At 48.7% G+C, this 70,466-nt stretch overlaps 2 protein-coding genes across 5 annotated transcripts; both read left to right on the top strand.

The window, feature by feature from the left end:
• Positions 1-24,246: 24,246 nt before the first annotated feature.
• On the top strand, positions 24,247-44,031 carry BTN3A3 (butyrophilin subfamily 3 member A3). Of its 4 annotated transcripts, XM_081293663.1 has the most exons (11): positions 24,247-24,297; positions 30,776-30,854; positions 33,632-33,761; positions 34,021-34,368; positions 38,002-38,283; positions 39,268-39,468; positions 39,635-39,655; positions 39,742-39,768; positions 41,605-41,631; positions 41,991-42,017; positions 42,348-44,031. In XM_081293663.1, exons 3-11 carry the CDS (start codon positions 33,680-33,682, stop codon positions 43,019-43,021), a joined length of 1,689 nt encoding a protein of 562 aa, XP_081149789.1. In that variant the 5' UTR covers positions 24,247-24,297; positions 30,776-30,854; positions 33,632-33,679; the 3' UTR covers positions 43,022-44,031. The 4 variants fall into 4 exon arrangements, with proteins under 4 accessions (XP_081149789.1, XP_081149790.1, XP_081149791.1 ...); XM_081293664.1 differs by lacking the exon at positions 24,247-24,297 and having other exon boundaries at positions 30,697-30,854; positions 34,105-34,368; XM_081293665.1 differs by lacking the exons at positions 24,247-24,297; positions 39,268-39,468 and having other exon boundaries at positions 30,697-30,854.
• A 2,977-nt stretch (positions 44,032-47,008) lies between these two features.
• LOC308648704 (butyrophilin subfamily 2 member A2-like) lies at positions 47,009-55,435 on the top strand. Its single transcript, XM_081293670.1, has 7 exons — positions 47,009-47,917; positions 48,680-49,027; positions 51,152-51,433; positions 51,796-52,017; positions 52,377-52,397; positions 52,489-52,515; positions 53,879-55,435. Exons 1-7 carry the CDS (start codon positions 47,836-47,838, stop codon positions 54,475-54,477), a joined length of 1,581 nt encoding a protein of 526 aa, XP_081149796.1. The 5' UTR covers positions 47,009-47,835; the 3' UTR covers positions 54,478-55,435.
• Positions 55,436-70,466: the final 15,031 nt, after the last annotated feature.

Below are 70,466 nucleotides of genomic sequence, written 5' to 3'. Positions count from 1 at the left end.
GACATTGCTGCAGTGTGAGCCAACCCCTTTCCCCACGTCCACCCACAGACATCCGCAACCCCCTACCCTGGGGAAGCCAGAATCAGACGGGCAGTAAGTCGAGTCAGGTCAGACCAAGGAGGCCAGTTTTGAGAGAGTCCGGGCAAGTTGGAGAAAGTCCCCAGAGGAATTAAAACGTTAACTCCTTCAGAGCCCTTGCTCCACCCTTATCAAGAACCTGCCCTGCTCCAACCTGTGGCTAAGGTCACCCGACCCAGGAGTCGCCCCTCCCTACAGGGAGCTAGAAGGTTGTTCATGAGTCCTGGGTTACTCTGCCCTGCCCTTCCCCCTTCAGCCCACCCGTTGCCCACCTTTTGGCCATCCCACCGAGCTTTCCTGGGCCTAGTCACTTAAGCAGGAAGGAGAAAGGTAAGGAAGAAAAAGAGGAGGAAGCCTAGGACACATAAAAAGGGCAGAACACCTCCTTCTTGGGACACCAGGACACCAGCTGTGGCCCCTTCTCCCTCTCAGGAGAAGTCTATATTACCCTTTTTAAATAAACCCTGCTTTCCCTGCTTTGCCTCCGTGTGCTTCTCTGATGTTCAAACTTCAACATGTGGGAAATCAGGGCTCATCAGCGATAACCAGCGGTATCACCGGAGCCCCACGTGAAGACTTCTCTCCACACGCTTAGGCGCCTCAGGAATAAACTCCCCCCCAGACTCCTTCCAAAGATCTGCCAGCTCCGCCCAGGACAAAACCGGCCTGCTGCAGTATCCCTCACCCCCGCTGTCTCTCACAGGCGTAGTCAGAGGTCTCTCTGGGAAATTAAATACAGATTCAAGGGAGCATGAGGGCACTCAAAGAAATGGACGCCTTTGGGGTAAAGCCCGGAACAGGCAAGAGTAACTCACACACCACCACCACCCACCCAAATTGACCCCAATATGACTTGGTGGTTAAAATCTAGAGCAAGTAGAAACATCTTTTGGAATCTGCCCCTGGCCAGTGGGAAAATTATGGACTTTAGCCCACCCCAGAAAAAGAGAAAAATCAACAATCTCGTGTCTCCCTTTGTTGGAGGAGCTGGTCCCTTGGACAGGGCCATCTCCCTCTGTTGAGCTCCAGTGGAAGACTTGCCTGTGTCTCCAGTGGAAGACAGTCTGCACCTCAGTCTCATTGTTATTTTTTCCAAGCCAAATATCTGACTTCAGAACATTCCAGGGTTCTTTCTTTTTACCTTTGCAATTGGCAAGTAATCTTAGTGCTTGTTTAAAAATTGTAGCTATTCTTTGCCTGTTTTTGTTGTTGTTGCTATTTTTGTTTTGTTTTGTTTTGTTTCTCTAGGGGTTGCTGTTGATGAGTCTTCTAATTGTACCATTATCCCATATTTTAAGTTATTTTTGTTACCTTGCTGACCTCCCTCCTGACTTGGCTGGCTCCCCCAAGTCCTTCGGAGACTTTCCCATGACAGCTTCATGTTACCTGTTACAACAGGCTGCAATCCGGGTTGTAGTGCTAACTTCGGAAAGCTCTGAGGGGAAGATCTGGAGAGACTCTATGTGGCCGGTCAGGTCTATAAATGTTCTCATACTTGAGCATGCAAAGGAGTCATTGGAGAGGCAGCTAAAACCTAGAATCCACACCCTCAAAGATCCTGAGGTCAAGGGCGGCTAAGGGGAAGAGAGGCCACTGCTCCCAGGGCTGCTGGGTGGAGGACCCAGACCTGTTATGTCCTATCACTGAGGACAAAGATGAACAGATGGGGATGGGCGGTAAGCAAAGGCAAGGGATGCGGAGGAAAAAACAAGATGGAACTTTCTGCCTGCTTGTATGAGGCCCTGAGTTCAATTCCAGCACAAAAAGAAAGAAAGGAAGGAAGAAAAAAAGAAAGAAAAAGAGAAATAGACAGAGGAGGGGGAAGGAAGGAAGGAAAAGAATGAATGAATGAATCAAGGTGAAAAGATCAGCTATCTAATTACTGACTTTAAGAAAATACAACAACCACTCCTGATGTGATCCTTACCCATCAGGCCACACACTCCACACCCTGGCATCTGCTAATTTGCTGAAGAAAAATAATCTTCTCTGTAACTCAAGTATGAATGTAAGATAAATTATTATTATAAATTAAGGAATTTTCAAACTCTAAAAAATCATAAAGTATAGTTGGAGAAAGAAGTTTAATTTAATGGTCAAAATTAGTGTGAAGTTTGAACTAAAAACTACCACGGGCAGGAATATGGAGTTTCAATTAATAATTAATAATGGAGTGCTTTATCTTTTGGAGGTAGTCAGAAAAGCCACCAGAGAATAGAAGCTTCAGATGAGAGTCAAAGAAGGGGATCAGAGAAGAACCGGACATGACAGACCCAGGGAGCCACTGCTGCCTTGCTGTGTTTAAAAACGTGGAGTTCACACAAGAAATCACCTTTGTCCACTGGGAAGGTCCCACTGCAACAGGTCTAAAGAATATGTCCACATGGGATGAAAAGTTTGGCATACAAAGGAACCCCAATGGGAATTTGTAACCCCAAAGGCTGATGGAGTGAGATGATTTGTCAGGTGAGAAAGCTGAACCCTAAAGTGGAGTGGGGAGGTGAGGGGATAATGGGGTTCACAGCACAGAGCTCCTCCCCCTGGGCCAGGCCGGGGCATAAACAGCAGGAGTTCACTTTCTCAATGTTCTGGAGACTAAAGTTGAGCTCTGGGGCTCCACCTGGGCCTGAACTTGGGATACTGGAAAAGCACATGATAGGGTAGAAGGAAAACACAGACCATATCTAAAAGGCAAGCAGCATATCTCCATGCAGAACCAAAAGTTAGGGCAGCAAGAGGACAGACATGAGAGGAAGAAGTGTCAAACCTCTCCATGCTGTTCCATCACCCATGAGACCCCTGCAGGCCCAGGTGAAGAGTCAGTGTTTTCAGCAAAAGCAGACTTCAAGGCCCTGAAAAGTTACCTAGGCAACCATTTTCCTCATAACCCACATGTTAGATGTGTGGTCTTCAGCAAAAGTAGCGTGAAACTAATAACGTATTTCCTGGCTATGCAACCTCAGATGTTGGTGCTTTTAAGTTGAAGAGTGAAGCTAGAAGTGAGAGGGTTGATTGAGGCCTTTCCTTAGTAACGATTTCCTTTTGTAAGAACCTTCTGCTTTTGTGGCTTGATCAGGGTCTGACACCTGGTCTATTACCAAGAGCACCAAGGTGGAGAAGCAGTGTGCACACCACAAAGGACAGCCGATACGGCACCCAGGGGTTCATCTCATCATCCCGACCTTTGTACCACTGTGGTGTCCCTAACTGTCTCAGGGACACCCCTTTATCTTCTGTTCCAGTGGGACATCCTGACAAGTGCCTCTTGATGCAAAGTGGGTTCGGTGTAAAGACAATGTCCGGACAAAAATGTCCAATCTTAGCCAATCACTCAAATCAAAGGGACCGAATCAACCATTTGGGTTACTAGCTTAAAGGGAACAATAGATAAATGAAAAAATGCTGTGAGGAAAATACACGACAAATCAGAATGTGGTACCTTCTAAAACATAATTGACACAACAACAACAAAAGGCTGGGGGACTGTCCTAAACGAACAGGGACAAAGGAAGCATTACAATGGCTGAACTTTGGATCCTGGTTAGATAAATATTAAATTTATAAGGACTGGGTATCAGATATTTTTGATGAATAGCTCATTTTTGGGGGGTTGATATTATGGTTATATGTGGGAAGCCATTCTGACACGTGATTGGGTGACTCCCGCTAAGGGCCTGAGGCGCTTTGGCTGTGTCAAAGCTTTCCCGACCCTTTCCTGATGAGAGAGCCCATCCGTGTGGGGGTGTGCCTGACCACTGACCCCGGGGACCCAATCACTGACCCTGACCTTGGAGTGCAGCCCCCCCTCAACCTTCATTGGATGGAATTCTCCCCTGAATCTCTTGTTCCCCAATAAAAGGCTACTCCAGGCGTGTTCACTCTCTCTCCCTCCCCCACAGCCATTCCTTTAGCTTATAGCTTGATGGTAATAATTTAAAAGACTTCTTTTTCTCTATAAGGTTACATCCTGAAGATTGTAAAAGATTTGCTTTCACTGTCCCAGCAATTAATTTTAAGGAACCTGTTAAAAGATATTGCTGGAAGGTACTCCCCAGGGAATGCGTAATAGCCCTACACTGTGCCAAAAATATGCTGACCAGGCGATAGATCCCATAAGAAATAGCTTTCCTGATGCATATATTATTCATTTTATGGATGATATATTATTGGCTCATGCTAATCCAGAAGTACTTTCAGAAATTTTTACTCAGAGACTTTGCTTACAGCAATGGGTTTATGTATACCTCCTCAAAAAATTCAATATCTAGGTCAGATAATTCAAGGACGTACACTCTGTCCTCAAAATCTTCAGATAAGAGTTAAGGAGTTACATACCCTTAATGATTTTCAAAAACTATGAGGAGATATTAATTGGCTGAGGCCATCCTTAAAACTAACTACTTCTGAGTTAAGTCCTTTATTTCAGATATTACAAGGAAATCCTTCTCCAACCTCTCCACGTCAGCTAACCTTGGAAGCTAAAACAGCCTTAAGAAAAGTTGAAATTGCAATTAAAAATGCACAGCTTACTAGAATAGATCCTAAAGAAATAGTGTATTTATTAATATTTCCAACTGAGCATACCCCAACAGGAGCCATATGGCAAAGATTAGGAGTTATTGAGTGGATTTATTTATCCCACTCCCCTCAAAAAGCATTAATTCCTTTTCATGATTCTATAGCTCAATTAGTAATTAAAGGTAGAACTAGGATTTTACAATTAATTAAATCTAAGCCTGATATCATAATTATTCCATTTTCTGTTCAACAGACTAATTGGCTTTTTCAAACTTCTAGCTCATGGCAGATAGCTTTTGCTGATTTTCCCAGACAGATAGATAGCCATTATCCTCGTGATAAGATTGTACAATTTGCATCATTAACGTCACTTGTTTTTCCAAAAATTGTACGAGCTTATCCAATAGAGGAAGCTTTATCGGTGTTCACGGATGGTTCCAACTCCGGTAAGGCAGGTTTTTTCAGCCGTGTTCACACAGAGGTAATACAAACTTCTTATACTTCTGCCCAAAGAGCAGAGCTTCAAGCTCTGATTTGTGCCTTAGATTACTTTTCAAATGAGCCTATTAATATCTATTCTGACAGCTTATATGCAGTCGGAGTTACAAAAAATATTGAACTTCAATTATTGGGTTTACTTCATCACAGAAGTTATTTGAATTATTTCATAATTTACAAAAGACAGTGCTAATGCGAAAGTACCCATGTTTCATAGGACACATACGTGCCCATACTAATCTTCCTGGACCTCTAGTTTCAGGTAATGACAAAATTGATAAATTAGTAGCTTTTTATCAACAGATGTCTTCGTATGACTGTGCACTAGCTTCCCATTCCTTACATCATCAAAATGCTTCTAGCTTACGTAAAAAATTTAATATTACCAGAGAACAAACTCGTCAGATTGTAAGCCAATGCCCTAAGTGTGTTATTCACACTCAATCTCTGCCATCAGGGGTAAATCCCCGTGGATTTAAACCAAATCAAATATGGCAAATAGATGTAACTCATATTCCTCAATTTGGTAAGCAATGTTATGTGCATGTCATAGTGGACACTTATTCTAGATTTATTTTTGCCACAGCACGTACTAAAAAAAAATACTCAACATGTAATTTCTCATTGCTTAGCAGCTTTTTCCGTTTTAGGGTGCCCTATACAGATTAAAACAGATAATGCTCCAGCTTACGTAAGCCCTTCTTTTCAACAATTTTGCCAAGAGTTTAAAATTAATCATAACACAGGAATTCCTTATAACCCCCAAGGTCAAGCCATTGTGGAACGAGCTCATTTATCTATTAAGCTTCAATTACAAAAATTAAAAGGGGGGAATAGGATTGTGACTCCCCAAAATAGCCTTAATCATGCCTTGTTTGTTTTAAATTTTCTAAACTGTGACGCAGAAGGTCACACTGCTGCTGAGAGGCAAATGTCTCCCTCAGTAACAGGCCCCTTAGGCAGAGTTTTGTGGAAAGTTTTACAGACTGGTCAATGGAAGGGTCCGGACCCGGTAATAATGTGGGGAAAATGCCATGCTTGTATCTTCCCAGAAGGTGCTTTCCGTCCTATTTGGGTGCCTGAATGTGCTATCAGACATGAAAGAGATAGAACCCAGATTCAAGAGATAGAACCCAGATTCAAGCGACTGAGGATCGACCCGGAGGAGCCACTACCCAGAAGGAGGAGATATTGGAAAAAGATGAAGAAAGACCAGATTGAACCAGCCAAAAAGCTGATTTCGTGGAAAGACGTGAAGAAGCTAACAACCCAGGCTTCCCGAATACTTCGACGCCTAGGAAAGAACAGGACCCCAGTCTTGATGGTAACAACAGTAATTGCCCTACTGGGCTGTCAGGTAAAGGGGAATCAAGTAGACACTTATTGGACATATTTCCCAGACCCACCCCTGGTACACCCAGCTGTGTGGACTGGAGAATCTATTCCAGTATTTACTAATGACTCATTCATGATGGGAGGATTTACAGATACTCATATTACTCCCAATCATGTGACTAGATTTAATTATTCTGGCTACAGTGCCCAATTACCTTTGTGTTGGTCACATGATAAACATGCTGGCTGTCTGAAAGTATCATTCGAAGAAAAGACAGCGATTAGTAGACCTAGACTGACAAATAATTCTATTTATGGGGACTTAAAACCTAATACTAGATCAGTAATTAAGATGGGACTTTCCCATAACAAGCCAGTCATTTCTGCAAAACCTCCACCGGTACCCCACTGTCCAAATAGTTCTATAATTGAGATTGGCACCTTTCCTAGATGGATGGATTGTGTAAATACCTTTCCTGTACAACATAAGGTGTCTAAAGCTAGTGGGTATATTTTAGACTGGTCTCCAAAAATTGATAAGAGACAATTACGAAGAAATTCTGCTATGACACCTGCAGGATTTGTTAGTAATATTTTGACTTATAGTGAAGGAGGTGTTCAAAAAGATATTTGGCATTTAATTGCTGCCTCAGAATATTTACATTTTACAGATAAACCTTTACCAAAATTTGTTGGCAAGAACTGTAAAGAGGGATCTTGCTATGGCTTAAGAGCTTGTGTCCAATCTCCTTATGTTTTAATTATTGGAAATGTAAAAGTTAAGTGGATAGATGACAGATATATTGTTACTTGTAATAAGTGCAACCTAACCAATTGTATTACTAGGTATAATGGAGGAAAAGGAGTGCTGATACTTCATCAGCCCTCTTTTGTTTTATTACCTGCTAATATTTCAGAGCCATGGTATGCTGATGCTGGTTTACAAGTCTTGCAGCAAATTCATGGCCAGCTAACAAGACCTAAACGTGCTATTGGAGTTTTAGCACTGGTCTCGTTTATTGCCTCAACTGTCTCTGCGTCTCTGACATTGTCTCAAAATATTCAGCATGCAAAATTTCTTAATAATTTAGCTCAAAATACTTCCAAGGCTCTGCGTAATCAAGTAAATATTGATGAAAGGATTGAAACTAAATTAAACGCCTTAGAGGCGACTGTTATAGACATAGGTAATGAACTTTCAGCCTTAAAATTTAAAGAAAGGCTTAAATGCCATGCTAATTATAAGTATGTATGTGTTACAGCTGCCAAGTACAATGCTTCTCTCTGGGATTGGGAGAAGGTTAAAAACCATTTATTAGGTATTTGGCAAAATAGTAATAATAACTTAGATATTCTGGAACTTCATCACCATATCCAAGACATTCAAAATAATAGAGCTGATTTTTCAGATCCTTCTTCTTTGGCTAACCAAATATTGAAGGAGTTAAATGGATTCAACCCTGGAAATATTCTCAAACACTCCGCTTGGTACATTATTGGATTATTCTCCTTGCTGTTAATTCTCTTTTGTGTTGTAATCATAGGATGGCGAGTCTTCCAATCAAGGATCCAGAAACTCCAGAGAGTGAACCGCTGCCTCATTGTTAAGAAAAAAAAGGGGTGATATGTGGGAAGCCATTCTCACACGTGATTGGGTGACTCCCGCTAAGGGCCTGAGGCACTTTGGCTCTGTGGAAGCTTTCCCGACCCTTTCCTGATGAGAGAGCCCATCCATTGTGGGGGTGTGCCTGACCACTGACCCGGGGGACCCAATCACTGACCCTGACCTTGGAGTGCAGCCCCCCCTCAACCTTCATTGGATGGAATTCTCCCCTGAATCTCTTGTTCCCCAATAAAAGGCTACTCCAGGCGTGTTCACTCTCTCTCTCTCCTGCTAGCCCTGAGTAATCCTTGCTGCCCTGCTGGGCGGTTAGAGGAGGGAACCAGAGAGGGAAGCCGTCTCGGACCTAGCAATAGAAATAAGGTAACTGAGTCTGTGTGTTTTATTTCGATCTTTTCTAACTAACTTTATGCCTAGAACCTCATTAATGAAACCATTGCGCAGGCCGCGTGGTAGAGTTATATAAGATGCACATTAGGTAGAACATGTCTATGTAGTTAGGGGAAACATAATGTCTGCAAATTAATTTCTTGTGTTTTAGCAGGAAAAAAAAAGCAGAAAAGACTAGTATGGCAAAATCAGTTGCTGCATCTGGGGGGAGTTGTACAGATAAGTCTCTATATTTTCAACTTCTTTATATGTTTGATCTTTGCGGGGAGAGGACACTGGGAATTGAACCCAGGGGCATAACCACATCCCCAGCTTCATCCCCAGCCCTTTTTGTTTTGCTTTGAGATGTTCTCACTAAGATGTTCTCACTAAGTTGCTTAGGGCCTGCTCAATTGCTGAGGCTGGCTTTGAACTCCTGATCTTCCTGCCTCAGCCCCCAGAGCCACAAGGATTACAGGCATGTGCCTCAAGTGCCCGGTTTGAATTTTTTATGGTAAAATTTCAAACTTTAAAAAAAGTCTTGGCAGAGGCTGTACCACTTAAACAAAGGCCCTGAACGGTGAGCCAGGGCTCGGAACAGATAGGGCAGAGGCTGGGGTGAAGGGAGGGCAGGCCTTTGTCCCAGGAGTCCCAGACTCCCTGGACAGCGGAGCTGAAAAGGCCAGACATGCTGGATTGAAGTCCTCCGTCATTTTCAAATCTCTGTGATAGATAGACCCCATACCTTAAAGGAATTGAAGAAGGAAAGGGACACACTCAGGTGTGCATTCTCCACTAGCACAGACACACTTTGCCTTCAGGGACATCTCCAGGGATGTCCCTCCAAAAGCAAGTTGTCAATTAGGTAGAACTGTGTTCAGTTCCTCTCAGATTCCATGCTAGCCCTCCCCTCAATCTGATTCCCTAATGCACATCTTCCAGATCTGAGCTTAAATAGAATTCATTCTGCAGACGTGTATTGAGTGTCCACAGAGGACTCAGAAGTAAAGAAAGTAGAACTGGAACCTTTCTTCAGGAACCTTCTCTTGTGAATGACTCTCCAGGCAAACACCTAATACCTTTGTGTTTGGGATCTAGCACCGCTCCCACTAAACTAGAGGGCACCCTGCGTTTCTCACCCTAACGGTTGTAATTGTTCACTTCACTTCACTACTCCAGAAGTCTCTGAGAGTAGTGGCCATAATTTTCTTGCTCCACTGAATGAGTAGCACCTGGCAAAGCACTTGGTGTGAAGTGCTCAACATAAAACTAGTGAAAGAATGAAGAGGGACTGGGAACTGATGGCCAAAAGACCTGTTGGTCTTGTAGGTTGGTGCATTAACTCATGAGAAACTGTGAAAGAAGAAATAAAAGAAAATGGGCCTGAGGCTCGGGGAGAAGAGCTAGATTTAAGAAAAAAATTTTAAAAAGCCAAATTGAAGGTCTGGTGGTCAAAGAAGAAGGACCTGGGCACAGTGGTGCACCCCTGTTAGCTCTAGAGGCTGAGGCAGGAGGATCACAAGTTCATTAGCCAGCCTCAGCAATTTAGTGAGACCCTGTCTCCAAAAAAAAAAAAAAAAAAAAAAAAAAAAAAAAAAAAAAAAAGAAGAAGAAGAAAAAGAAAAAGAAAAAATATATATGAAAGGATGGGTTAAGCCTCTTGGGTTTAATCTCTGGTTTAGAAAAAAAAAAGAAGAAGAGTTCTAGGTGTTTGGTTTTAGCATCTGGGTGCCATGCCAAAAATTTGGAAGGAGGTTCAAGTTAGGATACAGCATTTCTTTTGGGATATGTTGCTTTTGAGATGTCTGTGGACATACAAGAAGAAAGGAAAAAAAAAAAAAAGGCTAGGACATTAGGATATTCTGGAATCCATAAGAGAGATTTGGGGTGGAGACGACTTTTAATTCCCCATCACAAGAGCTGGGCTTACCCATCTTCCTCCATTGGAGCCACTGATAACACAATCTTTGCTTGCTCACTCAGCCCACACACACAAGTATCTTGTTATGGTAAAGGTAGCATTGTTTAAAAATGTGGCGTTCCTGGGATTCTGTTCTTGCTTTGGAGGTGATCTTTGGATATATTTTAAAATGCTTATCCACAGAATATCTGATAGGACTGTTCTTTCCCATGTGAGAGAAGGCCCATACAGTGAAGAGAATTTGACTTCCACCAATATCTTCTACTCTCCAATTCCACTCAATAATATTCTTTTTATTGATTAAAATATTTAGAGATTTATGAAAGAGAGAGAAGACACTCGTCCTTGTAGAACATTTCTGTGAACCCAGCTTCCTGAATTTTAAGATAATAATTGCAATAGTTGCTAACATTCGTTGAGCCCTTATTATATTACAGGCACTGGACTGTGTCTGAAGATATAGGACCTTTGAAAAACATCTTTAGCAGAATCATTACTGAGGATAAATTTCCTACTAGGCAAAACATATGAGGAATTTTTAAAGTTACTTAAACATATTGCTGATTTGCAAAAGCATTCTCGACTTAACCACGTATATGCTTGGAGCAGAAAACGGTTGCTATTTGTGCATTTTCATTGATAGGACATGAACTCAGTTGTTACTAACCTTGGATGTCAAGTGTACGATATATTCTAACATGTAGGATATCAAAAAGTTCAGTGAGTGTCTGTAGTCGTGGCCGAGTGGTTAAGGCGATGGACTAGAAATCCATTGGGGTCTCCCCGCGCAGGTTCGAATCCTGCCGACTACGGAGGGAGGAGCCTTTTGATGTCCCCCCAGGCAGTGCCGGTTAGTTTTCCCAATCTCCTTTTTCTTTCGATTTTACAAGCCCCTCCCAATCGGGAAAATAAGTTTTCTTTAAGATGTCTTACAAGTTGCATCCCAGTGATTTTCCCATTGCCCAGGAAGAAGTTGTGCGTGCGCAAAGTCAAAGGAGCCAAGAAAAGTTCGTCGTGTTTAGTTCTGAGGTTTCTCTGGCTTCGAAGTCCTGAAAACTGGGGGGAAAGCAATCAGAAGACGGGTTTCGCGTGTTCATTTTTGTCGGCCGCGGCCCCGCACTCCTCTTCCTGCAAGTCAAGCACCCACCCCCACAGGAGAAGCTGGGTCGGCGGCGCGGCCGGTAAGGCACCCGACTGCGGGTTCGAATCCCGGCTTTGTCGAGCCCTGAGGCGGAGGGGTGGCTCCAGTCAACAAGTTCATACTAAATTTTAGGAATTTCGCTTTACTCAAAATGGACAAAAAGTTCATAAAAGTGCACATCAATTTTCCTAAATCACAAAGCTGATAGCCCCCGCAGGCAACATCCCAGAGAGACTCCCGAGGGTCACCTCCTCTGTTCAAATTCTAGGGAGACTTTTTCCGTCTCCTGCACCGCAGGCTCAGACACGGTTGTGCTTTTACTATCTTGTTGATTTCACCCAGAGAAACCGTACACGGATACCGTCAGAGCAGGGCATTTAAATAAGACGCCCTCAGGTCCCCGTGTGAAATCGTGTGCCGCTGGGGTGCGGAGCAAAACCTCAGGCCTAGCAGAGGATGGTTTCGATCCATCGACCTCTGGGTTATGGGCCCAGCACGCTTCCGCTGCGCCACTCTGCTGCTTGTCCTACCGGCCTCACACAGAGTATTTATCTTTTCTCTAACTTATCAGTTTTTCGAACCATACAATTATGCACTTCCCTTTCACCTTAAAGTAATCATTGACTCTTTCTAATATGATGCTTACTAAAAAAGGGGTTAATAAGAAAATAAATAGAAAAACGATTGAGCGCGGTGGCCCACGTTTGTCATCCCAGCAAGTAGGCAGGCCGAGGCAGGAAGGTCGCCAGGTTCAGCAATTTAGCGAGGCCCTAAGCAACTTAGACCTTGTCTCAAAGTGAAAAGTAAGAATGTGGCTGGGAGGTTAAGCGTCCCTGAATTCAATCCTCGGTACAAAAAAAAAAAAAAAAAAAAAAAAAACACGCTGTTGTGGCTAAAGGTCGCCAGTGCACGAGGCGTGGTTGGATGGACGAGCGTCACCGCACTGTGCGGAGGTGCGCGGTGCATCCGCGGCTGAAGGTCTGCGCACCTCCGGATCGTCCTAGTTAAATGAAGGGAGCGCTCCCGTTTCTTCACAGTCCGCCGGAGCACCTCAAGGCCCAGGTGTGTTGGGGGGGGGGGGGACACTGGCCGATTCGTGCACACTTTCTTGCCTTTCGGGGGCCCCGGAATCTTTGCCCCGAGGTGGTGATTGCTGGCTCCTGTGGTCGGCTCGGGTACCCGGCTTCAGGTCCTCTGCCTCTGAGTAATAAACCGACTCCTCGCGGTTGACCAGGGCAGGGAAACTGCAGCCACTAACCTCGGGCCGGGAGTTCACCCCGGGGCCAGCAGGTGGGTCAGGTCACCCACTCACCCCGACCCGGTGCCCACGGAGACCTGCAAAGATCTGCGCTTCCCAGGGCCTGGAGCACCGCGGTGGGCGGGGAGAGAATAAGGGTCAGCGCCCGCTGGACAGCGAAGGCCGTTTCGGTGAGTGCAGACCGAGGGCAGGTCTCCAGGGGCCACAGGCACGCCCCCAGGCCAGGAGGGTTCCTGCGCACGTGGCAAGAGTATTTTAAAAAGCTTTGCAAGCAGCATCCAAGCCCGGACAGCAGAGAGGGTTCCGCATCCTTCTCCGTAGCTCAGCACACGCCCACATCCCGAGCAAAAAGGCTTGACCCCGACGTGATTTGAACACGCAACCTTCTGATCTGGAGTCAGACGCGCTACCGTTGCGCCACGAGGTCTCCCGGGGCGGCCCTCCTTGATTACCTATCCACCTGACCTACGTCACTGGTTTTTGATACTCTGTCACGACTGGACCGCTGCCGGCCTGAACCAGAGTCGGTCCCGCTTCCCCCTCTTCCCCCTCGGGAGGGACGCTGAGGACGGTTCCGAATCGTTTGCAGAATTGACTGGCGAGGCCAGCCCGTGTGTCCGGAGACTGAGCCTCCGCGGAGGCTGGAGAAACAAGTTGGCTTCACACCCTCACGGTCCACCTTCGACCCCTGAGTCTGAAACCGGCCCTAAAACATGCGAGGCCCTTTGTCTGCAGGAGCGAGGGGGTCATTGTGGAGCGTCCTTTGGCCGGGGAAAGCGCTGGTTTAGGAAACTCCGAGGACCTGGAGCCCGCAGGGAGACAGACCATCAGCCCCAATAGTGCAGGGGCCCTTCTAATGCATAGGAAAAGATGCTCTGCACAGTGATCCACTGCTGCGAAAGGGATCTCGCTCTTAGGATTAAGGTCTCCCTTTCTCAACCCTAAAAAATGAATCCAGAGCCTGGGGTTCCCGCTGGGAACCATATATGGATGGTCGGTGGGAGAAGTGGGTGCCCACCCTGCAGGTCACATATAGGTGGTCGGTGGGAGAAGTGGGTGCCCACCCTGCAGGTCACATATAGGTGGTCGGTGGGAGAAGTGGGTGCCCACCCTGCAGGTGGCGGAGCATCTTTGGCAGGTCATACTCGAGAATTCACCTTCTTCTTCTTCTTCGTATTCTGGAAAGAAACTAGGCATCCCGGGAAGGATGTATTGGGAACCTGCGACATTGGTGGCGAAATGAACGCGACTTTCAGAAAATGAAAGGCGAGGTTTGGGGGAGGATCTTCAGACCCCAGCAGAAAGGAATGAGCCTGGGATCCGGAGCTGCAGGAGAATACAGTGATCTTCTATTGACCGTAAAAAACGAGGATGTAACGGTACCGACAATCACAGAATGGTTGTGAGTTTGCATGAGGAATGTGCTTTAAACGGGTTTATATATGCTTAGAACGGTGTCTGCCGTGCCCTGAGCTTTCAGTAGATGATACCATAATTATCACTATCAAGTTTGGTGAAATTCTTAAATGCCTTTTCCCACATCACCAGCATGTGTTCGGCAGAGACTGTGACAAAACTTAACGTTTATTATTTGTTATTTTCTCACATAGATTTCCACTTTGGTGTTATTAAACAAAGATTAGTGAATTTGCTGTTTCAAATGTTAGAGCTTTTTTTTTTTCTTTAATAAGCAAAACAAAAATTAGTTTTAAAAAAGTGGCCACCATCAAAAATGGAGAGGTCATAGCTAAAATCAGACAGGACATTGACAACACAAGGTTGCAAAGGACCTGGAGATTAACACCAACTCAAATGGGCAACTGCAATTACAAAGTCAGCAAAGACATTTTAACCAGTAAAGCACTTTAATTCATAGGATTTCTCCAATGCAGGTGTTTTGTCTAATATTTATTAATGCACAGCACACAGCTAATTTCTTTTGGATCATTTATAATTCTATCTAACATAGAAAGGGTTCTGGATAAAATTTTTAAAATCAGCTTGTTGTTCATTGTCAGTGACATGTTCCTGGAGCACTTTACAGTTGACAATGAGGATTTCACTTACCTTTGTTGATTTCACTCCTTACCTTGTTTTTCAGCCTATCTGGCCTTTCCTTTCCCAGAGCTGAAGACCCATGGTCTTGAGGGTCAGGCCAGAATTTTCAGTATCCCCCAAACCCTGGGTCTTGACACCAAGTCACCCTTACTACTAATTCTGACCTTGGGCCCTAGTCCGGTGGCTGACTTTGTCTTTGTGCCCATATGCCTGTTTCTACCTAGTACAGATTTTGGGTCCAGTTCTGAAGACCTAAGGAAACAGACTCCAAGAGTCAGCTTCCTGGTTCATGCTGGCCACCGTCACAAACTGCCTTCTGCCCCCACCAGCCACCCAGAGCACCTGCTGGAAGAAGGTTCCCCATGTGTATGAATCTCCATGTCTTTGTTCCTGTCAGGGTCCTCCTCACTGATGGCCCAATGCCCACCTTGACAAGACACCCCTGGATCTGTGTGGGGCCACCTCTGACTGCACAGCTGAGTGCAGACACACATTCAATAGTCTTCCCCTCAACCTGGCCTCTCCTGGCTCCTGTAGTGGTCTCTCCTCTGGAAGCCTGCTCCATCCTGGTGGGTGGGCAGAGTTCCATCCTGCCTCTTCAACACCAACATGAATTTGTGTTTGGGATAGAAGTGTAGGTCAAGTGCAGTTGTATGTGGTTAAAACCTAACTAGATGATTCATATCCTTTTAGATAGCTAAGGTTTCGTTTTTGTTTGTTTGTTTTTTAAGAAGACAAATAATGACCAATATGTGAAGAACCTGGAACACTTGTGCACTGCTGGTGGGATCTTTAGCATTTGGTACAGCCATCATATGATAGTATGTAGATAGTATGGATGGTAGTTCTCCAAAATATTAAGCACAGAATTAACCTGATTCAATAATTCCACTCCTAGGTACATACGCAAAAGCAGGGACAGATTATTTGTTTGCCAATGTTCATAGCAGCCTTGTTCACTATAGGGCAAAGTGGAAACAACCTAAATATCTGTCAAGTGGTGAATATAAACACAATAAACATACAATAGAGTACTATTTGGCCTTAAAAAGGGAAGAAAATCCTGACACATGCTACAGCAAGGCTGAACCTTGAAAACATAATGTTAAGTGAGACAAACCAGACACAAAAGGACACATATTGTACAGTCCCACCAGTGTGAGGTTTCAAAGTCAAGTTCAGAGATACAAAGTGGGATAAAAATCAATGGGAACCCCGGGGAGGGAAGAATGGAGTTACTGACTAATGAATACAGAGTTTCGCACTGAGATGATGACAGACCTGGAGATGCATGGTAGTGACGGGTGTATAACAGTGTGGTTGTGCTTTACCCTACTGAATCGTGCTCCAAAAATGGCTAACATGGTAAGCCTTATGTAAATTTCGCCATGATAAAAAATAGCTTAAAAGTTAATTAAAAAAAAATAACTAAAAGAGCAAGACAGAGAGGCAGAATAAAGAGGAACCGGAGATCAGAAAAGGAGAGTACAAGGTAATTTTTTTGCATTCCTTCTTCTGGTGCAGAAATACAAGAATTTGTAAATCAATAGGCTCAACATGAGATCAGGTCTCTTTAATTTTGTAATGCAAGGTCATGGGCCTTCCGATTGCTTATCTCCGAAATTAACTCAGGAGTCCCTCGTGACATGTACCAGACAATGGCAAGTTTCACCCACTTGTCACTCAAGGAGAAAAGAGAACTTGTGCTTGTGTTTTCTCTTACTTTGCTGATAAATTTGTGAACATTCTTCCCAGACTTTGTAGTCACTTTTGTGTTACCTTATTCACACAGACATTTGATAAAGCTTAGGCAGAAATTATGTCCTGACTTCTACATTGGTATTGGGCAGGGGGCGGGGGGTTGTTTTAGGCTTCGTCTAGGAAAATATCCCATGACGATGCTCTTCTTTCCTTTTCTGTCAGTTAAATACTGAGATCCAGTGGAAGACACCATGGACCTGCATGCCTGCATCACACAATGAGTTCTTGGTACCTAGTAGGAAGACTAAAAAGAAAATCTTCATCAGATGTTGCCTGAATGGGGAATACAACGTTTATTAAGGTGAAAAACTGAGATTTATGGGTTTTTTTATTACAACAACTGGTATCACTGATATGCTACTAATAAAAAAGGCTCATTTGTCTCCCATGTTTTAATGCAACTTTAATTAAATTTCACAACTGTATCATTCTCATAAAGCACCAAGTGATAAGGTAACTAGAATCATAAGTAACACACATGTTATACATATGGTGGAGAATGCATGACTTTTCCCAAATTCCAAAAATTACTACCTTATTTAATAATGCATGATTACCTAGTGAACTTATTAAGGCTCTCTTCTGCACGTTACTTCCCCATAGTGAAAACCCAAGTTGAATAAAATAAACAAGTGGATAGTATTCTTCTGCAAATGTAATACTACCCTGAAAGTCTCACATTCGTGTGACCTTATTTCAGCCTGACTTTCTGACTTCTTCCAGCATTAGCCAAGTGAAGACTTTCCTTACCTGCCAGTTTGTTTTCATGCTGATTTTCACTGGGCGGTTACTCTCCTGGTGGTCTCCAGGCAGGCAGTGGTGTGCTGGTTAAGGCCTCTCCAGGAGAAACCCTAACCTGGTGCAGTGCTTAGCCATTTCTATAGTGAAAACTCTGCACCCATGGCTGAGTTGAGCTGTGGATCAGAAGTCTTTAACATCACTGAACGCTAAGTTGGAGACAGGTATGCAGGACTGGTTCCCGGGAGCCAGTGAATCCGCTACAGCGCACCACCAAGGTTAGAAAGCAGGGCAGGGCAGTGGTGGGGTGCCCCAGTAACTGGTCATTCTCAACAGAGGAGGAAGGCAGAGGCCTGTAAAGGCTCAGTATCCACTAGTGCAGCACCTACCTGGAAGCTCCGCTTCTATTTGCCTCTAAAAGGGTCTGTGTTGAGGCCGATTGTGGAATTGGAGAAGTTCAGCCTTGTGATCTCCAGTTTCCTCTGGCTCTCAGGTTAGTTTCTCTCGGTGCTGAGTTTCAGATGTCCAGGGCCTGTGGACTTTTTAACCCTAGCCCTTATCAGACAAGCTCTGAAAAGCAAGGCCTTTATTTATTTCACATTTGCATCCTTGAGGGAATAGTTAGTCCCTGAAAGACAGGGTGTAGACACCCAGACCCCCGGTTGGAGAGAGGGAAACAGAAAGAGAGAATCATTATTTACCCTTGGCTTAAAAACTCATTTGCTCTACTTCTTTACATTGAATCTGAAGTCTTTTATTTCCACTTGTGGAATAAAAAGAGTGGCATAAAAAGCCATCTGACTCATGCGGTGGACCTCGGACAGTAGGAAGCATCTCTTCCGTGAAAGGCTATCTTCTTACTCCACCCAAGTCGTCCATGAGTTAATTCTGACTTTAACACTTCCAAGCTTAGATGATCACGCTGCTCAGATCCACAAAACGAGGAACTTCAGCCTACCTAAAAGGAGCCTGCTGATCAGTGGCGAGGATTATCATTTAATCTATTTACCCCCCTTAGGACTTGGTGTGCATGTAAAGAGTTGCCATGTCAAAGGTTCCCCCAGGCTGGGTAAGTGTTCAAATTCTGAAAGGCTGATGCTCCCTGGTGGCAGTTTTCTGGGACCAGACCCCACTCGACAGGCATGGCGGTTGGGGACTCCTGTAATTGCAGCCAGCAGGCTCTAAAGGCTTCAGAGGCAGTGCCTGGGTCATGCTGGTGCCTCAGAAGGCCCCATTCAAGACGGCTGGCCTTGCTAGTCACCTTGATGGGGAGGCAAGCGAACTCCCAGACGGACAGCTGCAGGTCTGTCACCGGGGGCCTCCTTCTTGCTGGGTCTACCTTTGTCAGCCCGTGCCCAGTGCCTCCAGAGTCACGACTCTTGCTTGACTGTATCTGGAACATACATTTTGGCTTCTAGTCCAGTCGACCTTGGCATTTAACTTGCTACTGTCCATTGTTAGCTTCTCAGTGCTGCAGGCTGGCTATCACATTGTGACAGAACAGGCTGCAACATTTTTATCTGCCACCAGCCTTGAACTAACTCTATAATGTCCTGATCTCCATTAGTAGGCAATATGGCTTTGGTCGAAGGACATATGGGGGCCTGGTCATCCAGGTGACAGGCAGGAGGAGGCACATCCCACCCTCCTGACCTGGATTCTCACCTGAGGGGGGGCGTCACCCCCCAGGGAGGGTGATGTTCTCTACCACAAGCAGCACCAGGGCCAAAGCCTACGATACACTTGGCAGTGTGAACCAGTCGCCCACAACCCAAGTGGCCCCAAGGCCCCACCCTTGGAGAAATAAGGGTCACAGGTCACTGTGTTCATCCCCCAGCGTCTTAAGGCCACCAGTTTCATTTTTCCCCTCCGGGAACCTGAAGCGATTGTCATGAGCCTCGAGGGTCTAAGACTCCCAGGAGACTCTGAGCTGCCTCTCTTTTCCCTTTTCCTCTTGACAGGAGTACAGGGTCACTGGCCTCCCAGGGGACCTGGACAGTTTGGTCCTATTTATAACTTCACCGCTGACCTCCAGACACTGGGGTCTGCAATGGTGCTGCTTTATCCAGCCAGCACACCAACAGACAGCGTCAGCCCTCCCTGGTCTCTCCCTTAGGCAGTGAGTCCCCCTTCCTACAAAAGCCCTTAACTAATGTATTAAGAAATAATGACCAGAAGAACGTGCATGTGTTGAGTACAGATGGACTCTGGGTCCACCTGACTGTCCGTTCCTGAGCGCTCTGGCCCCAGGAATGAGCAAGCACGAAAGTACCCGACAACCAGGGGATCACGTTCTGTACTCCCCTGTTTCTGTGTTCCTTCCTCTGAGACGGTCCACGGGCCCAGCTCACTCCTCCGTGGAGTTCAGACGGTGTGACTTTACATCCCACCTATCATCCAGTTGCAGGTTGATGTCTCTTCCCTGAGCTGGCTACTGGCGAGTATTGTCCCTCCTGCTCTCCCAGAAAGCCGTGCTTCTATCAGACAGGACCCTGCACACTGCTTGGGTTTGCAAAGGAATTTCACCACACGCAGCTTCCCAACCTGGGCCTGGTGAGACAGAACACTTGCTGCAGCAATTTAAGCAAAGCAGATCTGCACTTGCAAGTAGGACAGCAAGGGACAAAAGTTGCTGGTGGCCAAGGCGTTGGAAAGCTGCCCTGGGGGACAGGGTCTTAATCACACTCGCCCCACATGCACCACTGTAAAGCAGCCCTTCCTGGGTCAGAAACCTCAGAGACTTACTGGGCTGAATCTTTGAAAGATGTCCTGTCTCCCGGAGAGAGGTCAAAGCCAAGGTTGTCCTCAACAGCTCCTCCCTGACTCCAGGTCTCCCAGTCCCTGCAGGAGCCAGGAACCAGGACCAGGCTGTTTCAGGTACTTCCTTTCTATCTCAACATATTGCATCCCTAGAACATTCTACAACCATTCTTGAGAACTACTAGCAAGAAATGGGCGTGCCTGTAATCCCAGCAGTTCGGGAGGTTGAGGCAGGAGGATCACAAGTTCAAAGCCAGCCTCAGCAAAAGTGAAGCACTAAGCAAAACTCAGTGAGACACTGCTCTAAATAAAATACTGGCTGGGGATGTGGACCAGTGGTAGAGTCCCCTGAGTTCAATCCCCAATACCAAAAATAAATAAGTAAAAGAAATGGGGGAGAACTGGGCCAGTCCAAGGCTACCCAGAGAACCACCCTGACCCCCGCCCCCTGCAGAAAGGAGTCCCAGCAATGAAACCTGCCAGCCCAGAGGGAAGAACTGCATCAACAATTATGTGAGCAAAGAGTCAAGGACTGGTGGGTTAAGTGACTGAAATTTTGAATATATTTGTCATAAAAGCTGGCAATGCCCTGAGCAGTATGCACAACTTGCATATTCACTACAGCAGGTGTAGTGGCACAATCCAGTAGTCCCAGCTACTTGGGAGGCCAAGGTGGGAGGACCATCTAGACCCACAAGTTCAAGACCAAGCTGGGCAACATAACAAATGAGAGGAGCATCACAGGAAGTGGAGCATCCACATTTCAGTGAGAACACCCAGGCTAGAGCACAGCAGCCATCAGTTTGCTTGGGGTTTGCTGTGTATGTTATGCAGCATTTACATAGGAGGGGAGAGTGTCTCACAGGGGCCTGAAGCTTGTATACTTTCAGGACTCTCTTGAAGAAAAAATACAAAATTGATGCATATAAATTAAATAGAGGCCCTGGGAAAGGCCCCCTGATTAAGTTGTATTTGCATCACTCTTAAGTCTACCTCTTGTGCCTACAGAGCAGAGATAGGCAGCAAAGGTGTGGGCAGAGAAGTCAGGAGACAGCCTGCACGTTTCCTCTTTGGATCCTTTTCTCTTAGCTAAGGTACACGATGCCAGTGCAGCCATCCCTTGGGGTTTGCAAAATGGTGTAGACCTGAAGACTGTTGCTCCACAGCAGAAAGTGAGGAGCCATATGCCAAAGGACTGGCCAGAGGACTTCCTGCCAAACCTCCAAGTGGAATCCAAGGACAGAATTTAATTTTCTTTTAAAACATAAAGAGGTGTACTTTCTTGCACCTGGGAGTGTCATGTGTGTGCAAGGCTCCCTTGATATATCACACGTGTGCTTCCTTCCTCACTGTTCCTGTTTCTTCCAGGGTTTCCCAGCAGGAGCTCCTCGGCCTCTCTCTGTTCCTGAATGCTCTGGCCACGTGCATGAGCCTGTCCCTCCCTCTATGAAGAACCTCCCTCACAAGCACCAGCTTCTCCAACTGCCTGACTCTGTGCAGTTTAGACATCTCTCCGGCATCTCAAAGCCACGGGTACCCGGCTGTTCATGACCTCCCTTGCCCAGGCTCCCCTGTGGAAAGGGGACCGGACAGGGACAGGGTGAGGAGAGAGCGCCTGAAGTTCTAATGCTGACCTTCCCCACTTGTTGGACCAACCCTACCCCACTTACCCCACCAGAGCTATGACCCTGGCTGTGACCTCAAGTCCACCTCCCTGACAGCTCAGGGACTCAGTGTGCGGACCCCAGAAGGTCTCCCCGTGGGCCCTTTGCCAACACACCTGGCTCCTCCACTGGAGACTGATTACCCTCTTGTCCTGCAGAAAAACTGCAGGGAGAGCTCAGTAAGTCCTTCCCTCTCCTCTGTGTGTCATTCAGGCCGCTGTCAGGACCAGTGACCTCACAAGACTTCTTTGTTCCACTTCAGGTTGGAAGAAAAGCCAGAAGGTGAAAAGCGAGCCAACTGGAATTGTTCTGAAGACTTCACCTCCTTCACCTAACAGGTGGCTTTGTCTGGTTTCCTTCTCCTGAGGCCTTGCTCACTCTTGCCCCATATGTCACAATACCCAAATGTCCCAAGGGACTTCTAAACCTGTGACCAAACTGAGCTCAGCGTCCTTTGTCAATTCTTAAAGAACCTAACATCTTTTAAGTTATTCTTAATCTACCAACACATACTTAAGTAAACTCCTGATCATTGGTGGACATCCTGTAATCAAGGATGGAGGTGGAGATCCAGTTTTCAAGCTAAGGACTGTGTGTGTGACCACAAATCAGTAAAAAATGACCTCGCTGGGGACAGATTCCAACTCTCCAAGCTGCACCTTTAGCTAGTTCCCATCTCACTCAGGAGTTTGAGGCTATATTTTCAGATGTACCCGAGGAACTCGTTTTTGTATTCTATACAAATCACAGCTGAAAAAACACTCCTCTCAGAAGTAAAGCTTGCTTCCTGGCCCTTTCTGCCTGCACGGTGGGCACTTAACTGCCCAGGCCTCCTGCTTCTGCTCCATCTGCCAGGCACCACCCACACCAGCCCTATCGCCCCACCTCTAGTCCCTACAGGCGACCAGTCGGCTCCTGCTTCTGCACCCACTTCCTCTGCAGGGCTGACACACCTGCTCATTCAGACAAACCAGGGCAGCTCCTTTCACCCCTCTGGAGCTCCCCTTCCCTCACCCAGCAGTTGAGTTAAGTCTGCAAACAGATGGAAGCAGATGTCCTGGAATGAGGGGAGGTGGGCAGACATCTGGGACAGATGGCTGTAGGAGAGAACCCTGCCGTTATTCTCATTACCACATCCTTCCTCCATCCCAGATGAGGAGGGAGGTGTTGCCTTCCTGTCCCAGCACCTGCACCTGCCCGTCCTGGTCTGTTCCCAACAGGGCAGGTGTCCTTTCTGAGACTAGTCCTTCCCCCTCTTCCTGGATCCCGTTCTGCAGTGTCCCTGGGGCTTTGTGGTAGTTCACTCATTCCTTCCTCAAAGACCCACCAGGTACTACTGAGTCAGGTACTACTGAGTTCAAAAGAGCTGGATGCAACATCAAGCTAAGAAAACAGCAAAAAAGCACAGAACACAGAAGTAACTTTTCATATCGAGGGTAGGACGGCTCTGCGACCTTAAGGGTAAGCTGAAAAAGAGAGTGTGCACTTGGAATCTATTTTTATGGGGAGAGATTCGATGGAATGTTCTTTACCAAATAAGGCAGGGGATAAGGTTTCAAAGGTGGAGTCTTGCTTCTTGATGTCTTGCGGTCAGCAGATTGATTGACATCTTGGCAAGTCACACCCATCTCCCTGTGCTGTGTGGGATCACAGGCAGAGTGAGAGGAGAGGCGCAGTTGTGTTGCACAGCCCAGTCAACGTGCAATGCCAGACCTGTCCCCTCATAGAGCTACGGTGCTCATAGCTCACACACAGCCCATGGATGGCTTGAGACAACCACCTACTATTAACAGTGGGGATCACTCCCTGAGTCCTTAGGCCCATGCCCCACCTCCGGCCTTCATCACTTCTTGTGCCACAGGAGCTTCCCCCTAGGGTGACCTGTCCCCTACCATCTGGCTCTGCCTTAAGAACTGGAGATATTGTGATTCCATTAGGTATCATCCCACAGAATGCAGCTGGAGCAACTCCCCTGCTGCCCCAGCTACCCAGATAAGGCTACTGGGGAGATTTGCAGTTCTGAATGTTCCTAATAGCAAGTAGAGAGGACGCACAGTCATAGGAAACAGATGCTTCCTGGTGAGCCCACAAAACCAGGACTGGGCATTGGCCACACTGACATGCAAGACACTGCATTCCAGCTCCTGGAGGAAACAGGACCAGGGCCCTGGGAATGAGTAGACCGTGACCCTGATGAAGGGAGACCCAGCCTTCCCCCCGGGTCTTGGTTCATGTTCTGCACCACAACAGAGTTTCACATGCTGGTGCCCTCTTAGCTACAAGGCCCAGAAAATTCAGATCAATGGGGAGATGGGTAAAGAGTTCTCAGTGGAGCCCCAGGCCATTAGAGGGGCCAAAAAGGCAAATGGAAGAGCCCATTTCCTCCACCTCCCTTCCCTGACACACTCTGGGGAGGAGCTTGAGGAGAAGCCAGGTTAGTGTGAGAGATGAGGAGGGCCAGGGAGGGACAGGAAAGCAGCCAGAGTCCAGAGGCACCAAGCAAGCCGCAGCTCTGGCCAGCAAGTGCTCACCGCCCTCTTTCTGCTGCAGATTGGAGAACAGCTCGGCCTCACGCTGGTGAGTGACCACTTGATTCCCAAAGTCTTAGGCTAAAGATTCCCTGGGGAAAGGTCTTAGTGACCTTTCTTCATCTTCCTGGCAGGGCCATGGATGGAGGCCTGGGATGCCCCAGGCAGCAGCACCTTCCCTTCCCGCAGCTGAGACTCTTTTCCCTTCTGAAAGCCCTCCCCACCCACTTTCTCTTTGGTTCTTTTACTCTCCTCCTCAGGATTTCCAACCCCATAAGCTTAAGTCTCAGGTGGGTGATGAGCACCTATCTTCCAGGAGACCTCAGAGCAGAGGCAGCTGCTTAATTGGGCCCCCACGGAGAGCCCCAGAAAGGAGGGTGAGGAAATGCATATCAGCTGTCTCTTTAAATACCCACCTCTTCTAGAACATCTATGGCCACAGCAGACACAGCAGCCTGGTGCTCTCCAGGGATTCTCCCACTTATTGATCCTAATAGTCTCAAAGGTAGTAGCCACTGTTATGCCATTTAAAATAGAGGAACTATTTTAAGAGAATGGATGAGTTGGAGCAAGAGAATTAAAGTCTTGCTCCAAGTCATCCACCAGGGGGTGGTGATGCTGAGACACAAGCCCCAGGGGTCAGGTTCCAGACACTGATCTCCAACAGGGACAAGTGTGGGGACCAAGCAGCTTGCCCGAGGTCTCCTAGCTGACCAGTGACTCCAGGGGTGCCAGCCTCTGTGCATGTTCCCTGGAAAACCTACACATGCACACTCCCATTTTCTTAGCTTGGTTTCTTTCCCAGCCACCAGCCCCCTAAGTTTGTCTCCCTGGATTATGCCATAGCCACTCAGAGCAAGCTAACTTCAAAAGTCTTGGATCATCAAATTCACAGCTTGAACTCTGGAGACTGATCCACACCCAGGTATATACAAGGCTACTCAAGAGGAAAGGGAACAATTTCAAAGGACTCCCTGAAGCAATGCAACGGAGAAGGAGATTTTGAGGGCTTTGAGACGGAAGAACAGACAGGATTTTGTAAATGTTCCCTTTGAATGAAATTTAGTTTCTTCTTTGTCACAAGACTGAGTTCAGAGAGGGCCGCCAAAGGCAGGGACTGTGACTGTACAGAGTTGGACTCTTCAGTATCCAGTACGGATGGTCCCAGCTTATGACAGTTCAGCTTGTGACTGTTTTAAGTTTGTGATGAGAAAGAGATGTGCATTCAGCTGAAACCACACTTGTAAGTGGGAAGTGGGGTCTTTTCTGGAGTTAGTGACTTCTGGAAGAGTCTCCTGGAGAGGCTGGGCGGGGCAGTGAGCCACAGCCAGCCTGCTCAGGTCATGAGGGAGACACCCACAGCCTACTGTGGTGCGGCTGGGGCAGCCGAGGGAGGCCTTGGACGCTCAGCACGGTGGTCCAGACCCAGTATGTGCACATACACTTTCAGCCTGTGAGGGGAGTTGGCTCCCACCAACAACCCAGACTCGCCAGATGGCCATGGCCACAGCTTACTTCTCTGCCTCTTCAGAGTCCAGGATGGGTCTGGTGCAAAGTGACACCTGTGCACCTGTGGCCTGCGGGGGTCTCCTCGGCACTCAGCCAGCAAGGACCAGGGAGGTGCAGAGGAGAGACCAGGGCTGGGCCTGGGATCTGGGAAACCTCAGCCAGCCCTGTGCCCCGGGGGAAGGAGCCAAGGCTGAGGAACAAGTCTTCAGAGACTGGCACTGTCGTGCCTGGCTCCGAGAGGATCAAAGATAACCTTTGTCTCTGCCATCTGGGGTCCTGGTCCAGTAGAGAAGAAAGATGAGGCAGTAGTGAGTGGCAGTGAGTGTTTTGTACCAAACGCTGCAGGGGGTGAGCCAGCATGGAGGGGGATGCCTGGACAGCTTCCCTTCTCCCAGGGGAAGCTGGGAGACCTGGAATATCTGCGTCTGAGCTCTCCCAGTGGCTCTTTGAGTCAGGGGACATTTGAGAGCCTTCTCACTGCAGCTGTTCTGAGCAGGAGGGAGGGAATCCACGGGTTAGGTCAGCTCTCTGCCCTCTTCCCCAGTCCTCCAGGGCCCTGAGATGCAGAGCCGCTAGCACCAGCTCCTCCCCTCTTCCCTCCGCAGCTGCTGTGACTTGCGACCCAGACACAGTCTACCCCGAGTGTGAATCAGAGTGAAGTTCCCGGGCGGCGCGCCCCTAGAACCCTGGGGGTTTCTGTGTGACCCTGGTGTGCTGGACCAGGAGCTCTTCTCTTCAGGGAGACAATACTGGGAAGTGGAGGTGGAGGACCGGACTTTCTGGGGGCTTGGAGTTTGTGAGGAAAGTTGTGGAAAGGCGTGGGGAATCCAAGAGTCACCTTAAGCGGATTCCGGGCCCTGTGACGGTGTGCCAGTAAGCATCGGGCCCTCTCCTGCCGTCCCATCCCCCCATCCCCCTGAACTGCCCCCCTACCCGGGTGGGGATCTTCCTGGACCACGAGTCTGGGAGTGTCTCCTTCTATAACGGGGCAGGTGGGTCCCACATTACACTTCCCCCAGGCCGCCTTCTCCAGCTCTCTGCAGCCCTACTTCAGCCTCCGGTTCTATCACCCATGCCCTCTGACCCTCTGTCACTGAGGCTCCGGGCACCTGGCCCCTCTCAGCTGACTCCCCCGACAGCTCTGCCCTGAGCTTCACAGGGCCCTGGGCAGCCCTGCTGGGACCTTCCTGCACACGCGCCCCTCCTCTCCTGTCCCCGGGAGTGGGGCTGAGAAACTGATGTGACTCCATTTTTTGAAAAATAAATGAATAACAGCAGCTTCTACCTCAAGGCTGTCCTAAGGAAGGGGGCGTGACCGTTGTCCTTGGGAAAAAACCCACAGAGCACTCCCAGGCACATACCCACCCTGCTGAGTTGTTTGTCTGCAAATAACAGGAGAGGTCTGCTGGACCAGGTGTCCCTGACTCAGTCAGGCTAGGTGGGCACCCATACCAACCCCCTAGCAACCACCAATCAGCATGAGACAGGGAGATACCTGGGATGCCAGATGACCCCCCAGTAGTTTATGGTGGTTGATAACATGTTGGGAAACCATGTAGTTCAGCATGTTCACCCCTCCTGGCCTAAACCAATCAGTTCAAAGGAACCCCCTCTTGTACTAACCAGTCACCCCTATCCAACTTGTTCCGCCAGTGAATGTGCTAATCAATGTTAAAAGTTGTTGTTTGATTTTCCCGTTTTGCTGTGTGATGTAGTGATGCATAGAGTATCCCCCCAAAACCTATAAAATCTCACTGAACAAAGGACCAGGACTCACTCCCTGGGACGGCTGCATCAGGAACGGTTGTGAGTCCAGGCTGGAGCTTGCAAAAAAGACTCTTGTGTGATTGCATCGGACTCGGCTCCTGGAGGTCTATTGGGGTCCCAGGAATCTGGCCTAATAGGGCCACTGGGTGAGCCATGTTGTTCCAGGGCTGAGTGGGGCTGAGGGCCAAGGAATGACGCTGTTGTCAGGAAGGCCCATCAGCCGCTGCCCTCCCATTCGGAAGCGAGACAGGGACACAGGGGAAGCCCATCCGGAGCTGCTGAGGAAGGCAGGGCTGGAGGGCCAGAAGAGACAGAAGGGCGGAAGCCCAGGCAGGGCCTGTTTCTAACAAGAGCCACGGGCAGTGGGCTCTGGGTGGGGCTGACTCTTTCTCAGTCTTTTCATACAAGCATTTTGACCCACAGAAAACCTAGGGAGAGACTAAATTAAGCTCACGGAGCAGAGTCACTCCTCCAGATGGGGGCTGGGCTACGCCTGCTGTCCATCCATCCCGCTCCCTCACTTCACCCCGAGAAGCTGGTACGTCCCCTGCCCAGCGATTTCAAGCATGAGCCATCATGTGTCACCCCAGATTTTTGAAGGGTTGTCTTCCAGTGTGCAAATTCCTCACTTTTCCTCTCATAGTCACTTCCTGCTTTAGAAAAATCGATGTCGACAACAGTTGAGAACACATTTCGTAACACTTTTTCTCCTGAAAAATTGGACCTTGCTCTATCTATATCATTCCATGATGTGCTTCTTTTACTTTAACACTGATATGACCAAGATGATTTTCTTTTTTGCTTCTTACCAATAATGCTGCTATTAAACATCCTTGAACCTAAATCATTGTACATTGTTCTAATCACTTCCACAGAATAAATTTCCAGATTTCATTTTTATTAGGATAATTCTTGACTGAGCAATTGTTGGACCAAAGGGACTTGAACTGTTGTTCAACGTATGTACAAACCCATCCATTTCCTACAGGCAACACTGTCTGTAGGATCCACATACTTTTGGTCTCTGTTAGGCTCCTCTTCCAAAGTCTGCGGTAGAAGCCCACATTGAGGTTTGAGTTCCTTCAGCATCTCGCTCCCCTCAAGGAAAAACCCCAAGCTCTCAACCCTGAGAAGGACCAAGTCTACATTGTGCTTAGCAGTTTTGACCACTTACTCTGTGTAAGGCACCGCTGTAAGAAAATCGCCAATATCACCTCATTTCATTCTCGTGACAGCAACCCAGAAAGTCAGGTACTACTGTTATCCCTGTTTGACAGCTAGGCACACTAAGGCATTGGGAGGTTAAGTAACTGGCCTAAGGTCACACAGCAACCTGGCTTCAGGCTGTGCTATGAACCACTCCATTGTCTCACCTCTCCTCACCAATCCTGAACTTCAGTGCCCGAGGTCTATTACATGGTAGATGCTTAAATGATTGAACCAACGAAGATTTCTGCTGCCTCATTTCACATCCACTTATCTCCTAGCACCTTATCCCCAGGGCCCTGTGTAAACTACTGGGTAAGAAGTGGACTCAGAGTCATTTCTCTGAAGCAGTAAGGTTCAGAGATATGAGCTTTGGTGCCCAGAGTGTGTATCTGACCTCAGAATGCAGGCTGCTTCTGTGTCAAAGTAACTTGAATGCTCCAGGCAGGAGAGGGTTGTGTCACTCCTACTGATACGCCTTCAAGCAGGAAGGTCCTGATAGACTGTGAATTTTTAAATAAATAAATAAGGATTGATGGACGGATGGCGATGATTGAGGGGGATGAATTACAATAACATAAGCCAGTTCAGTAAAACGTTGATTGTAAACGTAGGTAGAAGCTCTATGGTATTCACTGAAAATTCTTTGTACTTTGCTATATGTATGATACACTTTTGCAGGGGAAAATCTGGGGAGGGAAGAATTGTGTTTTTCTGCTGATAACAAAGACAGGAACTACTAGTGACTTACACAAAACGGGCTCATTTTCTTTTCATGTAAAATGAATTCAAAGAGTTGCAGTCCAGGGCTGCTCCGGCAGCTCAGAGATGCCCCAGCCTGCTTCTATCTTCATTCTGTGGTCTCAGCGTGTGGCTTCCATCCTTAAGTTTTCCTCATGGTTGCAAGATGGATGCTGCACCACTAGCATTAAAGTCCATATTCCAGGCTGAGGGAAGAAGAAAGGGAAAAGGCAGTAAGGAGAGTATAAAGATCTCCCAGCTGTTCCAGCCTTTCTTTCCTAAAAGACTCTCTGGTTGAAGCGCAACCTGACTATTTCCACCTACACACCACTGGCTCCATACTCTGTTGGTATCCCCTGTCTGCAAGAGGATAGGACATACTGCAGTAACCAAGAAAATTGAGTCTAAGAAAAAAGGATGGAAGGGGTATTGCACAAGCAGCCTGTCATCTCAGCCCCGGAATCCAAATTCAAACTGCTGTGATGAGCACATTCCTTCAGCCCAGGGCAGATCTGATGGCTGAGGACTTGGATCACTGTCTTGCAACCCAAAGGAAGTGTCTAGAGAGGCCCTAGGTAGGACCTGCCTGCTCCACAATATTTTCAGGGGCCTGTCTAGAGCCTAACCTCAGCCAATAAGCAATGTGCTGCTGGAGTGGGAAACAAATGCACATGAAAATTCAGGTTGGCACGAACGGGGACCTGCCGCTCAGAAGCACCCAGATAAGGATTTCCTGAAAATGTAAAGCTCGGCCAGAGGTCACCAGGTCACCGGCGGCACGTCTCTAGGAGCCGGCAAACTGCATTTCCTAGTGACAGCGCCTAGCTGTGGATGGGTAAAAGGAGTCTGGCTTTCCCTGCATTCAGACTCTCTGGGGCTCTGCAGTTAAGGACCATCTCCTCCAGGCACCCTCTGTAAGCCAGCGGAGGTGAACTAGCACAGCAAGGTGATATTCATTTCTCTCTCTTTACACACTGACAAATCTAGGTTCCCACTCGGTCCTGCTGATATGTTGCTACGATATAAAAGACATCCCGGTGGATATGGAGGGATGGAACACTAATCCCACGCAGGACGGTCCGAGATTCAACTAGGCGCACGGATGTAACAGAGCAAACCACATGTGGGAGTCCCGCTGGGGTGTTCCTTCGCAGGGAGCAGCCTGGAGAGTTTCGGTTTGAATTCCAACCTCCGACAGAGGCCGCCGCCCAGCAACAGATGACAAACACCGCCGCAGAGCCAACCAAAACCTCGTCCTCCTGGGGCGCAGACACCCCGGCTTCTTCCTCTTTGCTTTCTTCCAGACCCGAGGCCTAACGCCTGCGGAAAGGACGGCGCATTGCGGATTCTGGAGGCTGTAATTTTCAGACCGAGAGCCAAGAGGTAGGTGGGGGCGGTGGAGGAGAGCCAGGACGGAGCGGGGGGCTGAAATGCTGGAGGCCTAAAGAGGAGCCCACAGAGACAGGACCCAGCAGCTGCGCTGCCAGAGGCGGTGTTGGCCCAGGACCTGCGGAGGCCAGGGCTGGGAGAGGGCAGGGGGCGATTGCATGAGGAGACTCAGGCTGCACCTTCTTAAGAAGGTGTGAGAGTCTGGGCGCTGCAGGGCACGCTTAATCCCAGGAGGCCGGGAGTCTGAGACAGGAGCATCTCAGGTTCAAAGCCAGCCTCAGAAATTTAACGAGGCCCTCAAGGCCTCAAATCAGATGTGTCACCTTAGGTGAGAGTCTTTAGAATCTCTTAGATAAAGAGGTATGCCTCGAAGATTTATTTATAAAGGTGTTCACTATAGAACTGATCATAGTATAAAAAGTTGTAATCAACATCCAGACAGGACTGGGAAGTGGATCAACAATTCATGATGCAACCGTCGAAGAGATTTGCATTCAGGCATTACGAATTATGTTTTTGATGAAGAGTTTTACTTATGGTTTTAACATTAGATTCATACATTACACCTTATTTGGTATCTACTGTGAGTAGTGTCTATTTTTCTTTTCATTCTTAATTTCTCCAAAACCTAAAGTGTATTTTGCGATGGGCTGCAAGCTATTGCATTGTATAACCGTGCCATTGTTTACTTAGCCCTTAATTTATTTGCAATACTTTAAATATTTTTAAAATTTGTTTTAATTAGTTATACATACATAAAATGCACTTTTAAAAAATATTTTTAGTTATAAATGGACACAATACCTTTATTTGTTTATCTTTTATGTGGTGCTGAGGATCAAATCCAGTGCCTCACATGTGCTGGGCAAGCGCTCTACCACTGAGCCACAGCCCCAGCCCCCATAGAATGCACTTTGATAAGTCATACATAATTAATTTTTTGTGATATTTAAATTGTATCCACATTTTGCTATTGTAGATATATTTTACTGTTTGACTGCCTTAAACATAAATACAGGGTGCAGTGGTGCACACCTGTAAGGAGGATTGTGAGTTCAAAACCAGCCTCAGCAAAAGCAAGGCACTAAGCAACTCAATGAGACCCTGTCTATAAATAAAAAATACAACATAGGGCTGGGGATGTGGCTCAGTGGTTGAGTGCCCCTGATCAGCTTCAATATCTGGTATTTAAAAAAAAAAAAAAAACATAAGTTTCTGTTTAATACCTAATCTTTTCTTTAAGAGTAATTTTTGTAAGTGAAATTTTGGCATCAAAGTATACAACATTTTGATGTCCTTGCTCTATATGGCCAATATGCTGCCCAAAATATTTATGTTCCCACTAACAAAGTACATGGTTACATGGTTACCATTAGAAATTATTTTCAAAATTGATTATAATAAAAAACAAACAAACAAACAATAAATGTTCTTACAAAAATGAAAGAAAGAAAACTCTGAGGACTGCAGAGAATCTTTAGCTCAGGGACTAAAAAAAAAAAAAAAAATATCCTAACCTCTCTTGCAACACAGAGTTGTTTTGAGGAACAGAAGATGTGTGGAATGCTTGTGTTTTATCTGAGGGTGCATTGGTCTTTTTCATGAGTATAACAAAATAGCTGAGCCAGGATACTTTGTAAAGAAAAGTTTATCTAGCTCACAGCCCTGAAGGTTCTGATGAGGCTTTCTTGCTGGAAGACTCCCAAGGTGGTGCAGGGCATCACATGGCAAGAGTGGCACCTTCTCTCTCCCTCTTCTTAAAGCCAACTGGATTCCATCATGGGGGCTCCACCCTGATGACATCATCTAATCCTAATCATTCCCCGAAGGCTCCACCTTCTAAACACTGTAATCAGACTAAATGTCCATAGCTTACTTCCTCACAATGGAAATGAACTTTCAACATACGAACCCTGGAGGGGAGGGTACACTCAAACCTCGTCCAAATCTCAGCAGATGGAGCCTTCAGGCCTGGTGGGGAGAGGAGGGCCTGCAGAGATATCAGGGATGTGCTGCCCCCCACACTTGTCTATCTCTTTTTTGGTCCCTGACAGTGGACATAGTGGGCTTGGCACATACTGGGTGCCTGGCACATATTTGTGAAATGACTGGATGAAAGCACGTCGAGCCCTGCTCCTGTGCCTAGCTCTCCTGATCAGTGGATAGGGATTATAGGCAGTGGTCCAGCCCTTGAAGGACTCCAGAGCCTCCCCAGGGTTAGGTCTTCTGAGCTGAAATTTGACCTTGGTGCTGGCCATGGGTTGGGTTCTAGGGCATGTGCTGCAAGCTGGGCACAGCCTCAAGCCATTTTTCCAGGACTCCCTGCTGTCTCAGCTCCAGGAGAGAGGGGAGACGGAGGGTGCTAGACCTATGTCCTCATTCCTATGTGGTGTGATCAAAGTAGAACTGAGTGGCTCTCTGGGGCTCTTCATAGGGCAGCTGGGAGAGCAAGCAGAATCAAGGCCTATTCAGTGGCAAACCCACAGTAGGCACCAGTGGAAGCAGGGAGGCTGGCGAGGAGGGCTTGCCTTAATCAGAGCATGACATGGAGGTGGGCCTGACTGTAGCAGGGGAAGCCATGAGATTCTGCATGTTTTCCTGATGGGTAACGTGTACATTTAACATATACACGCTGGTGATTTTCTAAGTTGGAACTGAAAGGTTAAGAGACTCCAGGGCAGGCACTTTTAGCAGAGGAGGAAATTAGGTCTCAAGGCTGGAGTTAGCTCTGGGTAAGTGCAGGTTCAACAAGAATCCTGTATCTTCTCCAGGCCATGGTTTCTGCCCTTGCATCTGCCGTCTCTTGACATGCAGCCCAGATGGATACATGGCGTTCCCCAGCCCTCCCCGTGCTCTGCCTCACCTGCCTTGTCTTGGTCCAGTGGCCCACTCCTTGGGCAGGTAAGGAATGACAGATGCTCTCTCTGTGTGTCTGAAGCTAACAGTTGCCCATTAATGCCACTTAGAACTTCTGACTCCTTCTCAGACCTGGAAGTTCCATCCCATATTGAAGATTCACAGCTATTAAGAGACAACCGCCTCAGTGAGGGCTGTCCCGCTGCTAGACCTTCACCCCTGCCTTCCCTGCCTGAGCAGCGCTGGTGCTGCGGTGGCCCCACTCTGACACCCTCTGATGGAGTTTCCTTCTTTTGCTGACCAGCTCAGTTTGCTGTGATAGGACCCTCTGGGCCCATCGTGGCTGTGGTGGGTGAAGATGCTGATCTGCCCTGTCACCTGTCCCCAGCGATGAGCGCAGAGACCATGGAGCTGAGGTGGGTGAGGTCCAGCCTGAGGCAGGTGGTGTTCGTGTACGCAGACGGAAAGCAAGTGCAAGACAGACAGATAGCCGAGTACCGAGGCAGAACCTCCATTCTGAGAGACGGCCTCGCTGCAGGGAAGGCTGCGCTCCGAATACACAGAGTCAGAGCCTCTGACAATGGAAAGTACCTGTGCTATTTCCAGGATGGCGACTTCTATGAGAAAGCCATAGTGGAGCTGAAGGTGGCAGGTGAGCTTCCAAGTCTTGTGCTGGGGTTGCTCCTCCGGGGCCTGGGGACAGAGGCAGTGTCCCTGCTCAAGTCGGCCAGGGCTCCTGCCCCAAGTCAGCCAGGGATCCTGCCCCAAGTCAGCCAGGGATCCTGCCCCAAGTCAGCCAGGGATCCTGCCCCAAGTCAGCCAGGGATCCTGCCCCAAGTCAGCCAGGGATCCTGCCCAAGTCAGCCAGGGCTCCTGCCCCAAGTCAGCCAGGGCTCCTGCCCCAAGTCAGCCAGGGATCCTGCCCCAAGTCAGCCAGGGATCCTGCCCCAAGTCAGCCAGGGATCCTGCCCCAAGTCAGCCAGGGATCCTGCCCAAGTCAGCCAGGTCTCCTGCCCCAAGTCAGCCAGGGATCCTGCCCTAAGTCAGCCAGGGATCCTGCCCTAAGTCAGCCAGAGATCCTGGCCAAGTCAGCCAGGGATCCTGCCCAAGTCAGCCAGGGATCCTGCCCAAGTCAGCCAGGGATCCTGCCCCAAGTCAGCCAGGGATCCTGCCCCAAGTCAGCCAGGGATCCTGCCCCAAGTCAGCCAGGGATCCTGCCCCAAGTCAGCCAGGGATCCTGCCCCAAGTCAGCCAGGGATCCTGCCCCAAGTCAGCCAGGGATCCTGCCCCAAGTCAGCCAGGGATCCTGCCCCAAGTCAGCCAGGGATCCTGCCCCAAGTCAGCCAGGCAGGGATCCTGCCCCAAGTCAGCCAGGCAGGGATCCTGCCCCAAGTCAGCCAGGCAGGGATCCTGCCCCAAGTCAGCCAGGCAGGGATCCTGCCCCAAGTCAGCCAGGCAGGGATCCTGCCCCAAGTCAGCCAGGCAGGGATCCTGCCCCAAGTCAGCCAGGCAGGGATCCTGCCCCAAGTCAGCCAGGCAGGGATCCTGCCCAAGCCAGCCAGGGATCCTGCCCAAGCCAGCCAGGGATCCTGCCCAAGTCAGCCAGGGATCCTGCCCAAGTCAGCCAGGGCTCCTGCCCCAAGTCAGCCAGGGCTCCTGTCCAAGTCAGCCAGGGCTCCTGCCCCAAGTCAGCCAGGGCTCCTGCCCCAAGTCAGCCAGGGCTCCTGCCCCAAGTCAGCCAGGGGATCCTGCCCAAGTCAGCCAGGGCTCCTGCCCAAGTCAGCCAGGGCTCCTGCCCCAAGTCAGCCAGGGCTCCTGCCCCAAGTCAGCCAGGGCTCCTGCCCCAAGTCAGCCAGGGCTCCTGCCCCAAGTCAGCCAGGGCTCCTGCCCAAGTCAGCCAGGGATCCTGCCCAAGTCAGCCAGGGCTCCTGGCCCAAATCAGCCAGGGCTCCTGCCCCAAGTCAGCCAGGGCTCCTGCCCCAAGTCAGCCAGGGCTCCTGCCCAAGTCAGCCAGGGCTCCTGCCCCAAGTCAGCCAGGGATCCTGCCCCAAGTCAGCCAGGTCTCCTGCTCAAGTCAGCCAGGGATTCTGCCCAAGTCAGCCAGGGATCCTGCCCCAAATCAGCCAGGGCTCCTGCCCCAAATCATCCAGGGATCCTGCCCCAAGTCAGCCAGGGATCCTGCCCAAGTCAGCCAGAAAGTGCTCTGCTGCATCCAGCCCATCCTCCCAAGGCCCCAAGAAGACCAGGTTTCCTTGCAGAAAGGTTTCCTCCTGTGCCACAGAGCTCCCTCCTGCTTGCCACCAGGGTTCTAACTAGTGACATGGTGTCACCAGGGGGCAAAATTGCAACGTATGCAGTCGAGGGGAGAAATAAAGAATGTCCACGTGCTTCTGCCCCTTTCAATGCTTTATTCACTCAAATTACTCAATACAGTTTCACTCTATAGGTTCTTAATCAAGAAAATGACAATCCTTAATGCTGGGCACTGCCATAGACATGATTACTTCACGGCAAACAATTCTAGATTAATTCTAAGCACTGCAAAACACACTTAATCATGACAGTCTAATGACAGACATTCCCTCTTCATGCAAAGTTCACAAGTCTTAAGCCTTAGGCTTTACGTCCAGCAGGTGCACACTCACTCAGACCGCGGAGACCAGGTCCAGAACCAAGGCAGGCTTTTCCTGGTGTGGAGTGGACGAACAGTTGAGGAGAGGGTCGTAGGGAGAAGCTGGGGCTCTCACCAGGGTCCAGACGAGGGGGTAGAGTTTGAGAGCAGTGAGGATCACACAGAGGATCAGGAAGGATGACAAGTGATGGGATGTCAGGCCCTCATCAGGCTCTCCTGCTCGAGTGCATCCTTGTTTCGGCTGCTGAATCCTGTTCATCAGCTCTATTATTTATACTAAATTTGGGGGGTTTTGACCCCCTTTTCAATCCTTATCAGCTACCACCAGATTTCTCAGTGACATCATTTACCCTGGGGACAGAAACATCTGGTTTGATGGTCTCCACCCTGATCTTCTCCCTTTTCCCTCTATCAGCCTGCCAGGGGCTTCACTCTGTTTATCAGGGTGAGGGGAAGTGACTTGTTTGAGGCCACACTGGAGGGCTCTGTGGGTGTGCCTGGTGAGACTGCAGGTTTCAAACTGGAGTTTTTAAAATGGAGTTGCTTAGGCTCAGGCCTAATGCCATCCTCACACATGGGGACAGGGACAGGAAGGGCAAGAAATCCTCTCTTCCATGGCTGGTACAGTTGTTTGGATTAACCGTGTACTGCATGGCACTGCGGCCCCTCCAAGTCAGACTACCATGGGCCCTGGGAAGCTCACTTGTCACTATTCTCAGCCAGTGACTCCCCACCCCCACCCCTGGAATACACCTGCAGTCAAACCATCGGTGTGTATCCTTTGTTTCAGCTAAGAATACACATCACGGGGAACTGTGGGGTGCCTGGGTAAGAGGGTGCTAGGGAAAACTTAGTATGGAATTTGAGCTTGTATCCAGGGCCTGGGGCAGGGTTTACACACTCGGGCCTTTGCTCTGGATGGAATGCTGTCAGGAAAATGGAAAGAAGGCTAATTTTCTGGTGGGAATCTTAATACATCTTCTCTGGACAGAAAGGACCAAGGTGGGAGTGGAGCTGACTTGTGCAGGTAGGGAGTGATCCATACCATCACCCTCCCATCTGCAGGAGTCTCCACTGCAGACTGAGGTGTCTGGTTGTTAGGGTTGGGACAATGTTCATGCTTTTATGTCCAGACACAGTTGTGGTGTGCTTTTGTTCTTGTTAGTGTTCTGTGAAATTGCCCCTGTTCAAAGAATGCCTCGCCTGGACTTCAGGTTCCTGGGTCAAGGCCACTTTTCTCTTCCACAGAACAGTCCCTGGCCCTGTGGCTTCTGGTGGGGTGTGGAAAATGGGGAGCTGAAGCAAGGGGGGAGAGAGGAGAGGTCTATTCCTGGGCCTCCTCCCTGGGAGTCGCCTCAGTGGGTTGCTTTCCCTTGCCAAAGCCCCTCCCCTCTCAAGAAGCCCCTCAGTGCATGACTGTCTTCCCTTAGGTCTCAAGAAAGCCCCCTGTGCTCCTGCCTCTGGGGAACAGTCCCACAGTTACTGGCCTGGGCACTGCACTAGTCCCTGTAGTCTTCCCCTCAGGGACCTGCTTTTGTGATCTGCTCCTGAAAGGAGCTCTCCTTGCCTCGTTATCTGATGCGAAAGATTCCTGCTGACACCCTCCCAGCTGCAAGAGGCTCCAAGAGTTTATTCGGGCTTCTCTCTCCACAGCACTGGGTTCTGATCTTCACATTGAAATGAAGGGTCATAAGGATGGAGGGATCCATCTGGAGTGCACATCCACGGGCTGGTTCCCCCAGCCCCAAGTAGAGTGGAGAGACGCCTCGGGGAAGCGCATCCCAGCTGCCGCAGCACCTGCAGATGCAGATGGAGCAGGCCTATACACAGTGGCAGCCTCAGTGATCCTGAGGGGTGGCTCTGGGCCCGGGGTATCCTGTACCATCAGAAATTCCCTCCTCGGCCAGGAGAAGTCAGCCAAGATTTCCATCGCAGGTCAGTACATGGCTTAGCCCCAGGATTCAAACTGCACTGTGGCTGCTGAGAGACGGAGATTGCCTGAGTCTCTCCTGTGAGATCTCTGCTGTTGACTTGGGTCTTTGTAGTGAACTCAATGTCCAGAGCAGGGACCCAGAGCCTTCTCCTTGCTAGGTGGGAGCTTCTCTCTCCCAGAAAGCTGTTGATGCCATCTGCATTGACTGACCATCCCCTGCCTCTCAGAAACAGTGACAAGGCAATGGGAATAGGGGGTGACAAAGATAAGATCCTTAAGCAGAGTCAAACGACAAAATAGAAATGTCATATACGATATAACTTATCACATCATAAAGGAAAATCTAACTTAAAATAGAGGGAGATTCATGACAACCTAGTAGAAAAATTACCAAAAGACATGAACCATCAGTTATCGGGAAAGGAAATAGCACTCAAAAAGACCCATAATCTCATTCACTAGGACAAACAGATTGAAACTTTTTCCACTTATGAAAGTGGCCAAAAAAGAAAAGAAAATGGAGGTGGCAGGAATGAGGGAAGGAGGTGGCTCTCTGTTGGCTGTATATTTGATGTGGTTGAAGTATGTACATCAGCACTGCCTCCAACTGGGGCTTCCTAGTGATATCTATCCAACTAAGCATTTATTGATCACAAATTCCTCTTCTGGGAGGTTACCTTACAGATCAGTTTGCCGACCGAGACGGCATGTCCTAGGTTATTTCTTAAGAGCATTGCGACTGCACACGGTTAGAAACAGCGCCGACTGTCGCTGGTGGGCGACATCCACGCGAGGGGCAGCGCCCCACTGCGAAGGAAGAGACGTTCCCGGTGCCAACCCGGGGAGCTCCGAGCTCACCTTGGCGCAGACGGCAGAGGTAGTATATGCAGGTGTAGAGAGCCCTACTTTCAGTGTGGAGGAGAAACAGCGTCCACGTGCACTTGCATTGCTACCATCTGACAACTGCTCGCTGCCCTCGCTCGCAGGCCCCTTCTTCTCCAGCGCGCGGCCCTGGACCTCCGCCCTGGGGGCGACCCTGCCCATCCTGCTGCTGCTGCTCGCAGGGGCCGGCTTCTTCTTGTGGCGACAGCAGAAAGTAAACAAGGCTCTGTCCTCCGAGAAAGAGCAGGAGCGGGTGCAGAAAGAGAAGGCCCAGGAGGAAACCGAGCAGGAGCGGAGCGCGAGAGGTGGGCGGCCGAGGGAGTGGACGCCCCTGCCTGGCCCCGGGCTGCACCGCGGGGACCTCGTCCCCTTCCGCCCCAGCGCCGGGTCGCTGCGCTGTACGTTTGCTTTCCGGAAAAAAAAGAAAAGAAAATCCTCACCCCTAATGTTATCTCTCTGCTCATTTTCCAGAGAAGCTGCAGTATGAACTCAGTAAGTTCCGACCCCGAGATCCAGGCCCGTCTCCCCATGCCCGCCTGCCTCACGCCCTCCGGTGACCCCCTGTCTTTCCATTGCAGAGTGGAGAAGGATCCAGTACCTGGCTCGTGAGTGGCTCTGACGGTTTCTGTGAATTCGAATCTTAGACTGGTCCCCTGCTAGGACACTTTCCAGCGTTTAACTCCTGCCCAGGGGTCAGGGTGGTTCTTTATGCAGCTCTGGTGAGGGACGGAAGGGGCAGCCAGGACACACACACACACACACACACACACACACACACACACACCTGCCTGCTCCCCCCCCTCTCTCACACACACACACACACCTGCCTGCTCCCCCACCCCTCTCTCTCTCTCTCACACACACACACACACACACCTGCCTGCTCCCCCCCCTCTCTCTCTCACACACACACACACACACCTGCCTGCTCCCCCACCCCTCTCTCTCTCTCTCACACACACACACACCCCTGCCCCCCTGCCTGCTCCCCCCACCCCTCTCTCTCTCTCTCTCTCTCTCTCTCTCTCTCTCTCACACACACACACACACACACACACACACACCTGCCTGCTCCCCCACCTCTCTCTCTCTCTCTCTCTCTCTCTCTCTCTCTCACACACACACACACACACACACACACACACACACACACACGGGAATGAAGAGTATGAGCTGCCTTCTCGGTGCCAGGAAGCTCACCAGTTGATGGACACAAACTATAGGCTGCTCAGAAGAAAAGAATGAAAGATCCTGAGAAATAAGAAAATCAGGGAAAAGAAGCAGGGAAAGTGCCTTGCGTGGACAAGAGCAGCTACAGTGGCCCAGTTCTTACAGGTTTATTCTGTTTTCAAAAATTAGTCCCTGCGGGCTGAGGTTGGGGCTCAGTGGTAGAGTGCTCACCTAGCAGGTGTGAGGCACTGGGTTCCATCCTCAGCACCACATAAAAATAAATAAATAAATAAAGATATTGTATCCACCTAAAAAAAAAACTAAAAAATAAATTTAAAAAACAATTAGTCCCTAAGGGCTGGTGGGGATCCAGCTTAGGGGTAGGGCAAATGCCAGGCCCGGGGTTCAGTCACCAGCCCTGCAAACAAAAAACAAAACAGAAATTGTATTAAGTTTTAAAAATTCTTTTCAGAAGAAGGCAGAAAACAATACAGATCAAGGTAAGTGAATTGGGCACACAGATCCACACATATCTAGACATGGTGACGCCTCCACTAAAGTACATGTGTACAAAGTGGACAGACTGGACATGTCAGGAAAGGTCCGCACAGTGCCTGTGTCACCAGATGGAACCCCCAGATTACTGACAGCCCGCCGTGCAGTTGAGTGCTGCTTGCTTGCAAACCTTAGAGCCTAGATGCTGGGAATCACATGCCTGGGCCAACAGTCCTGTCATCACATGCTTCCAGAGGTCCAGGGGTGTGCTCTACACCTGCTAGATCTGGTCTGAACCCACGTGGACACTCCAGATTAAACTCATTATAAACCATGATAAAAACTCACTCACCTCTGCCATGACAGACCCAACCATTCCCAAATGAGAGGAAAGCAGTGGCACCCTGATTCCTGGAAGTCTCCTCTCTCCTGGAGCACTCTGGTGACAGCCTGAACCCTCACCACGCAGTCCCAGTAATGCCCTTACAGTACTGCTCCCCTTCTCCACTCATGGGCCATGGATAAAATGTCCTGCCATGCTCAGAACTCTTTGGGCACAGAGAGTTTAAGGGCTGTCCATAGTGTGGGGGTTCCGTTTCATGACACAGGCACAGTGAGAACCTTTCCTGATGTGGTCCAGTCCACCCACTTTGTATGTATGTACTCCTGTACCCAAGTGGAGGTGTCACCATGTCTAGATGTGTGGATAGTGTGCAAGATTCCAAAGTTCAGCCACGCAGAGCTCAGGAGACATCTCCACTTTTCTTCCTTTGCAGGTGGGGCAAAGTCTTCGACCTATGCTGGTGAGTGACCCTAAAACTACATTCTGGGGTGGGTGCCCTGAGCATGTAAGATTTTATTCTGCTGTTACCACTGATGTTCCCTGTGGTTATAACTGGATCTAACCCAAAGGCTCATCTTTGGTGGGAGTACGACCTTTGCTTTCAGAGCCTGTGAGAACCCTTACCTGCTGGCATACATGCCAGCCCTTGGCAGAGCTTGGGAATGGAAAAAGTGCTACCTCTGAGCCATCAGAGCTGTAGATGAGAGAAGGTGGACATTGGAGAGACTCTGAAGAAAGGGAGAGAGGAAAGATTTGATGAGGACAGTTAATAGGAATATTGAACTTTTTCCTTATCTGTATCTCCATTTTTTCCCCCAGATTGGAAGGCAGCTCTCTTCCAAGCTGGTAAGTAAGTTACTGTATTTTTCCTAGGACAACAACCTAAGGGACTATATTCCCTTTTTCTTTTCTAACTCTTGATATTTGAGGAAGTAAATTCCACTTTAGTAGGAGAGTCTTGGGTGGGCAACTTCAGTTCCCATCTGACCTTCATTTTGCTGGACCCAAGACCCCTGGGGCTTTTCCTCATGATGTTAGCTAGAGTGACATTGAGGGCAGACAAGGGATGGTGGATTGTAGACTCAGACCTCCTCAAGGCCCAGATCTTGAACGCTGAGGCTCTGAGGACCAGGAAAAATGGCTGACCCCACAGACACACCCTTCAACTCTCTGCAGTGGACGTGGTCCTGGATCCTGACACAGCAAACCCCATCCTCCTTGTTTCTGAGGACAAGAAGAGTCTGCAGCGGGCCAAGGAGCGACAGGACCTGCCAAACAACCCTGAGAGATTTGATTGGCATTACTGTGTGCTTGGCTGTGAGAACTTCACATCGGGGAGACACTACTGGGAGGTGGAAGTGGGGGACAGGAAAGAGTGGCATGTCGGGGTGTGTGGGGAAAAGGTTGAGAAGAAATGTTGGGTTAAAATGACACCTGAGAATGGGTTCTGGACCATGGGGTTGTCTGATGAGCATGACTATCGGGCTCTCACTGAACCCAGGACCAAGCTGACCCTCTGTGAGCCCCCCAGCAGGGTGGGGGTTTTCCTGGACTATGAGATGGGGGAGGTGTCATTCTATAATGCAGTGGATGGATCTCACATCTACACCTTCCCTCAGTCCACCTTCTCTGGGCCTCTGTGGCCTGTTTTTAGAATTTTGACTTTGGAGCCTACTGCCCTGACCATTTGCCCTGTGCTGAAAGGAACGGAGAAGCCCCTTGTTTCTGACCGGGCACCTGACCTTCCCCCAGAGCCCCCAGTGACCTCATGCTTAGCAAACGGGAGGGAGGAGCCCCAGGCTGAGGGCAGGGCCCCTCTTCTCCCCCATAGCAATCCACTGCAGCTGTAAAGCTACCTGCACGTGCTGCGCCAAGCACTTTACTGACCTCTGTTCAGCTGTTCTGTGAGACAGTTCCTCTAGTTCATTGCCACTTTACTGACCCTCTTGTATCGATCAGGCAAATTTTATGTAGAAAAGAGAATAGATTTTCCAAAGATACCATGGCTCGTGAACAAAGAGCTGGAATTTGGACAATAACTGCTATGGAGAACTTGAGACGGATCCCCTGCTCTGAGATAGCTGCCTTAGGCGGATCTCACTCACTTAATTTTCAAACAACCCTGTGAAATATTCTCAATTTGAAGTTGAGGCAAGGCAAAGTTAAGTCACAGATAATTCAAGCAGTAAGTTGTGCAATAAGAGGTGCTCAGCTTCTGTCCCCTACCACCCACCTGTTCCTCCCTTCCAGCCAGATTATCCCCATGGGAAGGGCCCAGGTGCAACCCTGAGGTCCTTCTCCATGGAAATCCCAGATCAGGATCATTGACCATGGTGTGGAGGCCACACACTGCTTTGTTTCTCCCCAGCACTTTTTGGGTGGCTCTGCTAGGTGATTTGGCCCTGAGAATAAATTCATAGTACAAGCTGGATCACACAAGGCTGAGAGACACACCCTTAATAACGAGGCATAGATGGCCCACGCTGAAATGCTATGCATGATCACGGAGCCAAAGAGCTGGAATTTGAACAATAACTGTTATGGAGAGTTAACTGTTATGGAGAACTAAACTCCCTACACTAGAGGTCTCTGGGAACCACAGCTAAGAGATTGTCCACAAAACAAAAATTAGGGTAGGAGAAGCCAGAAGAGTTTCAAGGGTTTTTCTCTGAACTGTAGAGTCCATCTCCAGGAAAGGGGCCACGCATCCTGGCTCCCTGGGGGACCAACATTCTTCTAACCGGTGAGCGCCAAAGAGGAGCTGCTCTGAGCGTCACTGCTACCGCTCACCACTGTCCCCTCTGCCTGGCTTGTGGTCCTAGGGTTCGAGTTGTTCAATAAATTCATCAGTATGCTCATCTGTCTGCATTCTGGCAGGTCTCACCATCTGGTCCACACACCCCACCTACTCTCCGGCTCCTCAGCTGCTTCACATGCACACAACCTTGTTGTCTTGGTTTTCTCTTGCTGCCAAAATTCATTACCACAAGCTGGGAGACCTAACACAACTTCATCACCTCACAGTTCTGCAGTCAGAGGACATTACTGGGGGTGGATGTCATGTAGTGTATATTTATTTGGGAATGGATTAGAAATCACGAGTGCAGAAATAAAGTTTGACAGAAAGGAGAAAGCCAATTAAGTGAGAAACAATTTGAAGGATTCCTTAAAAAGTCAGTTACTATATGCTCAACTGAACTCAGTTTCCCTGGGACTTTCTAAGAAACCATGTGAAATTGTGGGGTAGACCTCAGAATCTTTCTAAGGGATTGGGATCCTGGAATATTTATCCATACTTCCTGTCCTCCTTTGCTTGAATAGGTTGAAGTTTGCCCCTGGGGCTGTTAATTTTGCTGCACTTTTAGGTTGAACTATGTATCTGCAAAAAGAGAAAACATCACCAGCATTGGAGAAAGCTTTGGGCAGAGGACAGGCAGGCACCTGAGGTCAGCAGTCGCTATCCTTGCAGAAAAAATGTCTGCTTCAGGTCGTGGTGAACTGAGATGGGCCAAGAGGATGAGGTGGCCTCAACAGCACCAGTTCATACAGCTCTGCCTCTGAGAGTGTAGCAAATGCCTTCTAAGGCTGGTCTGCCCTTCCCCAGCCCCATAGTGAGGGATGCCTCTGCCCAATCCATCTAGCAGTAGTGCCCTCCTGTTTCCCAACACCTGTTCATATCACATGGTTCTCCTGCCCTAGCACATGGCCTGAATCTGGGTGCTTATCTGAGTCTGGCAAAACCAGAGGATCTCCATGTGAACATGTAACCTGCTACATCTGTAGCAGGCATGAGGAGCTGTGGGAAGACATTGTCTATGGTGACACAGAAAGAGAAGGAAAGTAGACTGCAGGGAGAGAAAACTGAGGCAGATGTGCAGAGAGAAGGTTTCAAGGAAAAAAAAAGTTTGTGCAACTTTTCCAACTTTGCTATCATTCCTACTGTGTGTTCTGTGACATTTATTCTCTTGAGACAAAGTAGATATATTGTTGTAGCCCTAAAAACGAGCACTTTGCACAACCATTTTATCCTGGTCATTGATTCTGAGTCAGAAATCTGGGGTCTGAATAGGGTAAAGTAGGAATGTTTTTTTTCTGCATGTCCAGATGTGTCCAGATGTCTGGGCCTCAACCCGGGGGACTCCCTGGAAGGAGGCGACTTGAAGGAAGAGATTTACCCAGACTGCTTTCAAAGATGAGTTTATTGAAGTTCAAAGCGGATCCCTGGTCACTCTGAGTCATGGTTCTTCCAGGACTGGCATGTACACCAGGTCCATGTGGTGTATATAGGGTGTACTGGCATGGAGAGCTGTAGCAGGTCACCCTTCTGTGGTTATCCCTCCCAAGAATGACTGGATCTGGGTGTCAGCATCCAGGGCAGCAACCCCAGTGGGACTTGGTTTCCTGCTCAGAGACTTCATGGTCAAGGGGCCACCTTCCAGCTCAAGACAGAATTGTCTCCTTTGGCTCCAGTCACCTACCGCAGGGGTTGATGCCTGATTCCATCAGATGCTTCTGGCACAAGCTGCCTCAAGCCCCAGGCCTCGTTTCTTCAGATGAAAGCTGTGACTGGCAGGCTTTTATACCCCCACAGCCCCCTCCTCTGTTACTTGCCAAGAGCCACCCAGTCCTGAATGGGACCATTCAATACTGTTTTCACTCATTAGTTGTTGAACTCAGAATCCATTTCTAAGTACAAATCAGAAGCATCAGGCAATTCATGAGTCTGCTGAATTTGAAAGAGATGATCAGTATAATATAAAAAGCAGTTCTCAGGGCCTTCTGGAACTTGTTCTCATCAAAGATCTCCTCTGCAAAGCAGAGAAGGAAACAGCTCTGCTAACTCCTATGATTCCTGTTAGCTGACAAAGGACTCTGGAACTCCAGTGGCCTGATTGTGCTGCCATCTCCATCTTGGTCTCTGGGATCAGGTGGGTCTAGTAACTGAGTCATGCTGTCAAGGAAATGACCTTGCACTTAGCTTTCTCCCTTATGCATTGCACAATGACCACTGCATCACTTAGGGCTGGACACTGTAAGGAGAGAGGAATCATATCAGTCGGTATCTGTCCTGCAGAGCAGGTAGTTCAGTCAAGATACAGAGGATGCGTAAATAGCAACACCACAGGACAGAATGTAGGGATGTAGAAAGCTCTCAGTGTCAGAGGAGGCTGAGAACCGCTCAAGCTGGGAACATTAGGAGGTGATCTTGGGAGAGGTATACATGAAGGCTGGACAAAAGGGAAAACTGACGGTAAGGGAGCCATTTATGCCAAGGCAAGTGTGGAGCCATTGTTAGTGTGTGAATTGCAAAGTTTTTAATTGAATCAGAAGGAGATCAGAGGCCTCCTGGACAGGCGTTTCAGGGCTTGCAAGGCACTTTGGAAACTCACTGGGTGCGGTTATTCTGCATCTATGCAAGGACGCGCTTGAGGGTCTGTGGAGACATGGGAAAGGAGAGAAAAAGAGTAGGTGTCGCACCGGGTTGACCCAATCCCGGGCACATGACGAGGCATAACTGTTCACTGCCGTCGTCCTCCCAGATGGACCCCCCCCCCAGGAGGTTTTGCACTCTTGCTGTATCCTCAGAAGCTCTTACCCAATATTTTTGGTTTTAGCCAATAGTTTTTAAATGGGCAAGGTCTTCATAGGGCCACAGCCCCTGCTGTCGCCCTCCTAGCCCACGCCCACTTCCCACGGCTTCTCTGCGCAGCCTCCAGTCTGGCCCGGAAAGAGGCCCTCCAGCTGTGGGGAGAGGCTGCTCCTCCCCCCGTTGCCGTCCTCAGCCTCAACCTCCACATGCACTTCTACAGAGGCCTCTCCCCGTGGCCAGCAGCCACAACTCGCGGGGAATCTCACGGCTTTGCAAGAAACCGAAGAGCAGTGTTCTGTTTCTTACGAGAAAAACGAAAATTAAAAGGTCCAATGCTCTCAAAAAGCCCTTCTTGCAGATTTCCCCTCTTCGAACTGATTCCGTGTAGTCCGCCCAGCAGCTGGTGACACAAAGGGGCGGGACACCGCCGCCGGCCAATCCTGGACCCTGAACCACCGGTCGGAAATCCCGGGGCTCGGTGTACGCGGAGCGGACCGGGTCGGAGATCCCGGGTCGTGAACCCCCTGCACCCCGCGGCCAACCGGAGGCAAAGAAAACGTGTCCGCGCCCTTTGGGAACAGCTGGTTCTCCCGCGGTGGCTGTGCCCGGGGGTGGGTGGAAAGGAGAGGAGCGGCCCTAAAATCCCCATCCGAGGGTCGGAGAAGAGAAACGCGGGTCAACGCTAAAGGTAGGAAGGGTCCGGCGGGGCGCAGGTGGGGACCGTCCCTGTGGGTGGAAAGCGGGCCCCGGGGCTCTGCGCGGGGCCGGCCCGTTAGGGAGTGGAGCCGGCGGACGTGGGGAGGAAACTGAGTGTCGCCGAGAGCTGGCCTCAGCGCAGAGAAGTGCGCCTAGGGGGCAGAAAGCTGCCTGCCCGGCCGTGGCTAGTAGTTTATTGCCCCGAATGTTAAGCGAACCCGTCCCTCGGGAGATACCTGGGATGAGGGGTCTGTCGGCTCAGGACAGAAGTCGGGGAGCTCCTGAGACCCAACGACGCTTGTGTTGACTTCTGCTCCTCTGCACCCCAGGCTTCTGGTCGCCGCCTGGGCTGGCTGACGCGGTCTGTCCTGGGTACCTATGGAGCCCGCTGCCTGCCTGCGCTTCTGCCGGCCAGCCTCCTTTCTCCTCTCCTTCCTCGACCTGTTGGCACTGGTCTCAGGTAGGGCTGTGTCCCACTTGCTCCTAACAGCTTTTCAAAGAGGACAGAACACTTCGTCTTCAGAAAGGACAGCCGGAAGGACTGCGGCAGTGCTGATCCGTCCTTTCATTCTGAACATGGTCACTGCATTTACCCAGGATGTCCAATAGAAATGAGACCCACAAAGGAGAGCTGCAAATTTACAAGAAGCAACATTTTTTAAACGTTAAACACAGATGAAATAAACGTTAAAAATATATTTTATTTAATCCCAATCAGATATTAATATTTAGATGCTTACTGAATGCAAAATATTACTAACGAGACATTTAATATTTTTAATTCTAAATCTTCAAAATCCCGTGTACACGTTTTGTATCCTTAAACCCCGCTTTAACTAGAACTAGCCAGTGGGTACCCTATTGGGCAGTTCAAGTTTCTGCTGCACTCAGGCACTGTGCTAGACTCAGGGATAGAAGACCAAATCCTGTGAGCACAGAGTCTACAGAGGATGTTCAGGATGAGCTCCTCGCTGCCCTCCCCCTGCCCTTTTGTTTTCCTTTTAGAAAACATTAGCAACGTCATTTGGGTCTGCTCCCAGGTATGCTGCCCACCAGCCACAGCTGCTGGTCCCCAGAATCCTCAGCACAGGAATCCCCTCTGGCCTTGGAAAGAATTTGCCTCTTTCTGGAATATCCACTTCCCTTCCCATCTTGGATATTGGATGGCAATATCCATCCAAATCAGAAGAGCCCCCTGCTGATTCTCCCCTTTGTCGAACAGCCCAGTTTACTGTCGTGGGGCCGGCTGAGCCCATCCTGGCCATGGTGGGAGAAAACGCCACATTACACTGCCACTTGTTGCCGGAGAAAAGCGCCGAGGACATGGAGGTGCGGTGGTTCCGGTCTCAGTTCTCCCCCGCGGTGTTCGTGTATAAGGGCAGGCGAGCGAGAACAGAGGAGCAGATGGAGGAGTATCGGGGAAGAACCACCTTCCTGAGCAGGGACCTCAGCAAGGGCAGTGCGGCGCTGGTCATTCGCAACGTCACGGCCCAGGAGAACGGCGTCTACCGCTGTTACTTCCAGGAGGGCAGGTCCTACGACGAGGCCATCCTGCGCCTCTTGGTGGCAGGTGAGCCCCTTGCTTTGCTCCACTGCCTTTCCTAGGGTGACTTTGGGGGAGTTGCTCTCTGAATCTCAGAGCAGCAGATCGTTGTCTGGATCCCTTTAAAGACTCAGCCGCGTTTTCCTCTTCTACCCACGGGCCACACGGAGGGGTTGGGTCGGCACAGCCGTGGGCACACACAGGCTTAGTTGTGGCCCTGGCAGGGGAGAATGGAAGACAGTTCAGATTCCTGCCTTATGGCTGAGATCATGAACTTTTGAGAGAGAAGCCACTGTGGGTAATTGCACCAGGCAACTGGAATAAGCAAGCTCATGTTTAAGCCACATTTGTGGATAAATATTAATGTCTTTTTTCCCTTTTCCCAAATACTGATTGTAAAGAGAGTGACTGACATGTAAGCAGATGATATCATTCCAGTGTGATTAAGTGTAGAGGCCAAATTATGTACTAAGCCTGGGCCCCACAGAGAAACTGAATGAGAAATCTGCCAGGAGCAGTTCCAAGAGCCTCCAACATGAAAGTGGGGAGGAACTGGGATTTCTAGGAGTGAATGTCATCACTCCTCAGCATCAGTACATTATGTTTTAAAATAAAGATCTGATGACTGGAAGGGCCTTTGAGACATAGAGGAATCAATGTTGGCATTTCCATTCACTAGACCTGTGGAAGGGAGTTTTGGATCTCAAATGGTAACTGGTAAAAGACCCCATCTGTTTTGCTTGTAAGGGAAGCCTTGTTTCTGCCTGACACTGCACAATGGGGAAGGAGATTCTGCTGACCCTTTGGCCCTGCCTTTTGGCAGTTCCGCTGTTGGCCACGTGGGTGCTGGAAACTCGACTCTTTCCCTGCATCACCCTTGCCATAGGATTGTTTGCTTGTTTTTCCCTTGATTTTTTGTTTGTTGGGTTGATTGGCTGGGTGATCTGTCCCCTAGACTACTGTCTTGTGCTTATCGAACTCCATGGAATGTTTTGTATCATTATCTCCAAATTTCGGAGTCATTTTTGAGTCTTATTTCTGTGTAAGTCTTTAAAATCTACAGCTTTTTTTTTCCTTGACAAAAAAAAAAATCAAGTTGAGCAAGAAGCACTGTACTTACATGAGTGCTTTAATTTCCTGGCCTTAATATAATTTTCTGGGTGAATTTAACAAGGGAATTATTCAATAGAAGTTTGAATGATCATTGATTGACACATGATTAACAGGACAGAGGGCTCTAGGACCATGTGTCTGCACCTTCCTCTCACCTAGAATTCTCTTCCATCAATGACTCTAATTTAAAGATAGAATATAGTTGGAAGAGTCTGGATTTCTTGGGAATTTCTGGTGGCATACACTGAGGAAGGGATATTGTTATTTTAAGTGTCTCAGGTGCATTCAGGTCGTCCTAACAGGTGACTGTTGGGAGGTACATTCAAAGGCACCTGACTGACAGCCTGTGGGAAGGCAGCATCTCTGAATTGGGCCAGGGGCTGACTTTGCAGGATCACTTTTTCCATTCTCCTGAAAACAGCAGGTCCTATGGAGGTGAGCATCTGTGGGTGGTTTCTGGCACTGCTTGGCCAGGCAAGGGAAAGCGTTAAGTGAAACCCTAAAGAGAAGGACAATGTCTTGAGGTCAAAATGTTCTTAGGATTGTGGCAACCTGGCAGTGTCTCTCCATGTTGTGTTATTCTAGAATTTCAGGAGGCCAGGGCTACTGAGAAGCTATCCCAAAGAGTAGAAAGTGAAGCCCTCTAAGCCTGCAGGGTGGGTTGCACTGGGTAGACCCCCTCGGAAGTGAGAAAGTTCGTTGGAATTAACCACAATTGATTAGAGCAGACAGCAGTGTGTGTGCTGTCATGAGCCTGTAGGTGGCGCCCAAAGACTGCTTGGTCTGTTTGGCACCGTGGCCTCCTGGTGATGTCCAGCACGGGATTCCTTCCTTCTTCTTCCTTCAGCTTTCCTTTCCTCCCTTCCTCCTTTTCCTTCCTCCCTGACTTCAGAAAGAGCCCTGCAGGAATGCACGGACCTTGCATGTGCAGCTGCCCACTTCTCTTCCCGCTGCCTTGGCTCCTAACATTAGAGCTGATGGAAAACCCCAGGGCTGGGAGACCACCATCTTTTAGCTGAGCACTGGTCTCTCCCCCAGGCCTGGGCTCTAAGCCTCTCATTGAAATGAAGGGCCATGAAGATGGGGGCATCCTACTGGAGTGCACATCTGGAGGGTGGTACCCAGAGCCCCACGCGGTGTGGAAGGACCCCTATGGTGGGGTCATGCCTGCACTGGAGAAGGCTTACACGGTTGACAAAGACGGCCTTTTCACAGTCACCTTGGCTGTGATCATCAGAGACAGCTCCATGCGGAACACAACCTGCTCCGTCAACAACACTCTGCTGGGCAGGGAGATGGAAAGTGTGATCTTCATTCCAGGTAAGCCCTCTGCCCTCTGCAGACTCCGACTTGTGAAGGTAGTATCCTCAGCAGAGAGTGAAGCCCAGTGGTGACGGGGGACAGGAGTGTGGGTGGAAGGGTCCTAGGCTGGGAAGAGCTAAGCTGCAGCTGAGCCAAGGTCTCTTCCCTGATCACAGGGAATTCAGGAGCAGAAATCTGGTCCTTTTTTTCCCTAGTAAGATCCCTGCGCAGCAGCAAATTTTCAACATTAAGAAAAAAATGAGCCATGTGTCTCTCTCTGGCATCCTCAGAAACCCACACAGCAGGTCCCTACGGCAACTCTTCACTGCTCCCCAGTGTCCCGTCTGTCACTCACGGGGCTTTCCTGGCTCCCTTTTCAGAATCCTTCATGCCCAGGGTATCTGCCTGGATGGTGGCCCTGGCTGTCACCCTTCCCCTTCTGATCCTCCTCCTGTTCGGGAGTGTCAGTCTCATCAAGAAACTCCACAGGAAAAAAAAGATTCTGTCAGCGGAAAAAGAGAGAGAACATGAAGAGAAAGAAGCCACACGTAAGAAACTGATGGAAGAATGTATGGGAAAAGAGGAAGAACGCCAAGCAAAAGGTAAAGGAGTCAGGAGGGTTCACGTCACAAAGGGACAGCATTCAGCAGAGGAAGCACAGAAGCAGCCCTAAGGGCTGGTGACCAGGTCCTAGTAAGGCACCCCCAGCAGCTCACTCTCTTCCATCAGGCAAGGGTTGCACTCCTCCATCTGGCTGCACAAAAGGAAGCCTAAAACCATACCAATGCTACCCCGCCACCAGACTGTGCATCATCTCTGGTTTCTGACAGTGCCCCAGGCCTGGGGGTGGGGGCGTCGATGTTGGTGTTACAGAAGGGGCAGATCCTTCAGGCTTTAATACAAATTCAAATTCTCTTAGTGCTGCTATGAAGAAGTTATTTTGTTTCTGTTTCTTTTACAGAGCAACTTCAGGAGGAACTGCGTAAGTGTAGCCTTTCCTGAACTGTTCTGTGGTTTGAGTTCGCTTGGTTAGCTATTATCTGGGGACATTGACCTCTGTCTGTTGCTTGCAGGATGGAGGAGAACGCTCTTACATGCTGGTGAGTGCCTCTGACATCCCTTCACATCCAGGGCTCTCTCCCCACTAGCCCGCAGGACTCCAGAGGAGATGAACAGGGCCAAGGCTGGCTGGGGTGCACCACAGGTGGCTGAGGGCCATTGGCCAACAGACCCACCAACGCTGGATCCCTGCTTTGTCAGGGAATCCTTGCAGGGTTTAATCAGCCCCACAGTCTGCTTCTCAGAATACTTCCTTTTAAAGAAAAAAAATTGAACCATGATTACCAGAGTATCCATACAGAGCAGCCCTCCCTGAGAGTTTACACTTCAGTACTGGTTGCTCTTGGATCCTGGATTAATTTGAATTAATTAAACAGTGCTGTTTTTATGACCTGAGAGATAGTTAGGCTCTGCACAGTTGAAGCCTGCGTGGGGAAGAGGCAGTAAGCTTCCTGTGCCTGACTAGAGGGTGAACAACGGGGTGTCCAGAATGCCTGTGTGCTCCCAAGACCGTGTTGACACTCTGAGCCTTCCAGGGAAGGTGAGCAGGGCAAGCCGACTCCAAGCCCCTACTCCGAATGAGCACTTTGCCCTAAGCACACAGTATAAATGCAGGTTTCATCAGATGCCATGTTGTGTGGACCTTGACACTTTAGGAGATATTCAAAATTGTCACAATTTGACACACCATCACATTCAGACATCTCAACGTGGGGAAAGGAGGAAATCATTTAACATAGTAAAAAAGATAGACAGAATAAGCAGTAATACATGCAGGGGGGGGGGTCTGAAGTATTTCCTGCCCCAGAAAGGACGTCACTGTGGGCTTCAGAACCATGTTGTTAAGAACAAAATGGATGAAAATATATATGTTAGCCAAACACTTCTCAGGCAGCAGGTTGTCTTTGGGAGACATTGTCCTCCTCATTTTCCCTTTGAAGGGTGCCCACATCAGCTGTTAATCAGTTGTGTCAAAGGGATGCAGGGGACCAAGGAAGAGACCCTCTACCCCACACACACTCCCTGTGATTCCCTAGCTGACCCAGGGCTGGGGGAGTGGGAGATAAAGCCTCTGTGCTGGTTTAAGCCAAACTGGCTGGTTTCTAACTAGAGCCCCAGAGGCCCCAAGTCAGGAATCCACAAGAAGGCAAGTCTGAGAATGCTGAGGAAGGAGGAGCCTCCCATTTTGGCCCATTTGCTAAACTTCCAGGGTTTCTTAGAGGCCCAGTTGTCCTCTACAGAGGGTAACGCTGCTGTCACCAAGAGGCAGAGCTGTGGCCTCAGGGGTCCCAGCAGTGAGCTGCTTCATCCCCCAGCAGCCCTGGGGACCCCTCCGAGGACCAGGGAGCCTACAGTCTGCAGGGGTCCCGAGACCCCAGCACTGAGCCCGAGGTCTCCCTGCAGCTGACGTGGTCCTGGACCCCGACACGGCTCATCCCGAGCTCTTCCTGTCAGAGGACCGGAGAAGCGTGTGGCGGGACGCCTCCCGGCAGAGCGTGCCCGACAACCCCGAGAGGTTCGACTGCAGGCCGTGCGTCCTGGGCCGCGAGAGCTTCTCCTCGGGGCGCCAGTACTGGGAAGTGGAGGTGGGCCGCGCCATGGTGTGGGCCGTGGGCGTGTGCGCCGACGGCGTGGAGAGGAAGGGGGACGCCCTGCTGCTGCCCCAGAATGGCTTCTGGACCCTGGAGAGGTTCGGCCACCAGTACCGGGCCCTGTCCTCGCCCGAGAGGACCCTCCCTCTGGGGGAGTTCCTCCAGCGCGTGGCCGTCTTCCTGGACTGCGAAGCCGGAGACGTGTCCTTCTACAACATGAGAGACAGGTCCCACATCTACACCTGTCCGCGCTCCACCTTCTCCGGACCGCTGAGGCCCTTCTTCAGGCTGGGTTCCGATGACGGCCCCCTCTCCATCTGCCCAGTGTTCACAGGGGCCCGGGGGGCCACCGTTCCCGAGGATGGCCTGATCCTGCACAACCCAGGGACCCCGAGGAGGGGTGTCTCATAGGGCCAATTCCTTGGTCTCAGTGCCTTGTCCACTACCCTAAGGCACCCTGGGGAATACAGTCCTCCTCCCCCGGTCCCCTGAGAACTCAGCTCCCCTGCCTCCTCCTCCTTAAGCCCACCCCAGTGCTGTCACCCGCGGAGCTGCTGGTGAGTACAGGCAGGGCCCCAGGCTGGGGAACTAAGCTCCCGGCCAAGAGCAAAGTGTAAGAGGCTAAAGGACAGAAAACCTGTGGCTTCAGCATCAAGGTGACAAGGCTGAGCCCGACACTCCAGACACTGGGCAGTTGGGGCAAGGGCCATAGGATGCACCAGGATGTAAGAGGAAGGAGGGACCACAGATGGCCACCCAGGTGGCCCAGGAACAAGAGAGCTGGGTGGGGTGAGGTTAAGCCCCGCCCTGACACCCGTGGCCCCTGGAGCTGATGGCATTCCCACCCCACTCCAGGATTTCCAGACCACACAAGGACGCCCACACCACATATCTGCAGGCCTGGACCTGGATGAGGAGGAATGAAGGACAGTAGTTCCCTTGGTCGGTCTGGCTCAGGAGTCAGTGCAAGCAACCCAGGAGCTGTCCTCAGTCTTTGATGAGGGGATGAGGTCCTGCTGAGCAGGTGACCCAATCCACCACAGGGCTCAGGGCAAGTGGGGACAGCAGCTGTTTCAAGCTTCTTGGTCTCAGGATGACTTTAGACACTTAAAAATTATTGAGGAACCCAAAGAGCTTTTGTTCTTTTGGCTTAATATCTGCTATTATTTATGGCATTTGAGATTGAAACTGAGAAATTTAAAAAGTGTATTTATTATTAAAACAACAAGAATAAACCAACTATAGGTAATCATAAATAGCCTCTCTTAAGAAAAATAACTTACTTCCTAAGCAAAAATAGATTTTATTGAGAATTGTGGAATTATTTAAGTTATTGCACATCTAATATCTGGTTTAATAAAAGATGGCAAAATTGTCATATATGCCTTTGCATTTAATTTGCCGGGATATCATACAGGATCTAGAAAGCTACAGTGTACACTGTTGACAGAATCAGAGTGAGGGCAACAGGAAATGCCTTATTACTTCTAGGAAAGGGATACTAATTTTGCATATGGCTGGAAACTATATCAGACATCCCCCAGGAACCCATAATCCATATTTTGGGAACCAAGATAGAGAATCCTGGAATCCAGGTCGATTTGCTGGCTTAAATGGCCATATTTTAGATTTCAGACAATTTAGTAATCCAGTTGTAAAACTGGGATGAAAAAAAATTTATAAGCCTAAAATTGTATTATTGGAGCCACGAATGCACACACTATAGAAAGAATCAGGACACATTGAGATAGCAGATCATTAAGATGGAAGACTGGGTTGTTACTTATGTGCCTGCCTCAGTCCATTCAAATATTTTTCAACCAAGCTTTTAAACAAGAGAAATTCATTTCTCACAGTTCTGGGAGTTGGGGAGAAAAAGAGAGAGAGAGAGAGAGAGAGAGAGAAAGTCCAAGGTGAAGGTGCCACCCACTTCCTGGTTCACACTCTTTTTGTGGTGTCTTCAGCTGGAGGATGGGGCAAAGGAGTTTTGTAAGATCTCTATGAGAAGATATTCTTCTCCCTTATGGGGGATCCACACCCAAGAAACAGTCACCTCCCAGCTGCCCCACTATCAAACGTCTTCACACTGCAGATTAGATTTCAACACATGAATTTTGGCAGGACACAAAACATTCAGTCTGTCACAGTGTATGTATTATTTTTACTTTTAGTTCTGTTGTTGTTTGAACTTTATTTATTTATTTTTGGTACTAGGTGTTGAATCCAGGGATTGTTTACCACTGAGCCACATCCCCAGCCACCCCCCCACCCCTTTAAAAAATTTTTTTGAGACGGTCACACTAAATTGCTGAGGCTGACCTTGAATTTGCAATCCTCCTGCCTCAGCCTCCAGCACCATTGAGATTACAGGCATAAGCCACACTCCCAGCTTTATTTGAATATTTTTAAATAAAAGCAGCATACTGTGAATAAGGAATAAAGTATTGCTAATAATGGGCTGCATATTAATCTAAGACATTTATAGATTTTCATTGCTCTATATGACCAAGGGCCTCGGGCATGCTGGGCAAATTCTTTACCACAGAGTTACATCTCTTGCCCTAAAATAAGATTCTAAGACATCTTTGGATGTCTTTTGTTATCATCTATATACAGAGCACTTCCTTGTAGGCTGTATCTTTGAGTTCTCACAGCAGACACATTTATCCCATTTCACAGTAACCTACTGGGGTCTAGCAAGTTGAAGTTGTATTTTTTGTTCAAGGAAAATAATAGTTCACATTCAATTTTTTTTTTCAGTTAATCGTGCCTTATCTCTAAGGTGCCTCCTGAACATAAAATTGATAAATTTTAAGTGTTTATTGACACTAGACATGAACCCAATTCTGTTCACTTAAACAGCATAAGACACAATCCCTCCCCTCATTCGATCCGTCTCTAACCCACAGCACAGATGCCCATTTGCCCCCTGGACCAACTTAGCACCAGCTGTGCAGAAACACCGGTGAGTGACACAGACCTACATCTTCTTGGAGAGCCATGTGTTAAACAGAAAGGAGGAGCATGGGCCCGTCTGCGGGTGGTGCCACCAGGTTGGAGAGAGCGCCGTGGATGTGGCCTGTTTTACAGGGCCAGCTAGGGAGGGCCTCCAGAAGAGGTGTCACTTTGCCAAGGCTGAGCTGTAGGACAGCAAACCCTGGGAATCAACACAGGAAGCAGCCATGAGTCAAGGAACAGAAAGAGGCTGGGTGCCAGAGAAAGGTAGAGGGGCGGGCAGGGGACGCAGAGACTGGACTCAGCACCCTGTGCAGGGCACAGCTCCTCCTCAGCACACCCTTGTCCACCTCTCAGAGGCAGCACAATCTAGCAGCCAGAGAGGAAACAAGGAGGTCCCCAGCTTCCTGCTTCCCCAAGGCAATGCCCCTCCTGGTGGTTTCTTCTGATCCCAGTGGCCAGGTGTCCTTTCTCCTGCGAGACACTGATCCTTCACCCTCATCCAGACCCACTGTCCGGCTTCCCTGGGATTTAGCTATACCGTCCACTCGTGCATTCAACATGAGTGCATTGCTGGGCAGATGTTGGGCACAGAAGTGAAGAGAGCAGAACACCCAGGTCACAGAGACCAAGCTTGTGGAGGAGACAGACACAGGATATTCAGTGACGTGATGAGAAACTGATGTGCCTCCATTTTTGAGAAACCAGCTTCTACCTCAAGGCCTGTCCTAAGGAAGGGGGTGGGACCCTTGTCCTTAGAAAAACCCACAGAGCACTCCCAGGCACATTCCCACCCTGCTGAGTTGTTTGCAAATAACAGGAGAGATCTGCAGTGCCAGGTGTCCCTGACTCAGTCAGGCTGAGGACCCATAGCAACCCCCTAGCAGCCACCAATCAGCATAAGCCATGGAAATACCTGGGATGCCAGATGACACCAAGTAGTTTATGGTGTTGATAACATGTTGGGAAACCATGTAGTTCAGCACGTACTCTCCTCGTGGCCTAAACCAATCAGTTCAAAGGTATCCCCCTCTTGTGACTCTTGTACTAACCAATCACCCCTACCCAACTTGTTCCCACCAGTGAATGTGCTAATCAATGTTAAGAGTTGTTGTTTGGGTTTCCCGCGGTATGGAATGATTTGCTGTGTGAAGTTGTGACGCATAGAGTATCCCCCAAAAAACCTATAAAATTTCACTTAACAAAGGACCGGGACTCACTCCCTGGGACCGCTGCATTGGGAACGGAACAGTTGTGAGTCCAGGCTCAAGCTTGCTGCCGCAGTCCTGCTACAGCAAAATAACAGGGGGGGTTGGGGTGGGGGTGGGGGGGGTGGTGACAAGCAACTTGTGTAGATTGATACAGCAGGAGTGGGAGCCGTTTATTGTAGGACAGGAGTGGTATTTATACATTCCACACAGCTTATCTTAATTAGCATAAACTAGATACATCAGTCAACCAATAAGAAATCTCCACACTTAATGGCTTGCTGGCAATACTTCACAAACCACTCCCTCTGGCATTTTGCCAGGCACCATCCAGACTTGTTTACAGACCTTAACACTTGCAATAAAGACTCTTTTGTGATTGCATCAGATTCGGCTCCTGGAGGTCAATTGGGGTCCCATGAATCTGGCATTATAGTGGCAGGGTATATGGTGATGACAGCACTTGAGAGATAAATAAACCAGGGTAAGGGACATCAAAGTTGGAATTTAAAACAGGATGGTGAAGTAGGGGAGCAAACCATAACAATTTCTGGGGGAAAAAATCACCCCAAGCAGAGACCAGCAGCACCAAAGCCCAGAGGCAGGGGCTCCCAGGTGGTGCAGAGGTACAAAGAGCCTGCTGGGGCTGGAGACAGGAAGTGCGCAGGAGCAAAGAGGTGGCCTGTCAGAGGCTTGGGGGCAGATCACATGCACAGGCCTTTGTGGCCTCTGGAGGGCAGTCACTGGAGTGTCTAGCAGAGAAGGGTTGGCTCTGACTGCTGACTCAGAAATTGTTTCAGATGCTTGGCTGGGCCTGGGCTATGGTAGAGGAGGGCAGGCAGAAACCTGAAGACCAGCGGGAACCCCGCAGTGCGGTGATGATCAGCATGGGGCGGAGCTGTGGGACAGGTGAGAGGTTTCTGGTGCTGGGTTAATAATTTAAAGGCAGAGTTGAAGGCTTTACTGGTGGATGTGGCCTTGGGTGTGAATAGAGTGGAGCCAGGTGACTCCAAGTTGTAGTCTTGAGAAACCAGAAGGGAACCAGAAGGATGAGGTTATCCATTTCTGAGATGGGGAAACGGAGAGACAAGGAGCAAGAGAGAATCAGCATTCAGTTATGGCTGTGTCAAGGTTGAGGGATCCCTTAGAGATTCACGTGGAGATGTGGAGTAGGTGAGTGGACACAGTGTTGCAGTCCTGGTGAGCATGGGGGCTGGAGATGAAACAGTGTGCTCAGCTTTGCTAAGTTTGAAAAGTTTCATGATGAACTGGGTTTAGAAGGAAGAATTGCACTTTACTAGTGATAACAGAGACCTGAGTACCACTGGCTTTAACAAGAGTTTACCTTCCTCTCACATAAATGAATTCAGACTGTAGTTGTCCAGAGCTGATCTGGAAATGACAGAGGTGTCATTCACACCCGGGTGTCCTGTTATTATTCTCTAGTGTCTCCACATGTGGCTTCCATCCTCAATGGCTGCTGTTCCTCCAGCTCCAAAGTCCACGTTCCAGACAAGAGGAAGGAGTAAGGAGGAGGGATGTAAGAGTCTCCTAGCTGTTTCAACCTCCTCTTTTAAGGATCTCTCAAAGAAGCACAACTGCCACCCTCAAACCATTGGGTCAAATTCAGCCCCTTGGCCTCCCCTGTGTAAGAGGCATGAGCATATGGCAATAAGGAGAAAGGGAGGTGGTTATTACTGTGAACACTGAACACTGAGTGGGGGGAGGTGGTTATTACTAAGAACATTGAACACAAGCAACCCAGCCATCCCTTCCACACAGCTTAAATTAAAATGGTTGTGATATAAACTTTCATCAGCCAAGATAACAGCTAAGTCCTGGGAGATTTAATTACTTTAGGGGTCTATTTTATGACCTAAATAAAGTGAGGACTTATTTTTGGTTTGTTTATTCAAATAAAAGTCCTGAGTGCAAGGTGACAAAGTTGTTCCAAGGACCCCTTACAAAGACACCATTCACAGTCTACCTGAAGTTTAACCTCAGGGCATACCACACTGGCAGAGTGAGAAACAGAAATATATGGAGACATAACGCGGCAGAAACAAGGAGCCGTGCGTGGGTGAATGAAGATCTCAGCAACACCCAAGATATTTTTATGGAAAAACATACCAAGAAATCACTGGCAGCATTGCCTCTGGAAACCGTAAAACTACATAATGTGGTGGAGCTAAGACTTGAATTTTGGAAGTACTGAGATCGGTGGACTGGGCTGTTCTCATTGCTTTAGTACTTCCTTTGGCTCTGCTGTAGAAGGCTATAACCTCCTCCACGTGCCCACGTGCATGCAAGGAGAAAACTGCGGTGTCATTTAATCAATACCTCTTGCTCTCTTCACCCATTGAAATCTCCTACTCGTTTTTGCTGTGCCTAGCGTAAGACATAAAGCAGGTGGATGTAAAGAAATACTGATCAGCGGGTCGCCGGGGGCACAGCTGAGGGAGCCAGAGGCCTTATAAATCAGGAGGGCTGGGGATGCGGCTCGCGGTTAAGCGCCCCTGGGTTCAACGAGCTGAGCGGCCGGAATAAAACAAAACGCTGATTATTCACATATACAAAACCCTGATTTGTCCAGGCAAAGGGCCGGTACTGTTTCTCAGCTTCTTTCTCGATCTCCTTTCCTTTGCACCACCGCATCTGAACCACAGGAAGGATGGGCAAAATTACACGAAGTTTGGCCTCAGGGTGCCCCCGTACCCGAGTCCTTACGTAAGGATCTGCCACCTAACTTACTACGTAAGGAGAAGTCAATAGCCGTACATTCTTGTTACCGTAGTCTCTGAGCCAATCACAGCAGCCAGGATACCGCTTTCACGTGGGGAAGCCTCAGCCAATCACAGCAGCCAAGCTCCAGCCAATCACAGGCAGCCTTGGCGGAAGGCGGGCTCGGCCTGGCGGTCTCGGGACGCGCTGCGGCTGCTCTGGTCCTCGCGGGGCCCGGAGCTCCCCGGCCGGCTCCGCTCCGAGTCGTGCCCTCCTAGTTCAACTCTGCCAAGTTTGCCTGAAGTCCTTGTTTCCTCTGGGCGCACTATGGGCTACCTCGTCCGGGGGCCGCGACCTGCAGATGGAGTTCCGGGGGTGAGTGGGGAAGGACCCCAGCCAGGGCAGCGGGCCGGGAGGAGCGGGGCCGAGGGCCGGGTGGGCGCGCAGGGAGGCGCCGGCTCGCGCGGAGGCTGCGGGAGTGAGCTCCTGCAGAGCTGGACAGCCCGAGTGAGGAAGCTGCGAGGGTCTTACCCGTCTCCTGGCCCTCTGTGTTCAAAAGGGCTCAAAGAGTGCAGCCTTTTAATTTTTTTTTTTTTAATGACGCTGGGGATTAGAACCCAGGACCTTGTGCCTGCGAGGCAAGCACTCCACCACCGAGCTGTGTCCCCAGCTCCCTAAATCAACTTTTAAAATGTCTTCATTCGTGCATTATGATTATGCAGAGCAGTGTTGCAGAGCCGGGGCCTCTCGGGAACGAAACCGCCCTCTGGCGATCGGGTCAGACTTCAGATCTGTCCCTCAGAGTGACATACAGGAGTTTATTAGAAGGGAAAGGGGACACACTCAAGGGAGAGACTGGGCCCCCTCGAAGGGGAGAGGTTTGCCGCGCCCCTCCTGCTTTCTGGGGGAAGTCCCGCTGGATCCAACTTCTCTGTAGATGGAGACTAGAGGATGAACCCAGAGATACTGTGAATCTGAGCTACATCTGCATTTCCAGGCCATTTGGTTAGGGCCTCGTTAAGGTGCTGAGGCTGGTCCTGAGCCCAGTCCACCTTCTGACTTCTGACTGTAGGAGCTGCATGGACCACCTCCAAGAGGATGGGGTGGCACTTTTAGAGAAGGAGCTTTTAAGGAACTTGAGTCACTTGCTGCTGTTGTCTCAATTTCCTGACCCTCCTTAATCAGCTCATTACCCTTTGAATAGTCCCGATCAAGTTTTGTGAGGGTTTTGATGTTTGGGCAATTGGGGTGATGGGGTTGTGACATAGTTTTGGTGATAAGGGAGGGTCCTGGAGACTTAGTTATTAGAGGTAACAAGACATGACCAGGAAAGAGTAGTTTTTCTTAATTAAATCTGAAACATTTTTTTTAAATTGGTTTTTTTTTTAGTTGTATGTAACAATCTGTTTTGATATAATTATACAAACATGGGATATATCTGATTCTAATTAGGACCCCATTCTTACGGATGTACAGGATGATGGCATTCACTGTGGTGTTTTCATATATGTACATAGGAAAACTGTGAGATTCATTCTACTGTCTTTCCTATCCCCCATTTCCTCCCTCCAGTCCCCTTTGTCTAATCTATTGAACTTCTATTCTTCCCCTACCCATCCTCCCTTATTGTGTATTAGCATCTGTATATGAGAGAGAACATTTGGACTTTGGTTTTGGGTAATTGGCTTATGTCACTTAGCATTATATTCTCCAGTTCCATCCATTTACCAGCAAATGCTATGATTTCATTCTTAATTATGGCTGAGTAATATTCCACTGTGTATACATACACCACATTTTCTTTATCCATTCATTTATTGAGAGGCACCCAAGTTGGCCCCATAGCTTAGCTATTGTGAATTGAGCTGCTGTACACATTGATGTGGCTATGTTACTGTATTATGCTGCTTTTAAATCCTTTGGATAAAAAAGAGAAGTGAGATAATGGGTCATAAGTTGGTTCCATTCCTAGTTTTTTGAGGAATTTCCATATTGCTTTCCAAAGTGGTTGTACCAATTTACAGTCCCACCAGAAATGTATGAGTGTGCCTTTTTCACCACATCCTCACCAAATTTATTGTTACTTTTATTCTTTTATTCTTTTTTTTTTAATATTTATTTATTTTTTCTTAGTTCTGGGCGGACACAACATCTTTGTTTGTATGTGGTGCTGAGGATCGAACCCGGGCCGCTCGCCTGGCGCTACCACTTGAGCCACATCCCCAGCCCCTATTCTTTTATTCTTGATAATTGCCATTCAGTCTGGAATGAGATGAAATCTCAGTGTAGTTTTCATTTGCATTTCTCTAATTGCTAGAGACCTTGAACTTTTTTTCATGTATTTGTTAACCATTTGTATTTCTTCTTCTGAGCAGTATCTGTTCAGATCTTTTGCCCATTTGTTTATTAATGGGGTTATTTATTTTTTTGATGTTAAGCTTTTTTGAGTTCTTTGTGTATCCTGGAGATTAACACCCTATCTGAGGTGCAGGTGGCAACAATTTTCTCCCGTTCTATAGGCTCTCTGTTCATGCTCTTGATTGTTTCCTTTGCTGTGAAGATTTTAGTTTGTTGATTTTTTATTTCATTTCTAGCATTCAGCTCAAAGTGGATCAAAGACCTAGGAATTAGACCAGAAACCCTGCACATGCTAGAAGAAAATGCAGGCCCAACACTTCATATAGGTTCAGGAACCGGCTTCCTTAATGAGACAGGTTTTACCTACCACGCCCCCATCTGTCAGATAAGGTTCCTGTGATACTGTGCCCTCTGCTGTCTTTGTCCTGCTCACCCATTCCTGACTGAATAGCTGCCTAACAGTAGTGGTGGTCAGTGTGATGTTCATGGGTGCGCACAGCATCATCTGCTCCCTTTTGTCCCCTTACTTCCTCTGTCGCCTCCACTTTCCCACTGATTGCCTTCCTCTACTCCTCTGGTCTTCCTTCTATTTCTTATTTGGTGCGTTATAATCATACATAAAAGTTCGGGATTGTGATATATTCATACATGCATGTAGCATAATTTGGTTGATTTTATTTCCCCTTTTCCTCCCCAAGAAGTGTGTTTAAAGATTTCTATGTATATCGAAAAATTTATTAACTTCCTGTTTTCCCAAAGCCTCCACATTCCCAGGGTCTGTGAACACGTTGCACAAGCAACTAAGTGCACCATGACACGGCTGACCCTGCCGCACGCAGGTTCCCCTTCTTGCTCCACCCCACACCTACCCCCTGACTGGGACCTCGTCACCCCCCATCTTTTGATCTTCCTCTGTTCCTCCATTGTCACTTGTACATTCTTACCATAAGAATTACCCCACAGCAAGGTCTGAGTGCTTATCTGTACCAGATTGTAGTGGAGATCAGTTTTTTGTTTGTTTCTTTTGTTTTATTTTGTTTTGTTGATACCAGGAATTTAACTCAGGGACATTTATCCACTGTTCACATCCCCATCCCTTTTTATTTTTAATTTTAAGACAGAGTCTTGCTGAGGGCCTTGCTAGACGCTGAGGCTGGCTTTGAACTTGCAGTCCCCCTGCCTCAGCCTCCAAGCTGCTGGGATGACAGGTGTGCACCGCTGCCCCCAGCTGGTTTTTCCGCTGATTTTCTAGGCTTAGTTTCCTGACTGACTTCAATTTGCAAATGGCAAATTACTATATTTGGAAGATTTTTTGTTTTCATTTCTGGAGATATTTTATTTATATTTTATCACTAAACAGTAACATTTGTGAGACACATCTACGCTACTGGTTTTATTTTATGTAAAAAGATATTAAAGTACACAGTCTTTATTTTATACTTGATAACTTCATGCCTGATTCATGAAGCAGTTATGGGTAGAGCAAAACTTATTTATATGAAAGCAAGGTGACTTTAAAATCTTAATAATTGCTAATGGCTCTGTACTTTTATGTTGCATACTTTTTATTACCATGATGTAGGGAATTTTCTAGCTTTTCAAAGCTGATTTTTACCAGAAGATTTTTAAATTAAGTTATTTATTCCAATTTGTTATACACGATGGCAGAATGCAGTTCATTTCATATTACACATATAGAGCACGATTTTTTCAAGCCACTGATTGTACACAAAGTATTTTCACACCATTCCTGTCTTCATACATGTACTTAGGGTAATAATGTCTAACTCATTCCCCCATCTTTCCTACCCCTTTGCCTTCTCCCTTCCCCTCCCTCCCCTTGGCCCTATCTAGAGCTCCTCCATTCCTCCCATGGGTCATGTCCCCCCACCATCGCCACTATGAGTCAGCATCTTCTCCTCATATCCAAGAAAACATTTGGCCTTTGGTTTTGAGGGATTGGCTAATTTCACTTAGCATTATGTTCTCCAACTCCATCCATTCTATGCAAATTCCATGATTTTATTCTCTTTTAATGCTGAGTAATGTTCTCAGTATATATACCACAGTTTCCCTATCCGTCTACCAAAGGGCATCTAGGTTAGTTTCACAATTTAGGTATTGTGAATTGTGCTGCTATAAACCTTGATATGGCTGTGTCCCTTTTGTATGCTGTGTTGGGAAAGGGTATAATGGCAGCCACACCCAATAAAACCCCAACATGGCGCCTGAGGAGCTTCTCTTCCTGCCTCTCTCCCTTTCCCACCGGCGCCAATATTCAAATCCTGCTGGCAGGAAACCTTAGCCCCAATAAGAACTAATTTCGTGGGCTCCGGAACTGACATATGGAAGAACTTACCAATAAACAGGTGACCCGTCATTTACCTAAGCCCTGCCACCTCTCCTTAGATCTATATAAGCCCACAGCCTTTTGTAATAAAGTGGAACTTCTCCGGTGATTTGTCCCGCGTCGCTTCTTCTTTCATTGGTGCCAAAACCGGGAGACGGGTGAGCTCATTTTAACAGAGCCCCATCTCCGGCTCCACTGAGACATCTCGCCCTCGTCCACCTTTTCAGGCACTGGCTCCCTACACCCACCACCGATCGGACTTAGGTAATTTCCCCTTCTGGCTTGTCACCCTCTTCGGGCTACAGCAGGAACTGTGACCGTGATCGTCTGGTACTCCTGACGCCCGATAGAGAGAACCCACCCCATTAAGGCCTTTATGACCACAGTGGACTCTCTGGCGACCTGTTCTCCTTTTGGGGAGTGAGGCTTCTGGGTTTAGGCGAGAGACCCCTCGGTTTCTTCCTTCTCCTCCTTCTGTAACCAGTAAATCCTAGTACTAGGTTCTTCGGGCCTCCAGCTTTTTGCCTCCCGAGAGCTGCACTTCGGGTGACGAAAAATCTGACCACACTCTCCCTCGCACCAGACATCAAGCCCAAACTCCTGATCAAATTCTGTACCCAAGATTGGCCTACCTATCCTCTGGATAATGGCAATCATTGGCCTCTAGAAGGCTCATTAGATCCAAATCTTCTCTGGGACCTTTTTAACTTCTGCCGGCTTCTGAAAAAGTGGAAGGAGATTCCCTACGTTGAAGGTTTTAGCCTTCTTGCACAGCACCCTGCTCTCTGCTCCTCCTGTTCTCCCTCTCAGGTTCTCCTTGCTTACAAACCCCTCCCTTCCCCTACTTCTACTCCTGACCTCGCGGACTCTTCCTCATTTGACCAGGCAGAGGAACCCCCACCTTATCCCTCAGCCCCACCTGCTCCTCCCCTCCTGCCATCCCCTCCTCTTCTCCGCCTGATTCCACAGATCCTCAACCTTCCGTTTCATCCCCTTCCCCTCCGCCCTCTTCCTCCTCCTCCTCCTCCTCCTCCTCCTCCTCCTCCTCCTCCTCCTCCTCCTCCTCCGCGGAGACATCCCCTTCCCCTCCCTCTTCTTCCTGTGCGTTGCCGACCGCCTCTTTCAGTCCTCCTGTTACCAGATCTAAGGGATCCCTTCCCGCTCCCATGATGATCCCACCCCTTTGTGAGGTAGCTGGTCCCAAGGGTGTTATCCGAGTACATGTGCCCTTCTCCATGTCGGACCTTACTCAGCTAGAAAGGAAGTTAGGCTCATTCACCACTTATCCCACCACTTACATTCGGGAGTTCCAGTGGGTCCTGCAAGCATATAGCCTCACTCATCACGACATTTACATGCTCCTGGCCAATACACTTTTCCCTGAGGAAAGGCAACGGGTCTGGGAACTAGCCCAGGCCCATGCTGATGAGAATCATAGAACCAATCCCAACCACCCTACGGGCCCACACGCTGTCCTGGAGCAGGAACCTCTATGGGATTACAACACCCCTGGAGGCTTACACTCTTGTGACCTTTTTGCATCCTGCCTCTTGGCGGGCCTTAAGAAGGCCGCCCGCAAGGCCATTAATTTTCAAAAAGTGCAGGAGGTCATTCAGAAGAAGGAAGAAACACCTTCAGAATTCCTGGATAGACTAACCAAGGCCCTCCAACAGTACACAAACCTCGACCCAGAAACCCCTGACGGCCGTCATGTCTTAATGACGTATTTCCTGGCCCAAAGCTACCCTGATATTAAAGCCAAGCTTAAGAAGCTTGAACAGGGGCAGGGGATGTGGCTCAAGCGGTAGCGCGCTCGCTCAAGCGTGCGGCCCGGGTTCGATCCTCAGCACCACATACCAACAAAGATGTTGTGTCTGCTGAAAACTGAAAAATAAATATTGGAATTCTCTCTCTCTCTCTCTCTCTTTAAAAAAAAAAAAAGAAGAAGCTTGAACAGGGCCCTGCTACCCCTCAGACCAAAATCCTCGCGGTCACTTTCAAGGTTTTCCACGGTAGGGAGGACGAAAGCAAAGGCCGCAGACAGAAGGCTGAAAATGCCAAATTCCAAATGTTGGCCCAGGTCATTCAGGGAAGGTCATCACCACCGTCCTAATAAGATACACCTCCTCTACACATTATCCCACAACTATCTAAACCAGTTAACCCTGAGTTTTGGGACACAACTACGTCCTCTATGGCTAAGTGCATTCCTATTCATATTGTCTTACGGGACCCTTCAAGATATATTAATCAACCACAATATCCACTCACAACCACAGCCCTCCTCGGGTTAGAATCCATCATCCATGATTTATTACAGAAGGGGTATCTTAGGCCTACACACTCTCCTTTCAACACCCCCATTCTGGCAGTTAGGAAACCTAACGGGTCCTACAGACTGGTCCAAGACCTTTGCCTTGTCAACTCCTCTGTGGTCCCCATTCACCCACTAGTGCCCAACCCCTACACCCTTCTCTCTCAGATCCCTGTTACTACTACCGAGTTCTCAGTCCTAGATTTAAAGGATGCCTTCTTTTCCATTCCCTTGTCTTCAGAATCTCAAGATATCTTTGCTTTTACATGGACTGACCCTCACACCTGCCATTCTCATCAGCTTACCTGGACCGTCCTTCCGCAGGGATTCAGGGATAGGCCCCATCTCTTTGGCCAAGTCCTTGCCCAGGACCTCACATCTTTCCACCCTACCTGTCCTGACTCTACCCTCCTTTAGTATGTCGATGATCTTCTTTTATGTAGTCCTTTTTGGAAACAGTCTCAATCCCAATTTCCTAGCAGATAAGGGATATAGGGTATCTCCCCACAAGGCCCAGGTTTCCCAGTCTACTGTCACCTACCTTGGTTTATGCCTTGCACCGGGAAAAAAGGAAATAACATTGGACAGGAGGCAACTCCTCTCTAATCTTCCGGTACCTTGTACGAAAGCCAAAATACTATCATTCCTAGGACTAGCAGGGTATTTTAGGGCCTGGATCCCAAATTATTCTCTTCTAGCCAAACCCCTGTGTGACCTAGCAAAGGGACCCCCTGGTGAACCTCTTGCCTCCTTCCCCCGCTACCACTTCCACAGACTTCAGCAACTCCTCTTAAAGGCACCCTCCCTTCACCTTCCCAATCTTTCTTTTTTTTTTTTTTTTTAAGAGAGAGAGATGAGATGAGATGAGACAGAGAGAATTTTTTTAATATTTATTTTGTAGTTTTCGGCAGACACAACATCTTTGTTGGTATGTGGAGCTGAGGATCGAACCCAGGCCGCACGCATGCCAGGCCAGCACGCTACCACTTGAGCCACATCCCCAGCCCCCTTCCCAATCTTTCAAGACCGTTTCATCTATATGTCCATGAAAAAGGGGGACAGGCACTTGGGGTTTTGGGTCAAACTTATGGGCCTACATTTGCACCTGTGGCATATCTGTCCAAGCAATTAGACCCTACCATCCATGGGTGGGCCCCTTGCTTAAGAGCTCTGGCTGCTGGACAAATCTTACACAAAGAAGCCTCTAAGTTGACTTTCGGGGCCCCTTTAACTATCCACTCCTCACATCATTTGAAGGATCTTTTAGCTTATAAGGGCCTTCAAACCCTTCCACCATCCAGAGTTCTGTCGCTCCTCACTTCCTTTCTGGAAAACCCCAATATTACGTTCCTCCCCTGCCCTGCACTGAACCTGGCCTCCCTGCTCCCAACGACCTCCACACCTGACGCACCAGTTCATAATTGCTTGGAAACCTTGGACGATTTCCTCCCCTGTCATTCTTCCATTTCTGAGGGACCACTCACCAAGCCTAACCTTATCTGGTTCACTGATGGCAGTTCCTTTAGGCAGAACGGCACTCATTACTCTGGATATGCCGTAGTTTCGGCCACTGAGATTATAGAAGCCAAAGTTCTGCCTTCAGGAACCACTAACCAACAGGCTGAACTTGTAGCAGCCACTCGTGGCTGCCTTCTTGCGCAGGGCAAATCCCTCACCCTTTATACTGACTCAAAATATGTCTTCCATATTCTATTATTCCATGCTGCAATATGGAAGGAGCGAGGTCTACTTACCACGAAAAATAATGAGGTCACTAATTCGGCTCTTATAACCAATTTGATAGAGGCTTCCCACTTACCCACCCAGTTGGGAGTTGTCCATTGTAGGTCCCATCAGAAGGACGGCTCTCTTGTCACCGAGGATAATGCCAAAGCTGACCAGGTGGCACGGACGGCTGCTACCACTTCCAATTATGACCCCCTCTGGGGGACACATAATGGCCACTTTAGACTGTCCATCTGAAGCCCATACTTCTTCCAGTAAGAACAAGGACCTTTTCAAGTTCCTCCATACTCTATTCCATTCCAATTCTCAGTCTTTGACCCTCTTCTTACAGAGCTTCTTCTCCCTCACGTCCTCTGACAAAGCCATGCTACAGAATATGGCCTCTAATTGTCAGATCTGTCAGCAGACCGACCCTCATACTCCTTTAAGGCCTAAACCGTTTCCCTCCCACCAAGCCCGGGGACATGCTCCTGCTGCTGACTGGCAGGTAGACTTCACCAACATGCCCGCAGTATGGCGCACTAAATACCTCCTTGTCTTTGTGGACACTTTCTCTGGTTGGGTGGAGGCATTTCCCACTTCCAATAAAAAGGCTTCCACTGTAGCTTCAATCTTGCAGACAGACATCATCCCCAGGTTTGGTATGCCCACTTCCCTACAATCCGACAATGGCCCTGAGTTTATCTCTGGGATCACACAAAGGGTCTCTCAAACCCTCTCCTTCAAGTGGCATTTCCACTGTCCATAT

The sequence above is a fragment of the Spermophilus citellus genome (assembly GCF_964194105.1).
Source record: "Spermophilus citellus genome assembly, chromosome: 5".
NCBI lineage: Eukaryota > Metazoa > Chordata > Mammalia > Rodentia > Sciuridae > Spermophilus > Spermophilus citellus.
This window is presented reverse-complemented; position numbering and strand designations above follow the sequence as displayed.

Excerpts from the sequence above, each read along its gene's own strand:
- BTN3A3 (XM_081293663.1), top strand. The coding sequence starts at position 33,680 with ATGGATACATGGCGTTCCCCAGCCCTCCCCGTGCTCTGCCTCACCTGC. Across the intron at positions 39,469-39,634 it reads GCAGGAGCGGAGCGCGAGAG|AGAAGCTGCAGTATGAACTC; the intron begins GTGGGCGGCCGA and ends CTCATTTTCCAG. Across the intron at positions 42,018-42,347 it reads GGCAGCTCTCTTCCAAGCTG|TGGACGTGGTCCTGGATCCT; the intron begins GTAAGTAAGTTA and ends AACTCTCTGCAG.
- LOC308648704 (XM_081293670.1), top strand. The coding sequence starts at position 47,836 with ATGGAGCCCGCTGCCTGCCTGCGCTTCTGCCGGCCAGCCTCCTTTCTC. Across the intron at positions 52,398-52,488 it reads GCAACTTCAGGAGGAACTGC|GATGGAGGAGAACGCTCTTA; the intron begins GTAAGTGTAGCC and ends TGTTGCTTGCAG. Across the intron at positions 52,516-53,878 it reads GAGAACGCTCTTACATGCTG|CTGACGTGGTCCTGGACCCC; the intron begins GTGAGTGCCTCT and ends GTCTCCCTGCAG.